Below are 72,089 nucleotides of genomic sequence, written 5' to 3' on the forward strand. Positions count from 1 at the left end.
TCTTTAATGTGGCAAAAATTGTAAGGTGCACACGTTCCATTTCAATAGAAAAACTCCATGCAAATGTAGCATTCCAAGCAGAACTAAGACTCCCTACACTACTGCCTGGTAATATTACTTGTAAAAAGCTATCATAATGCATAGCTGGATTTCAGTAGTCTTGTTGCTCATGAATGTTCAAATTGCAGAGAAAACATTTAGAATAATTATCTGTTTTTAGCCAAAACAAAGAAATTTTCTTTTGTTTCTACTTACTATGGAAATATGTAGAAAGGTTGAAGTGAAAATACCAAGTTTAGGAAGTAGAAGAAAAACATCATCTCTGTTAAGAAAGTAAATTATATATGAGTTACATTAAATGTATACACGCTTTTTAGGGCTAATCAAATGTGGTATATTCCTTCATTCTTTTGGGGTAGCACTTGCTTGAACTGACATGTGAATACTGAGTACATATGAGGAGTGCTCTGAAACAAGGCAATTTTTAAAAAGTCATATACATATATCATTTTGCTATATGCATTCACATAGGTTTGAGAATAGCATGATTGAAAATTATAACATGGCATACTAATTATCCCATTTTATATAAAAACACTATCTCAGGGGCCTGATTGACTTGTCAAATGTCACACTACTCATATAGAAGGCCATGAAAGAAATGTGGTTTTCCTATTTTCACACCCAGGGCTCTTCTCCATACAACATAACATCTTTAATATAGAGATTGTGTAATGTTGTTACTTTGTCTCCCCAGATACCAGAGATTAATGAACAAGAAACTGGGGTCTCTTCATTAAGTTTAACTAGACTCCAGGCTTAGCAAACATGCAAGGTGGTTTTGACAATATCTCAAGGACATCCCAGGGAAAATTCCTTCAAGAAGAAGTTAGGGGCCACTAGGGGAGTGAACCAACGGAGGCAGAGAGAGCGAGAGGCCGAGAGAGCGAGAGAGCGAGAGAGCGAGAGATCTTCCATCTGCTGGTTCACTCCCCAATTGGCTGCAATGGCTGGAGCTGCACCAATCTGAAGCCAAGAGCTTCTTCTGGGTCTTCCACTTGGGTGCAGGGGCCCAAGCACTTGGGCCATCTTCTACTGCTTTCCCAGGCCATGGCAGAGAGCTGGATTGGAACTAGAATAGCCGGGACTAGAACTGGCATCCATATGGGATGCTGGCACTGCAAGCAGCAGCTTTACCCGCTACGCCACAGTCCAGGCCCCTGCCTCACATTTTTAAAATGTATTTCTCTACTTCCTGAAATCGAGTACAACTTTGCTTTTCAGGCTGCTTTCCAGCATACAATTTACCCTGATAAATCAAGATTACTTAGTATGTTTAAATGTTGGACAGAAAAATTCCAGTCACCTTCTCTTTAAACTGCAGGAACTATGAGGAGAACAGTCATTATGAGACTTTAACCACCAATTCTTACCCCTTGCTAGTACCCTCCTCTTCAGGTTGTTGTGCAAATTCAGGGAAGGGAAGCGACTTTAATGGGAACATGCAGGTAAGGAACTGTATTCCATTTACCTTGTGGACTCTAGCATTGGTCTGCTCCATCCTCGGATATGTGTTTCACCTAATATTATGTGTGCATACTGGCACTTGGTTTCATAATCCAAGTTTCATGTTACTGGACTTTCCCACACTACCAAAACACCAAGACTGCATGGAAAAACTGACGTGACTTTCAAGAATCATAATGAGGACTTCATGACAACGAATTAGTCCAGAGGCTTCTACTTAGACTTATAGAAATTATGTCTATACCAATTCCATGCCATAGGAACCATCATGAATAAGATTTCTGTAGAAGATTTGTCATGACCAGAGGTAAAATTATGAAAATTGGTCACTAAACCTAACTAGATTATTTCTACTTTTATATCAAGACTTAAAACTTCGTTTACAAGGAAACGACATCTTTTTGTAAGTATTATCTTCCTTTCTCTCTGAAGTCATAAGTACTTCTGCTTATCATAGCTTTTGATTACTAAAGAGTCATAGGAATTTGTCATAAAAGATCCTGGTACCCTCCTCAAACTTAGATAACTGAGCCAATAACATTTGAGTCACTATTGATAATGTGATGTCAGTTATGCCTACAAGCAGACGAGATTTAAGAAACTAAGGATGCAATGGTTTGTTGTGCTGGAATGGATACCTGAGCCATAAAGCTTATTTAGTCCAGTGGTTTTCAAACTGTGCCCACAGTGCTATGCCGTTCTGTTTCTTGGGAACACAGTTGTCAATCAACCCTTATATTGGTTTGCACACTGAAATTCCAATTAAAATTTAATTTGAAGAAGTACTATTAGAAAAAAAATTGCTGAAATGATATGTACAGTGATGGATAAATTCAATTGGTAGATTGATATAAGTAGATGATATAGGTAGTTTATAGGCAATAGAAAGATAGAAAGGAAGATAGATAGGGAGAGAGAGAGGCCTAGAGGTAAAGAGAGGCAGATAAAACTTGTTTTAATCCTAAAATTAAATTCTTTCTTGACTAGCAAATCCACCTTGGTTTATGGTAATGTGCTGCACATGACGGGAGAGGAGGGCTGCTTGATTTTCTTTGATAGAACACTTACTATTCCAAGCACAGTACATGTTAGTTTCATTATTTAATTCATTCTCACAGGATTCATTTGAGATGGTATTATGATCCCCATTTTATAAGTAGAAAAAAGCTCAGTGAGGAAACTAGCTCAGAGTCAGTGAAGTTGAAAAAAGTAGCTTTCACATTAACCCAGAAATGACCGAAATAAAAGTAAAAATTTTCTCGTATACCCGTCATTGTGTTAACAATATCATATTGATTGGTATACATTTTGTACATGTGCAAATAAAATGCAGGAAAATGTGGAGACTCCATTATTTGCCCTTCAATATCCATGGGGGTGAAGATTACAGGATCCCCCTCAGATACCAAAATCCACAGATGCCAAATAACTTATGTAAAATAGGATCGAGGTGGGCATTTTGGCACAGTAGGTTAAGTTGCCACTAGGAATGCCTGCATACAATATTGGAGTACTTGGTTGAAGTCCTAGCTACTCCTTATTTCCTATACAGTTTCCTGTTAATGCTCTGTAAGGCAGCAGATGACAGCCCAAGTTTTTGGTTTCCATCACTGTGGGCGAGTTGGATGGAGTTCCAAGCTTGTGGAGTCGGCCTGGCCTACTGTAACTGCTGTAGATATCTGGAGAGTGAATCAGTGGATAGAAGATCTACTTCTGAGAAGGGGCCATCAAAGAAGGTACCTTTCTCTGAAAGGAAGAGAGGACTTCCACTTTGATTATGGCCTTGTCTAAATGAGGTTGGAGTTTGTGGACTCAAGAGGCTTCCATAGCTTTGGCAGCTCATTACAAGAGCCTCAGGTGATAACAATTAACATTCATATATGATGTCAGTAAACGAGTCACTGTGCACTGACTCCCCATGTAGGATCTCTGTCCTTAATGTATTGTACTATGCGGATTAATGGTAAAGCTATCACAAACAGCTTTGTGTGTCTGTGTGGGTGCAAACTGTTGAAATCTTTATTACAGAATATCAACTCAGTATATACTAAAGAATTAAAAATCAATCTTAAGAATGGGATAGGAGAGGGAGTAGGAGATAGGATGGTTTGTGGGTGGGAGGGTGGTTACAGGGTGTGGGGGGGAAGAACTGCTATAATCCAAAAGTCTTATTTAATATAAACTTCAAAAATACAAGTTCTATATAAGAGATCTGTCTCTCTCTCTATCACTGTTTTTCCAATAAATTGCAGAGAATAAAATTTTAAATGCATATGTGGATATAATATGCAATGAATATCCTATATTTTAAATCATCTTTAAATTACTTGTATCAGCTAATGAAATGTAAATACTGTGTTATTTGGAGAACAGTGGCAGTTTTATTTTTAACTGATAAAATTGCACTTATTTATGGGGTACCCTGTGATATTTTATTAAAAGTATATTTTGTGGGATGTTTAAATAAAGGTAAACATGTCTGTCCCCTCAAAAAATCATTTCTTTATTGTGAATATTTAAATACTTTCTTCTGGGTTTTTTCCCCTTACAAAAATAGGAAGTACCTTATTATACCTAGTCATCTGATTAAAGAAAATGTAATCTATGTACATAGATGCATGTTTCTAAATTTTATATTTATACATTTTCTATTTATATGAAAAGCAGCACACATATACACAGAGAGAATTCTATCTTCCGCCTGCTGAATCACTCCTGGAATGCCTGCAGCAGCCAGGATTGGGCCAGGTCAGGAACTACATCTCAGTTTCCATGTGGGTAACAGAAACCCAGGTATTTGGAACATCATCTGCTACCTCCCAGGCAAGTTAGCAGGAAGCTGGATCATAAGGTAGAGGAGGGCCTTTGTACCAGGCACTCTAATATGCATGCAGGTGTCTTTAAGAGGCAGCTTAACCTGCCAGGAAGCTGTACCCAAATCCTGATCTATCTTTCTGCCTGGTTGATTGGATTTAGGGATGCAGAATATACAGATGCAGGATTTGTAGATACCGGGGACCAACTGTCCTGCTGCAATCTTCATGACCTCAGTAACAGTTCATGTGAATGAAAACTACAATCTTTTGTACCATAAAAATCTAGTATTTAAGTATCTTTAATTTCTTAGAATTTTATTAATTACAGCTTTGGTATCAAAAGATACTTTTTAAAACTATTTCAACATATGCATGTATTGGGTTAAATTTATGTTATAATGCAATAATGAAAATTGATATTCAAGAGCAAGTATTGTGGTCTAGCAATTAAGCCACTACTTGTTCACATCCCATACTGGGGTTCCAGTTCACATCTTGACACTGTCGACTTTCCGCTAACGCATTCTGGGAGACAGGAGATAGCTCAAGTGCTTGAGCCCCTGGCACCCACATGGGAGACCTGGATGGAATCCAGACTTCAGGTTTCATTCTGGCAAAGCCAAGGCTGTTGCAGGCATTTTAGGAGGCAATCAGTGGATAGAAGACCTTTCTCTCACTTTCTCTTTCTTCCCCTCTTCCTTGAAGCAGATAAAAGCAAATAAACATTGAATAATTATTTTCCAAGTATGCAAATTTTTGGTACAACTTTAATGTACTCTACTCATGGAACTTTTAAGAACAAAATCTATTTTTTTTACTTTCATAGTTTCCCATAGGTTTCAGTATATTATTCAATAAATGGGTAGTCTCTGAAGTAGAATTTATAACTATGTTGATTCCATTATACGGCCAATTGCATTTCACAATATTTTATGCCTGAAGATTAAGCCAAAATTAGGAATTGAAGCAAAATTAATAGAGTAGAAATATAAGTCAAAGATTGACTATATACTGTCAATGATATCATGAAGAGATGTCCTTGGTGAAAACAGTAAACAAATCAATTACCAAAAGGGCTTATATTGTAACTAAAAAAATGGAAAGCATAGGAATTGGCACAAGATTGAGTTCAATTCCAAGACATGTCACTTATTTTCTGTAGTTCTCCATTTTCTCATCTTTAAAATTTGATAATATCTTCCATAAGTATTATCAGTATTAAATGAAATGGCATGTAACCACAATTTTTAGGTATAAAATTCTAAGTAAAAGATACTATTACTAGAAGTAAATTTTTCTATTTCAGATTAAGTTGACTTAACTCACTCATTTAATGTTGCCAAGCCTAAGTGTTGATTTATAATGAGACATAATTTCATTGGCTCCCCTTTGCTTGTGTCCAAAAGTAAGTCAAAAAGTAGAAGAGGAGTCAGCCTAGCAGACCACTTCAACTATACTTTAAACCAAGGGTCCTAAGATTTCCCAAGATCCTTCTCTTGCTTTCCAACCAGCACACCTAAAACTTTGCAGTTCCACATCAGTTATTGCCTTTGTGTTTTGATAAAAATTTCTCCTGCTCAGGTGATTTGCTGACTATCAGTCACTTTCTCAGCAATTTGTTGCAGGCCTTATTTTAGGCGATGGGTTGGGCAATGAACAGGACTAACAATCTGTCATGGAGATTATGTTAAATATACAGTAAGCATTGAACAATAAATATCCAAGGAGCTGTCAAGTATTCCAAACATATCAATGAAAGTAAGCAAGGTGACATGACAGCAATTATGTGGCAGTTAAACATAGTTGAGGTAGCTTGTCAAAGTCTGCCTCACAAGCAGCCCCAACACAATTGGATAATTGATTTAACCTTTCTGATCTTTAATTTCCATACCTGTAAATAATAGACAAGAATGTTAACTATTTGAACATACTGATAGTTTTAAATATGTTATATATAACATTTTTAAAGACAGAGCCTAGAACATATATTAGATGAAATAGTATAGGACTTTGACAAAATAACAGTTCAGGTAAGATCTAGATAAAAATAAGATTTGATCAAAACATTTAGGACAGAAAGTATGGCTCATACAAAAGTTATGTTGAAAAAAATGCATGTATATTGAAAAAATAATTGGTAACTGAAGCATAAGAATCTGGTTGAGTGGGATAAAATTAAATCTACACTCCATCAAGAGCTTGCAAGGACTAATCAGAAAAATTTAAGTAGAGGAGTCAAATGATACATCAGACATAAGATGCTATTGTAGTATCCAGTCTCGATGATCATTACTTGGGATAGAATGATAATTGTATCCATGTAAGAAAGTAGGCAGAACCCAGACCAGAAAGGGAAGTGCCAAAAATAGAGAAAGGGTTTTAGATGAAGAAAGAAATAAGATACAGCAACCCAGGGTAAAAATAATATATTTCAGGTAGGATGGAGCATTCAGCTCTGTCAAATGTTGCTAAGAAGTTGAATAAAATAGAGAGTAAAGTGAACCATTCAATGGTAATTGAAACTTTGAGCAAATTAGTTTTAAAAGAATGTAGATAAATGAGTGGGTAGCATGATGGGAAAACAGGAGGTTATGAAATGTAGACAATAGTAATAGGCAACTGTTCTGATTACTTGTGTTGTGAAAGACATGAGAACTAAATGTAGGGAAACATGGGTTCAAAGAGCTATTGCTTTTTTTGTTGTGTTCATAGTATCATTTTTAATATGGGTAAACCTAGGGCATCAATTTTTGTTAAATTACTTGTGATTTCTGGTTGGCAAATACCTTAAGTAATTTTCAGACATTCATACAATTATAACTATGTTTTAGGTTATCAATTCAAAACTTTAATATATGTAAATATTTTCTATGATTCAGAAGTTTGGACAAGAGGAAGCCAGCTTTTGTGTTCACTATCTTGATTTATTCCTGTATCTGTCATCAAAACACCAGAATTAAGATATCAATGATGGCCAGTACCCAGCTGATCAATGCGTTTAGTTAGAAGTAAAGGACTGTTCAAAGAATTGTAAACGCTACCTTGCACATCACTTTTGTTCATGTCATTTTCAACTATTTGTAGTTTCAATGTTGGTTTAAATATTGAATCTCCATTGATCTACCCTTTATCTAACCAAGTACTCTTATCCAACCAACTCGGTAATGTGAATCCTTCTGTGTTTTGAATTAATGAAGATCCCCAAGTCTGTCTATTCTTCAGTTTTCAGATGCACAAGAATTTCTACTGAGCACTTCACACCTGACATGGCATTTCAACACAGCATTCTACTCCTAAAGTAGGGCCTAAAGTAGGGCACTAAGATTACCTAATAAATATTCTGTTCAAGACATTTAACCTGAATCTAATCACAAGGAAGCAAAAAGATAAATCCAAATGAAAGTTATTCAGCAAAAACAATTCTTCGGGGTCCACAACAACTGTCAATGCCATACTAAAAAAAAAAAAAAAAAAAAAAAAAAGCTGGTAAGAATGAGAAGTGACAATGAAATGCAAGGCAAAAAAAAAAATCACTAGTTAGATCATAGATTAAGAAAAATTTTAAGGTATCAGGAAGATAAGGATATTTGAATATGAATTGTGTACTAGATGACATTATATCAATGTTAAATTTTCTGAGTGATAAAATTCAAACTCTTATAAACTCAATTAAGAACTAAGTATATTATTTGACGTTTTGTCTTTCTGAAACCATTCTTAAACGCATCAGAAGGAACTAATGGATAGAGAGAAAAAATAAGGGCACAGTTTTATACTTGTTAATTCTAGGTAAGGCAACAGGAGTTCATTATATAATTTCTTGTTAGTTTCCTTTCTGAAGTTTAGAAAATTTTCTAAATAATCATTAAATAAAATACGGATAATACATAAAGAAACCATTCTTATGCTATTCTCCATATTTAGAAATTTAATCTGCACACACTGCACAATATTCACTAGTAATAGTATTGTAATTCACTAGTAATAGTATTGCTTCACAGGATTCCAAAATGCTTGAGAACAAGAAATAAATTTGTCTTTTTTATAACATTCTAATATCTAGAAGAGTGTACAAATCTGAAAAGGTTTATTAACACAAAAGCTGAAAATATTAAAGAGTATTCACAGATGCTAAAGAAAAACATTTAAACTGATAGAAAAGGTAAAGCTATATACAACTTCTGGAAAGAAACCATACAGATTTTCTTCTGGAAGCTGTACTTTCACCTAGTTAAAATGGTAAAGAACCCAGTCCAGAGATGGAATGGGCATCATAGCCTGAGAAAGACACCTTGAACTGGCGTTGTACAGAAGTGGGTTAAGCAGCTGCTTGGAATATCACATCCTGTGTTGTCATGCCTGGGATTCAGTCCCACTTCTGCTTCAAGCCTTGGTTTTTGCAGGTATTTGGGGAATAAACAGATGGAAGATATCTCTCTTCTCTCTCCTCCCAGCCATACCCCTATCTCTACCTTTCGAGTAAATAAAAATCCATTGATGAGTCACTATCAGTCATTGGCAGCCTCTTGAACATTGCTCAACATACAATTAAGAAATCAGTGACTTATAAAGTGATAATATAGAAGTATATCAATACAAACTAAAAATCCAATACTTTTCTTAAATTGAGCTCAGCATTTCAGGTATTAGAAAATGAACTATTTCACTTTATAGAGAATACCAGCATCCTCAAAAAAAATATGTAATATCAAGCTTTTCTGTTAGTAGATAAACTCCTGAGGAGCTTAGAGGGTTTGAAAGGTTAGGCATCACCAGTTTGTAATTTTTCCTTTTGTTGCTTTGAAGGGACAATTTGCACAAGTCCATTATGTAAACTTTATGGACTCCTCTCTAGTCTCTCATTCTCCCTCAAAGAGCCTTACCTTGTGTGGGAAGGTTGGGCGAAAGGCAGAACCACTCAGTGGCATTGGTTTCAATACACATCATCCTTGTCATCATCCACATTTAAGGTTTTAAAAAAATAAAAAATTTTATTTTGTGTTCAATAGGCAATTTCTGATTCTCCCTTGAAAATTACAGCATGCAAAGTAACCTGGAGTTAATCAGAGTGCTCCTTTCATGTATGCTAATAAAGGAAAAGATGTACAGTAAGGTTTACATGGGATGACAGATTTTGAGGGCTATCAAATTATAATAGTGTGTGTACATCAAGGTCTCCAGTATTATTTGCAGATACATTGCATAGGGTCATAGGGTCAAAGCATAGTTATATATTTTTTTTAAGTTTTTGACAGGCAGAGTGGACAGTGAGACAGAGAAAGGTCTTCCTTTTCCGTTGGTTCACCCCGCAATGGCCGATGTGGCCAACACACCGCGCTGATCGGAAGGCAGGAGCCAGGTGCTTCCTCCTGGTCTCCCATGCAGGTGCAGGGCCCAAGGATCTGGGCCATCCTCTACTGCACTCCCGGGCCACAGCAGAGAGCTGGACTGGAAGAGGAGCAACCGGGACTAGTACCCGGTGCCCCAAGCAGGACTAGAACCCAGTGTGCTGGCACCACAGGCGGAGGATTAGCCTATTGAGCTGTGGCACTGGCCTGCCATTCTCTTAACTAGCCCATCTCAACATCACTCCTCCCCTGTCAAGGCCACCCCACTTATTCCAACTAGTGAGGAAATAGCAGGTGGAAAAAGTTATGGTTCCCTATCAAAGGGAAATTTAAAAAAAGTTTGTTTAAAATGAAAATAAATCTTACAAAGCAAATTTGCTTTTAATTGTTTTTATTTGAGCAAACTGTCATTTTTACTGAACCACTCTGTCTTTTACAATCCATTAACACTTCATTAAAGTACATTTTACCTTACCCTCCTGGTAAACTCATGATTAGACAAAGATGTAAACATAGGAATCAGAAGACATCAGGCCGGCGCTGTGGCTCACTAGGCTAATCCTCTGCCTTGCGGCGCCCGCACACCGGATTCTGTCCTGGTTGGTCCTCTTCCAGGCCAGCTCTCTCCTGTAGCCAGGGAGGGCAGTGGAGGATGGCCCAAGTACTTGGGCCCTGCACCCCATGGGAGGCCAGGAGAAGCACCTGGCTCCTGCCTTCGGATCAGCGTGGTGCACCGGCTGCAGTGTGCTGGCTGCGGCAGCCATTGGAGGGTGAGCCAACGGCAAAGGAAGACCTTTCTCTGTCTCTCACTGTCCACTCTGTCAAAAAAAAAAAAAAAAAAAAAAAAAAAAAAAAGACAATCAATGCTACTCCTAAATATGCTGTTAGAAAACAGGACTAGAAAATAATGCAAATAAGCAAATCTTTATTTAAAATATATTTCAACACTTAAGGTGACTATGGTAGCTTTTCATTACATTAAAATGGTTAGCTTCTCATCCAACTACAATATGTGAGAGGAATTAATTTCTAAAGGAAAAGGTTCATTTTTCCTCTTGGTTTTGGAGATTCATGATCCAAGATCAGGTAACCACATTCATCTGGCCACAGGTTGGGGCTGGCAGTGGTGAAGTGTGTGAAGAACAATTGCATGGTGAACCATGAAAGGGACAGTGAAGGGAACATACTTGTCATCTACCCTGTTTTCTCCTTATAATGCCATCAGGATTCAATCCTGAGGCTCAATCCCGACAGCCTAATCCAATCCTATCTCATTTTTACTACTGCAGAAAAAAATTGTCCTTCTAAGCCAGTAAAACCCATTTACTTATATCTGATATTTCTTCTCACACTTTGAAGATCAGACATGGTTTGCATTTGGCATATTTAGGCTCATCTATGTAAAAGGCATAAGCGTGAGAATAGAAATCTTAGTTACTCAACTGCCATTAAATTAACATAGGCATAGAAGTATACAATTTATGCTTATACTATGAGTGTTTAATATATTTTAATTTCTCTTTATAAAATGCATTTGAGTTGCAGTTTTATTTCCTGAATACTAAACTGAAAGTCTATGTGAACACATTTTGAGAACTTATTTACACCAATCTTTTACATGTAACATATCATCGTTTGTATTTCCAACATAAACCCTTTAGTGTAAACACAATAAGTAACTCATCTGTTCATGCTAGACTTGATTCATTTTCAATATATAAATTTTTGCAGAATTTGAGCCCAAATATATACCCACACACATTGCCATTGCTAGAAAACATGCGACTATAAACAGCATCATTCTACCGCTGTCCAAGAAAGAACCACAAAACAGTTCAACCCTACAACTAGATTTTGAACACCCTTACAACACTGCTATAGAATTCCCTAAACTGCTTTTGCATATATGAAAATAAAGGGTCTCATCATCATATGATGGACTATGAAGTATAAGCCTTTTATTCTTAAGGACCCCTTTACAGTATCTAATGTTATTGGAGCAAGCACTGCTTAGGGCAAGGGAAAACCAGGTCAAGTTTAGAACCAGCCAGTTTATTATTTTCCCTTTATTTTCACTGGCATAACACTTTCGATAATGAAGTTTTATTCTATGTTTTGTAGCTGGAAGTCTTGAAATGAAAATGACTGTAAGGAAAACATATCACAGGCTGTTTATCTTTGTGTAGAAGATAATTTAGAAGTGAAAGTTAGGTGTTTATGCCAAGAAAAAAAAGGAATAAAAGCAGTACAGTCATTAATTCAGAGTTTGATACTTGAGAAACTTTAGTAATAGAATTACAAATTTATGTAAAATTCAGTGTAGAACTATTTTAGTACATTATTTTAAAATGTGGGTGTTACAGAGAAAGAGGCAGAGACAGAGACAGAATGTCCATCCTCTGGTACACTCCCCAGATGTCCACAATAGCCAGGGCTGGGCCAGGACAGAGACAGGAGCCTGTAACTCCATCCAGGTCTCCCATATAGATTCAGGAGCCCAAGGACTAGGGCCATTTTCTGCTGCTTTCCCAGACACATTATCAGGGAATTGGATGGTAAGTGGAGCAGCTAGAACTTGAGCTGGAGCCCATATGGGATGCCAGCATTGCAAATGTGGCTTCACCCACTGTGCCCACAATGCTGAGTGAAAGAGCCAATAAGAAGTGACAAAACAAAGAAAAAACCTAGAGATCTCTAATAGAGTCTCCAAAGTGCCTTGCTCCAGATGCCATGATTCATTTTTGATGTATACCTCTTTCCAATACTTTCACTCTTCCCTTAATTTTGACAGTTTAAAAATCCCATTTCATAGCAGAGGAAAATTACAATGAGTACACCCTATTCTTCTGCCTCAAAAACACATATACTAACTTCCAGTTTCACCTCGAACATGTAAGTAGTTTAGTAGTCGTCACTCCCATCTTTACAGGATAAGAGGTGAACTAAAAACAAGTGACTTTTCATGGATACATGAAAGAACTGAGGTCACAGGGAAAAGTGCCCCCTCCCCCCAAATCTGGAGATGCGGGCAAACACAGTCACAGCTAAGATGTGCTCACCTGCATCACAAACAGTTTAAAACAAACTGGCAGGAATGACAACTGTGATGAATTACTGCAGGTTGATTGTGGACCACCACGAGAATGAAAACAAAATCTCGGTGGGAAGGACCACAGACTCACTAATTTTCCTTAAAGAACCTGCTGAATTCTTAAATTAGCCAGGAGAGATCCCTCAGGGCTTCTAGTGTGTATATAGGGTAGAGTGGAGCGTAGGAAACAAAAATGGGATTGTCATGATATATGGCCAGAGCATTCTCTCCATTACTGAAACACACTTCTCGGAGGAAGAGACCGATTCCTTAACCTACCTAAAGGAAAGGTGTTTCTCTGGCTTCCCCTCTAGCTTTCTTGTTCCATGTAAAGGGAGAGAAAAACGCTAAGAATGGTTTGTGAACCCAATGTCCAGGACACAGACCCACTATAAAACTGAGATTTCATCACATGATAGAACCATCAAGCTTCCCTCTCCTCACCACCACACTAACTGGAATCTGGTGTAGTAATTATGGATAATAACTGAACGAGCTGAAAGGCAAAGACCTTTCTTAGGGAAATCCAATGACAACACAAGAAATAAAAGAAGCGTTCAAAGCCTGTGTTTCCCACAGTTACAAAATGTTCATGAAAATGTGTATCATGGAAGTAACCATGAATGAATTCCAAGATGTTTTTGTACCAAAGTTTATTTTTAATTTCATTTTCCAAGAACTATTTAAAGTACTCATTAAACCCAGCCTTAATTCTAGCCAGATTAACACCCAAACTTACACTGCAGTTCTTTTTACTTCAGTTCCTATTACCTAATACATCAAGTATAACATTCAACAACAAAAAATTGAAGGTCAGAGTTACACAGAAAGAGGAGAGAGAGAGAGAGAGAGAGAGAGAGAGAGAACGGTTTTCCTCAGATGGTTCCCTCCCCAATTGGCCGCAATGGCTGGAACTGCATTGATCCAAAGCCAGGAGCCAGGAGCTTCTTCCAGGTCTCCCACTTGGATGCAGGGTCCCAAGGACTTGGGCCATCTTCTACTGCTTTTCAAGGCAATAGCAGAGAGCTGGACTGGAAGAGGAGCAGCTGGGACTAGAACCGGCACCCGTAAGGGATGCCGGTGTTTTAGGCCAGGGCGTTAACCCGCTGCACCACAGCGCTGGCCCCAGTACCAATGTTTTAAAACAAATATAATTGTTATGTAAGAAAGTTGGTTCAATTAAAACTTAAGAAAAAAAAAGGAAAGAGTATAATATAAATTTAATGACTACAAATGTGATATATTTCAATACAATCATTGATAATCACTTCAAATGTAAGTTGTTTAAATGAACCAACTAAAAAAGAATTCAGATCAGAGAGAATATGTAATTCCATAAGGTTTATAAGAAATTCACTTTAATACAGACTTAAATATGTTAAAGGATGGAAAAGGATACATCATACAAACACTAATTTTTAGAGTGACTATACTGACAAAGTAGAATTCACAACACATAAAGGAATCAGATAAAGAGGCATTGCATAATGAAGGAATGGATTCTCAAAAAATACTTTGAATGTATATAACACAGCATTCAAATATATAATGCAAATACTGAGTAACTGGAATGAATAGAATCACTATTGAATACTTTCTCCCCTTATGTCAGTAACAGATGAAGTAGATAGAAAATCAGCAAGGATATAGTTGACCAGAAAAACACCATCAACTTACTAGCTGACACCTACAGAATACCTCCCATTGAATATCAGAATATCCATTCTTCAAGCTCACATGGAGAATTTAGCAAAGATCACACAAAATGCATTATCAGACAATGATGTAAGCAAACCAGAAATCAATTGGCAAAAAGATAGCTTGAAAAATGCCAAAGTGTTGATACTAAACACTTTTCTAAACAATGAATTTGTCAAATACAAATTCTCCAGAGGAACATGAAAATATTTTGAACCAACTGAAAATGAAAATACAACATCAAAATCTGTTAGATGCAACAAAAGTATTACTTCTATGGAAATTAAAAATGCATGTATTACAAAATATAAGAGATCTGAAATTAATACTTATTTCTAAGACTAGCAGAAGTAGAGCAAACGTAGCCTAAACCAAAGAGACAATAAAAATCATAAGTTATGAATTTGTGAGTTAAAATATCAATAGAAAAGATTTTATAGCAAAATCTGGATCTTGGAAAACAATGAAATTGACAAGCCTTTAGCCAGATTGAGGTTATCCAAGACAAAGACACAAAGCACTCACCAAAAGGCAGGAAAAGTGACTACTTTACTGAATACATGACCATTAATAGAATAACAAGGAAATACTGTGAATATATTTAGGCCCACAAATTTTGTAGCTTAGGCAAAATGGACCAATTCCTTGAAAAATGCAAAATACTGAAGATGGATAGAAAGAGGAACAGATAACTTACAACACATCAGAAAAGATAAATTGATAACCTATAAAAAATAAACAGACTCAGTTTCGCTGGTTAAATCAATGAATTCTCTTAAAAAAAAATACCAAATCATAAAATCTTTCAGAAAATTAGGAGAACATGTCCTAACTAATTCTGTGAGGCCAGCTTCAGTATAATTACAGAACTAGAAGATTTAATGAGAGGAATTACATACCAGTATCTGTTATTAACATAAATGTGAAAACTTTAAAGTATATTAGTAAGTCTTATCTAACATTTTATAAACAAATAATTACACACCACAATGAAGTGGAATTTATTCCACGTCAACATAGATGGTTCAAATTCAAAAATGACTGCAGCACACATCAATAAGCTAAAGAAAAAAATCAATTGGTACAAAAAAATAATTTAACAAACCAAGCATCCGTTGATCACAAGTTTTCAGCAGAGTAGGAATAGAAGGGAATTTCTTCAGCTGGATAAAGAACATCTACAAATAATCCACAACTAATCTTAGATTTCATGAGGATCTGGATGCTTTTCCCCTAAAAATTAGGAGCAAGCCTCTTACCACTCTTATAGAACCTATAACAGGGACCTCTGAACTAAAATAGCAACAGCAAAAACAATTTTTTAAAAAGCTATAAATATGTGGTGAATGGTAAAAGCCATTTTTGCTACCATATAACATAGTTGTGAAGACAATCACTCCCCTCAAACAAAAACTAGAAATAATAAATGCGAGAAATATGGTCACAGGATATAAGATCAACATAGCAATTCAATCCTTTCATAGATACCAGCAATAGACATTTGCAATTTGAGACTTTTAAAAAGGCTATCAACTATAGCATTAGAAAAAATAAAATTCACATCACTCTAAAAGGACACAGGATACACACACACACACACACACAACTATAAAATGTGATGAAATACTGAAATTAAATAATCTGGAAATTTTATAAATATGAATTAGAATACAACATTTTTACATAATCTTTCTTTGCATCTTAAACTACAGATTCAACACAATCCTGGCTAAAACTTCAGCAAGTTATTTGCACGTTTTGAAAACCTGATAACAAAATTGACAGAAGCCAAAAGATCTAGAAGACCCAGCACAATAATAAAACCCAGGCTGCAGAACTCACATTATCTGATTTCATGTCTTACTCTAATGCACAATACTCAAAAGGAACAAAATAGGGAACCCAGAAGTTACTCAGGCAAGTAGAGTCACCTGACGTTAGGCAAAAGAAAAAAAAAAAACAATTAATGGAGAAAAGACAGTCTTTTCAACAAGTGATTTTGAACAAGATATCTACATGTTTAAGAAAATGGATTAACAGGTTACATCTTTCAGAAAAATTAACTCAAAATGTACTGTAGACCTAAATGTGAAATGGAAAGTTATAAAACTTCTAGAAGACACATAGGAGCAAATCCAGGTGACCGAGTTTGGTGATGAATTGTCAGATACACACCAAAACCAAGAGTCACAAAAGAAACGTTGCTAACTTAGACATCAATAAAATAAACTTTACCTCTGTGAAAGAAGAAGTTAAGAGAATCAAAAGATAAGCCAAAAACTGAAATAAGGTAGTTACAAACGGTATATTTGGTAGAGGACTTAAAGATTCAAACTGGACAGAGCACACTAAGAAAACAAACTCAACTTAAAAGCGAGCGAAAGTTGAGCAACCACTTCAGCAAGAATGAAACACAGGAAGGTGGCAGCAGAAATGGTGCTGTGGGCAACCACTGCCCTATCCCTCCACAGAAACCATCTAAAAAGCAAACAAAATCTCAGAACCAATGTCGTCAAAACTCAAGAAATAGTCAAAGGTCAGTATTAACCGACCTAACGCAGAAACAAGGAAAAGGCAACTTTTAAGGAGTAGGAAAGCTCCATCTGTTTTCGTTCACCCGTGCTAAACTCCACGTCCGAAGCAGTCATGGTTGTGAAGAGGGCAGGTCGCAGCTCAAGTGTGGGCCCCCGTCCCCTGGTTGTAGAAGGAGCGGCGAACAAGTTTCTTTTAAATAGTTCTGCCTTTCTGTTGCGAAAAGCCTGGAAGCTTCTAAAAGGCCTGCCTCCAAATTTCCTCCTCAGAAACACTAGAGGAAAACGAGTAACTTGCTGCCACCTGGGGTAAAACATTACAGCTGAGGCAAAGACGTTCTATCAAGGAAACATGAGCAAAAGCTGGGGAAGGAGTTTATTTGGGATATTAGGGTGGTCAAAGAGCAGGTTATTTGGAAAGTCATACACATGTCTATGGCAGGGAAGGGGTGCACACTCAGAACAGATCTGAGAAGAAACCAAAGTTCCGCTTGCGAGTGCTCTGTAGTCTCAGTATATGTTGGGTTTTATACATTATATATGATATATATACACACATATTTATTATTTATATATGTATGCATGCGTTTATTTTATACCCTTGGCATGATAAAATGAGGATATACTTTATAATTTTCTTCCCTATAATAGTCTAATTGTAGACAAAAATAAATTAATTAAATCCCAACAAAATGACATTGTGAAACACACTTGATTCATACTCTTCAAAACTGTGGAGGTCACGAAAAAAAAACGAGGAAAACCTAAGAAACCATCACGACCAAGAAGTCGTAAAGAAGCTGTCTTTCAAATAAATAAATAAATCTTAAAATAAAGAAAGAAAGATGACGATTAAACAGAATGTGATATCCTGAGTTGAGAATATGGAACAGGATTTTAACATCAGTTATAATGCTAAGAAAATACGAATAAAGCATGGGCTTCATTAAACTCTTCACATTTTAACAAATATATCACACCAACATAAAAACTTGACCACAGGTGTAATGGGTTTGGGATACATGGAAACACTCTCATTGTCTTCACAACTTCTATACAAACCTACTGCTTTCCCACGCCATTAGCAGGGAGCTGGAACAGAAGTGGAGTACTTTAAGTCTCACCTGAAGGGGTGCCCATATGGGATGCAAGCACTGCAAGACGAGGCTTAGCCTACTATGCCACAGTGACGGCCCTGAAGTATATGTTTTTAAAATATAAGGAATATCCCATCAAATATAAGCCATATGTACACACTTTTTTGTGTGAAAAAGTGGGAGAGTGGAGGGGGGCTCCTAAGCACTAGGAAGAAGAGACATTTGAGTGGAAAGAATATAAAATAGCATCTATATGAAACATACTTAACCAATGAGTACTTCTGTGACTGGGTTGAATGGTCATAGTCATGTTGCTCATTTTTTAAAAAAGATTTACTTCATTTATTTGAAAGCCACAGCTACAGAGAGAGACAAAGATTTACTTTATTTATTTGAAAGGCACCGTTACAGAGAGAGATGGGAGCAGGGGGCACCTTCCATCTGCTTGTTCACTCCCCAGATGGCCACAACAGCCAGGACAGGGTCAGGCTGAAGACAGAAGCTTCTTCCAGGTCTCCCATGTAGGTGCAAGAGCCCAAGCATTTGGGCCATCTTTTGCTGTTTCCCCAGGTGGATTAGCAGAGAGCTGGATCAGAAGAGAAGCCAGGACTTGAACCAGCACCTAGACGGGATGCCAGAGCTGTAGGCAGAAGCCAAACCCACTAAGTCACAGAGCTGGCTCCCATGTTGCTCATTTTTAAGACTAGAGATTCTTAATTATTAGGGGTTGTTATTTTCTACCACTTCTCCTTCTGTAGTAGGCACCAGAAAAGGAGCTAAACAGTTAGAAATTCTAAACAGACTGCTAAATAGATATTGCTCTGACCTTCATTCCTTTTCCCATCCCTGAAGAGACTAACACTTATACTTCCCCCGTGCTGCTCACAATCCGGTGTTCATAGAGAAACTAGAAGTGTTAGGACCTATTATTGACCCTGTGAAACCAGCAGCATCCTTGGCTAGTCAAGCCCAACAACTCGTATCACCTGCGTTGAACCCTTGACGCTACCACAGCAGCAGCTGTGAGTTAGATTAGTGGGATTTTCCAGTCGCTTTGGCTTCTCCAACCACGTCTGAAACATAGTTATTGTGCATGAAATAATGTGTATAAAAGGAGTAGATGCAGAAAGATTTTATGACTATGAGAGGTTATCTACAAATTTGTTGATGACATCTCTCTAAAGGGCAAAAGATGTCTTAAACAATAAGATTTACATTTCCAAGTAGAATCTATTTTTTTTAAGATTTATTGTATTTATTTGAAGGGCTGAGTTAGAGAGGGAGGAAGCAAGAGAGAGAAAGTGAAGTCTTCCATCAGCTGGTTCACTCCCCAGATGACCACAACAGCTACAGCCAGGCCAGGCCCAAGCCAGAAGCTTCCTCGTCTCCCACATGGGTACAGGAGTCCAAGGACTTGGGCCATTTTCTGCTACTTTCCCAGGCCATTAGCAGGGAGCTGGATTGGAAGTGGAGCAGCCAAGACATGACTGCTCAACCCATTAGGCCACAACACTGGATTCCCAAGTAGAATTTAAAAAGTAATGATGTTGGACCAACCTTAAATGAGGAAATAATCTGAATAAGCTACCTAGCAACTGTGTGTGTGTGTGTCTGTGTGTGTGTGGAGGGGAGGGGGAGAGAGAGAGAGAAAGAGAGAGAGAGTTAAGAATGCAAAGAAATCTAAATGAGTTAATTGATAAAAACTAGTCCCCATTTATTTATTTTTTTTAACTTTTATTTAATGAATATAAATTTCCAAAGTACATCTTATGGATTACAATGGCTTCCCCCCCATAAAGTCCCTCCCACCCGCAACCCTCCCCTTTCCCACTCCCTCTCCCCTTCCATTCACATCAAGATTCATTTTTGATTCTCTTCATATACAGAAGATCAGTTTAGCATACATTAAGTAAAGATTTCAACAGTTTGCTCCCACACAGAAACATTAAGTGAAAAATACTATTGTTTGAGTACTAGTTATAGCATTAAATCTCAATGTACAGCACACTAAGGACAGAGATCCTACATGAGGAGTAAGTGCACAGTGATTTCTGTTGTTGACTTAACAAATTGACACTCTTGTTTATGGCATCAGTAATCACCCTAGGCTCTTATCATGAGCTGCCAAGGCTATGGAAGCCCCCTGAGTTCACCGACTCTGATCATATTTAGATAAGGCCATGGTCAAAGTGGAAGTTCTCTCCTCCCTTCAGAGAAAGGTACCTCCTTCTTTGATGACCCGTTCTTTCCATTGGGATCTCACTCCTGGAGATCTTTCATTTAGGTTTTTTTTTTTTTTTCCCCCAGAGTGTCTTGGCTTTCCATGCCTGAAATACTCTTATGGGCTTTTCAGCTGGATCGGCATTCCTTAAGGGCTGATTCTGAGGCCAGAGTGCTGTTTAGGACACCTGCCATTCTATGGGTCTGCTGTGTATCTCACTTCCCATGTTGGATCATTCTCTCCCTTTTTGATTCTATCAGCTAGTATTTGCAGACACTATTCTTGTTTATGTGATCCCTTGGGTTCTTAGTCCTATCATTATGATCAATTGTGAACAGAAATTGATCACTGTAGTCCCCATTTAAATATATTTATTTATTTGTTTGAAAGGCAGAGTTGCCGAGAGATGGAAACATAGAGACCAGAGGGAGAGAGATGGGGGAAAGGAAGGAGGCTAGACAGAGACAGACACACACACACACACACACACACAGAGGTACATTCAATCCCTTGGTTCACCCCCCAAAAAGCCCCAACATCTGGGACTGGTCCAGGCCAAAGTCAAGAGCCTGGAATTACATCTGGGTCTTCCCTGTGGGTATAGGGGCCCAAGCACTTGGGCCATAGTTGACTGCCTTCTCAGGTGTATTAACAATGAGCTGGATTGGAAATGGCGCAGCTGGGACTCAAACCTGCACTCATGTGGGATGCCAGTGTCTCAGGTGGTAGCTTAACCTGCTGCATCACAACATTGATCCTGCCCTCTTTAAAAAAAAAGATTTTTTTTTTTTTAATTTGAAAGGCAAAGTGACAGAGATCTTCCCTCTGTTGATTCCTTTCCCTAAATGCCTGCAAATAGCTGGGGATAGGCCAGGCCAAAGCCAAGATCCAGGAACTCCATCTAGGATTCCCAGGTATGTTGCAGGGACCCAAGTACTAGGGCCATCATTTACTTCCTAAAAGGTTTGTTAGTAAGAAGCTGGATAAGAACGTGGAGTAGCTGAGATTGGAACAGGCACTCTGACAATGGAATTCTGCCATTCCAAGCTGCAGCTTGACTCACTGCATGACAATAGCCACCCCACCCTTAGTTTATGAGAAGCTGCCTTCACTGTTCTCATGCCCCGGTAAATCAGAAGAAAGAATTGGTCGGGGAAAGACACAGCAGACAAATTTGTATCAAACATTTTATGGCTGCATGTGGACAAGTATGATGAATTAGAATCTATAGAGCCTCAACTATACAACAAGAACCATACAACAAGTTATATTTACCTGCCAACACTTTTCACAATCCTACAGCAAATTTAGGTCAAAGACAGGGTTCAAGATCAAGGAACTGAAGGTCTGCCCTGAGTCATGTGGAGCTTTCCCCTAAGATAAATCAACACCTGACTGGAGAATGAAGCCAGGACAAAAGAGCTGAGAAATTCCTGAGGGGTGGGCAACAGCTGCAGAAGGCTAGGAGCAGGCCCATATGAACATATACCCGTAAAAGCCCGATTTAAGTAAATGAATTAGGAGATTCTTCACATACAGAGAAGTATAACTGACAGGAATAAAAAAAGGAGACAAGGGTAAATGAAAGAATATTACAGTAAGGTTGATGCATTTGCCATAAAGTCACCTGATATTATTGAAAGCTAGATTGTGATGTTACCAACAAATAATGTAACTTTAAATAATGACTAAAATATAAAACAGAGGAATATAGCCAATAAACCAATAGAAGAGAGAAAATGAAATGCTAAAAAACGATTGGCTCACTGAAAAGCCAGAAAGAGAGGGACAGAGAAACAAAAGAACAGATGTAACAAATGTGCACTGAGTAGCAAGATGGTACACATAAATTTAAAACCACCAATAATGACATCAAAGCAAAAAGACCAAATGCTCCAATTAAAGAAAGCAAAAGGCTGAAGGAAAAAGACCCAGACTTCTCATTCTAGTACTGACATAAAAAGAGACACTCCCAAGCTGACAATTAAGAAAAGCTGGAAAAAATGAAAATCAGTGACTTTTCTTGGATCCATAAAAGAACTGCAATCAGACAGCAAACTACCACCTTTCAATCTGGAGATACAAGCACACCTAGAGATACAGCTGCTGTCTACTTCCTGAAGCAGAAGCCACAGCAGCAAGGTTCTGGTGGCAATGTTTACCGAGAATTTTTGCAAGTTGGTAGAGGTTGACTGTAAATCAACTGGAGATTGAGAAACTTCTAGAGGTTGCAATCTTTGTATGGAATGGGAGAAGCACTTTCTTGGGTTTTCTCTGTTGCAATATTATCACCAGCTACTCTCAAGGAGGATCCAGGAAAAATTGCCCTGGCAACTCTGGTGAAGAAAGACAGAAGTAGCCATTGTATAATATTCTCTCTCTCTCTCTCTCTCTCTCTCTCTCTCTCTCTCTATTTTTTTGAAAGTCAGAGTTACAGAGAGAGAGGGGGAGAAAGATCTTCCATCTATGGGTTCACTCCCTACAATGGCCAGGAGAGGGCCAGGCCAAAGTCAGGAGCCTAGAACTCCATCTACATCTCTTGTGTGAATGTCCGGAGCTCAAGTACTTGGATTATCTTCCACTACCTTCCCAGACACATTAACAGGGAGCTGGTTGAGAAGTGTATCACCCTTGGGGCCAGTGCTGTGGCATAATAGGTTAAGCCTCTACCTGCAGTGCTGACATTCCATACAGGTGCCAGTTCCAGTCTTGGCTGCCGCTCTTCCAATCCAGCTCTCTGCTAATAGCCAGGGAAAGCAGTGGATGATAACTCAAGTTCTTTGGCCCCTACACCCACAGGGAACACCCAAGGGAAACTCCTGGCTCCTGGCTTTGGATTGGCCCAGCTGCAGCTCTTGCCAAAATTTGGTGAGTGAACCAGGGGATGGAAGACTTCCCTCCCTCCGTGTGTGTGTGTGTGTGTGTGTCCCTTTCTCTGTAACTCTGCCTCTCAAATTAATAAATCTCAAAAAAAAAAAAAAAAAAAAAAAAAAAAAAAAGAAGTGGAGCAGAACTCAAATGATCACCCACATGGGATGCTGGCATCCCAGGCATCAGCTAACCTATTGTACCACAACACCCACCCCTCTACTTTCAGGAGTTGTTCAATGGGCAAATATGAAAAATTATGAAGATAATTCCTTCTCCTTACTCTAACCCTAGACTTCTTGCCTCACAGAAGGGGGTCAACAGAAACATCTCAAACTTTAGGGCTTCATGGAAGTATAATGGAAACACTGCAGCTGGGAATAGGGGGAAGAGGGGACAAAGTCTATTGTACCTGAGAAGCACTTGTGAAGGTCATACCCTTGAGACAGCTCACTGAAGAGTAGTTTAAGGAGAAGATTATGCAATGCTTCCCCTGCCCTACATCTCCCCCAAGCCACCAACAGGGCACTGGAATAATAATGGCATATTATAGGGTGGAGAAGTGCAAGACACAGGTTTATTCTAAGGAGGAGTACATATGGATGGCCAGAGAAAAGAGGGGTGAGAAGACAATACACTGGAGGAATTAGACAGCCCAGGTTCCTATCACCATACCAAACACTAGACAAAGATTGGTGATGGCAAAAATCATCTCACTACAGGCCTACTTACTTCAGTTTCTATTACTTAATGCAACATAGCTGGCTTTCAGTACAATTTATAAGTCATACCGATATGCAAGTAAAAACACAGTAGGGTGTCTGGTGTTGTGGTATAGTGAGTAAAGCAGCCACCTGAGATGCCAGCCACCTGAGATCCCATTTGGGCAATAGTTTGTGTCCCAGCTACTCTACTTCTGATCTAAGTCTCTGCTAATGGTCTGGGAAGAGCAGAGGAAGACAGCCCAAGTGTTTGAGCCCCTTCTGCCCATGTAGGAGACCCAGATGAAGCTCCGGGATCCGGCTTCAGCCTGGCTCAGCATTAGCCATTGTGGTCATCTGGGGAGTAAACCAGTGGGTGGAATCTCTCTCTCTCTCTCCACCTCCCCCCCTTCTCTCTCTGTAATTCTGACTTCAAAATGAATAAATGAATGTTTTTTAAAAAACATGATGAAGAAAATTCATAATCACCAGAAGCAGACTCAGACAAGAAACAGATGTTGAAATTATAAGAGAATTTAAAATAGCTATGATTAATATGCGATGGGCTATAATAACAGAAATTTATAATAGGCAGGAACAGATGGGTAATATAAGCAGGGAAATATAAACTCTAAGAAAGAATCAAAAGGAAATGCTAGAAATAAAAAACATAATAAGATAATTAAAGTTTGCTTTCAATACACTCATCAAAAACCTGGACATGTCCAAGTAAAGAATGGGTGCATTTGCAGGGAGAACAATAGAAACACCCTCAAGTGAAATGTTAAGAAAGGAATGGACCAAGGCCTTCAGCAACCAGGCAGTCAACCAAATGCTGCTATAGGCATATACTCGGCTCCCAACCCAGAAGACAGTGGCTTGAGACATCGCCCCATGCCAGCAAAAAGTACCTCGTTGCCCCATGTCAGCAGGAAGTAGTTCTAAAGACAGATCATCATCCCTCTACCCCTCCTGGACTTTTGGGACTGATGTAATCACATACAACTCGCGTCTTAACAAAAAACAAAAGGGGAGAATGTTAGTAAAATGGCGCAGTCTTATCTATGGCACGCTCTACACCCTGACACCATCCTAGGCTCTAGTGCCCCCCGCCGCCATTGCTGGAAGCCAGGTAGCCACATGGCCCAACCACCAGTGTCAGCCCCCACCCCCATTCTAATAGGATTCGCTGCTCCTACTTCCCTGCCCGCCCCCTGGCAAAGTTTTAAAAGGACTTGTTCCTGAACGTGTGTGTCTCTCTCTCTTCCTCTCTGTCTCCTGACCTCTGTCTCTGTCTCTCTTACACTCGCCTTCTCCCTCTTTTTCTTCTTCACCCCTTCCCTCTAGTCTGTCAGGTTTCCTTCAATAAATCTTTTCCTTAAAAAAAAAAAAAGGAATAGACGTTTTGTGCAGTGGTTAAGTTGATGCTTAGAATGCCTGCATCCCACATTGGAGTGTCTAGTTACAGACCTACTGACTCCACTTCTGAGTTAGCTTCCTGCTAATGCCCACCCCAGGAAGTAGCAGGTGATGATCCAAGCAATTGGGACCCTTTCACCCACATGGGAGATCTGGGGGGAGTTCTGGGCTACTGGCTTTGGCCTGGCCCATTCCTAGCTGTTGTCAAGTATTTGAGATGAGAACCAGCAGATGGGAAATCTCTCTGAGCTGTATTTCTGGCTCTCTGCTTTTTAAAGAAAAAATGAAAATAAATAATAAAAATGATTCTTTTTAAGGAAAAAAGTGGAGAAATGAAGCAGGACAACTAAGAACTGTGATATTTATATAAAAAATGTAACATAATCAGAGTGCTATAAAGAGGAAACATATCAAAAGAAATATGCAGAACAAAGAGTTCTCTATAGTTAATTCTATTCACAAAAACACAGATTGAGGAAGCTTGAGAACACCAAACAGGATAAATAACAAGTCCTCCCCCGATACAGATATACACACATGCAGTCATATAACTGTTAAAATGAAGAAAATAAAAAATTCTTTATGTATGAAGACAGAGACAGATTGAATGTAAAAGAGCAAATCTTTGTGTGTCTCTGTTGACATCCAAAAGTACACTGAGTACGTGGCTACACTATTCTCATGTAAAAATGACTTCATATTCAAAGTGTATCACAAGAGATAAAAAGATATCGCATCATGAGAAGTGAATTCATTAGAAACCCATATTAATGAACCTAATCACAGAGATTCAAATGCATGTGCAAAAATTCAGAAACTCAAAGGAAAAATAGATCAACCCATAATCATACTGGAAGCTTTAACATGCTACCCTCAGTAGCTGATACAATAATGAAATGAATAAGTGTTGTTAAAAATAACGAATATTTAAAAAATATTATCAATGCCCTGTGCTTAATTGATATTGAGAGCAAAACAATCACCAGCATGACAATATAAATTCTTTTCAAGCACACAAATATAATTTCATGGGTCACAATTCATATCTCAATAAATTTCAAAGGATTGAAACATACAAAATTTTGCTTTCTAAAATGGTATCAGATGAAGTGTCTAATTAAATTAGAAGTCAGTAAGAATAAAATATGAAAGACCCCTAAATATTTGGAAATTAAGATACTCATTTTTGAATAATGTATAGGCCAAAGAAGATATCATATGGGAACTTAGATAATGATGATGAGGTGGAAATTTTGTGCAGCCATTAAGACACTGCTTGGGACACCCCTATTCCATATTGGAGTGCCTGGGATCAACTTTCAGCTTTGCCCTCCAATCTAGCTTCCTGCTAATGCAGTCCCTGGGAGGCAGCTGGAGATGGCTCAACTAATTGTGCCCCTGCCTCCACGCCGGAGATCCAGATTGTGTTCAGGACTCCTGGCTTCAGCCTGGTCCCGCTCCAGCTATGCCGGCAGTTGAGGAGCAAACCAGAGAATGGAAGATCACCTTCTCTTTATCTCTGTCTATCTCTCTGTCTCCTTGCCTTTCAAATTTGACCAATTTATAATAAAGAAAAATTTCACTAAATGATAATGAAATACAACATAAAATTAGTGGGAGGTACTGCTATGATAAAGAGGATTTTGATGTTTTACTACTGATAGTTGATAATCTTATTACCCCTCTTTCTTTTTTATCCCTGACCTGAGCAAGCCAGTAAGAAAGTCTATATGTATTTTCTCTTGCTCTTGGTAGAATATTCAAATCACCCACGCTCAGGCCCACTTTCACAGGAATAAGATCTTCCTGGGATTACATTTTAACCAAAATGATTCACTCACAGTATATAAAATTAGCAGGAGTCTGATTCACTCAAGACATGTAAATTAGCATGAGTGTCTGCCTTTATCTAGAAAATCTTACTATATGTATATTAGACCGTATTGCACTGTTGGCATGGGTGATGTCCTCAGTTTGACCATCTGACATACTTGTGGGTAGAAAGTTAAACTCATATTTGGCAGTAATCACAAAACAACTTTATAAAGTATTTAGTTAAAATATGTAACTATATGACTATATTTGATTTTAAAAAGGTATAAATTAATTAATACTTTAAGCTTTCAACTTAAGAAGTTAAAAAAGACAGTTAATTCCCAAATAATTACAAAAAGAGAATTATAATAGAAAAAATTTTTAAATTTCTGCATTTTGCATTTTACATTTTTGCATTTTCATTTTTAGCAATACAAAACTACAAATTGGTTTCCTGAAAAGATGAAGAAAATTGATAAACTGAAGGACTAATTAGCAAAAATGAAAAAAGTGGGGAGATGTGTGTAAGTATGTGATAGAGAGCAAAAGACCTTCCTAATATCAGGATTAAAAAAGGGTGATATTACCAAAGAACTTTAGAGATATCAAAGAAGGCATCATAAGTAAATTAAAGCTTACTTAGGAATTTGGTATTTTAGATGAAATGGACAATCCCCTTGAAAAGCCCAGTTATGAAAAGTACTTACAGGCCAGTGCCACGGCTCACTAGGCTAATCCTCCACCTGTGGCGCCGGCACCCCAGGTTCTGTCCCGGTTGCTCCTCTTCCAGTCCAGCTCTCTGCTGTGGCCCGGGAGTGCGGTGGAGGATGGCCCAAGTGCTTGGGCCCTGTACCGGCATGGGAGACCAGGAGAAGCACCTGACTCCTGGCTTCGGATTGGCTCAGCGCCAGCCGTAGCGGCCATTCGGAGGGTGAACCAATGGAAGGAAGACCTGTCTCTCTCTGTCTCTCTCTCTCTCACTGTCTATATCTGCCTGTCAAAAAAAAAAAAAAAAAAAGTACTTACCAAAAAAAATAGGAAATATAAGCAATTCTATAATATAGGACCCTTTTACTCTCACTTTGCTATTAGGAACATAAAATGATACAACTTCAGAGACATCAATCTCTTATGAAATTGCACCATCATTTACCCTATGACTCATCAAAGGCATATTAGCCAAGAGAAATGGAAATTCAAGTAGTATTCAAAATGTTCATGGAATATGCTTATTTTGAAAAAAACTGTACTTGGATTTAAAAATTTTTTGAACCAAAATATGTATCTTTAACTTCAATTTTCCATGAAGTTTTGAAGTTTCCTTCCAAAGGTTTGCACAGTTTCAAGAGTGTGCATTGTTCATAGTAGCTTCATTATAACAGTCTAAAATTAATAAAAAAATTTTTATCAACAAGAGACAAAAATTATATATTTGTACAATAATAACATCTACTAAAATGTACAAAATAAGTGAATTCAAACACTATTATGTGGAGTGAAGAAACAGGATACACATTCTGTGTGAAGTACAAGGGAGAAATCAGAAAGTGATGCCCCACCCGTGGCGAGGGCAGAGCTATAATTAATTGAAAGTGACACTAGGGTAATCACGTACAGAGAGAAATCTTCTACATTTTGTTCTTATTTTTTAATGCAAAAAAGAGATTTATTTATTTATTTGAAAGGCAGAGTTAAAGTGAAAGAGATAAAGAGATAGAGACTGAGACAGATCTCCCATCCACTGGTTAACTCCCCAAATAGAGGTAATGGCTGGTGCTGAGTGGCTGAAGTCAGGTGCCCGGAACTCCATCCAGATCTCCCACAGGAGAGGCAGGGGCCCAAGTACTTGGTCCATCTTCTGCTACTTTCCCAGGGGCATTACAGGGAGCTGGATCTGATGTGAAGCAGCCAGAATTTATCAAGTTCTCCTATGGATGCCAGCATCACAAGTGGTGGCTTAACCTGCTACACCACAGTGCCAGCCCCCCCGCCTTTTTCTTCTCTTTAAAATGCTTATTTTTTATTTATTTGAAAGGTAGAGAAACAGAGAAAGAGCCAGAGCCAGAGAGTAAGAGAGAGAGCGAGAGATTTTGATGTACTCCCTTTTTTGATCTACTCCCTTAATTCTGCCAACAGCCAGGGCTGAGCCAAGCCAAAGCCAGGAGCCTGGAACTCCATCCAGGACTGAGGAGCTAGGACTTGAGCCACCAATTCTGTGTTGGATGTGAATATCTCAAGCAGCAGCCTAATCCTCTGTGCCACAATACTGGTCCCTGTTCTGGATCTTGATGTGGATGGTGGTAACACAGAAAGATAAACCGTCAAAACTCATCAACTAAGCACTTAGGATATGTTTATTCTGTTGTATGTGAATTATACCTCCCTAGTAAAAAGAAAAAAAAAAAAAACACAAAGTTTTTTCTAAAGTGTTCCAAAACGTTGACTCAAAATTTCAATTAATCTTATATCATCCCATTTTTCTTAAATTCATTATTTTTTGAGTTGTATTAATTTATTTTTATATATTTTAAAGTTAGAGAGAGAGACACATACACAGAGAAAGACACAGAGACAAATTTGGAGACAGAGATTGCCAATCTCAGGCTCTCAATAGGGTTCAGTTTTTGTGATAGTAAAATTGATTTATTCAATAATAATTTTATGTCTAATTTCAGAAACTTCACTAAAGATTTTTGTATTTGTCCTTCTAATTCTTCTAGTGAATCTACACGTGCTAGTTTTGCTCCTATTCAACAGAAAATAAAGCAGTCTTAGAAAAATAAATAACTTGTCCAAAAACACACAGCTGATAAGTTTCAAGGCTAGCAGTAGAACTCAGAAGGTCAGCATTCAACTCCCTCCATCAGATTCCTGGGCTTTAGTACTGCCTCAGTTCAATCAAGTTCTTAATCCAGTAGAATGAAGCACAGAGTTGCTCAGCCACTTAGACGCTGACAGGTAGAAGTAACACCGTGGTCTGTAGAAACAGAACGCTTGCATAAGAGTTTCAGCTACATGACCTTGAGCAAGTTACTTTCTACCCTAATCTAATGTGTAAAAGAGGATAATTATGCCATAGTGTTGAAGAGAAGATTAAATTAATTTATATCAGCAAATATTGAGAAATGTTCTTGGAAATGAACATTTGGTTTCGTAGTTATGTCATTGAGTGGGATACCTACATCTGAGAGTTTGATTTGTATACGTGCTACTGATACAGTGTCCTGCTAATGTGCATCCTGGGAGGCAGGAGATGATGACTTAAATACTTGGGTCTCTGTTGTCCATGCAGTAGACCTGGACTGGCTTCCAGGCTCCTAAATTCAGCCCGGCCCAGTCCTGGGTTTTGTAAGCGTATGAGGAATGAACCAGTGAGTGGAAGATTGATTAATCTCTCTTTCTCTCTCTTCCTTTCAGATAAAGTGAAAATAAATAAATTTTTAAAAAGAACTATTCATGCAGACTGTACGCACTATATATGTTATTTATTTTTCTTATATTTTAGTAAACAAGACAAAATGTCTAAAAGAATGGTCTTTTAAATTGCTTCATTATGAAAACATCTCTCAGAACTCTGTTACATTCTTTGTGTGTGATGAACAAAGGGATTATATTTTCAGAATAAGTGCCTATTGGAACTTTGCTCAGGATATAGGAAGTTTCAGTGACATATGGTCAGGTTTCTGTATCAATTTCTACTTCCTATCCAGTTCTATTCTCTCTATCACAACTTTTTTCTCTGTTTTGTTCATGGCCAAATCAGTTTACATATTTAGCAATCATAATTTTTCATCCTGTCTGCAATTTACTACTCACCCGACCTTGAACAAATTACCACTACTTCATGGTGTCACAATTTCATTATCTGTAAAAAGGACACCACGCTTCCAATTCCACTCACTAAGTTGTAATGAGCATTGCCTAATTAAAGAATTAAAAGTGCTTCAAAAAGCAGAATGCTCATACATGTGTCAGACTTCACAAGGTGGCTATTTGATAGTAAGAAGCAATGTGTTTGTGACTGGTTGTCTCCAGGGTCTGTGCTGCTTTTCCTGGATTTGTGTGTGTGTGTATGTGTGTGTGTGTCACATTCTTTCTTTCCCCCAAATTACTTGATATACCAGAGAAATCCCTGAGACTTACTTTTCTTCTTTCGGAAGAATCTTCTTTGCAAAGAAACTTGATTATAAAAGGGTATACTCCCCCCAAAATATTGAGGGATTACATACTGTTATTTTACATCTTATAGGCAATATAAAAATATTGAAGAAAAGGGATATGCAAAGTATATTTCTTGTATGTCTAATTACTAATTCATCTATTACTGAGAGTTCACAAGAGTAAGAATTCTGTTTTTCTTTGTTCTGAAGAGTCACATCTGTCTCCCTCAGTGAGAGTGATGTGTTTGTGCAACTATTCATTACATTCTTAGCTTGATACCCCAGTCCACATGGATTCCATGGGGGATTGTGATGGAGGCCTAAGTAGGGAAGAGAAGAATGCCATCCAAATACTTCCCTTGGAGCATCACTGTCTCAAAAGACAAATAAGAATGAGATCCAGTATGTCAAATCTGATATATCCCCTTCTTGGACAATCACAATGCACTCCAGTGAATTCAAAGACCACTCATTCACTCACGGGATTTTCCACAACTGCTGATATGTGAGGAGATTTCCTTGATTCTATTGATGCAGAAGTAAACATAATAGAAATTTCTGCTGTTGGTAAGTTCATAGACTAATGTGTAAAGGGAACTCCTTTGACCCAAAGGAAATGTAACTTTGAGCTAATGCAGTATATCCCAAATTCCTGAACACTCTCCTCATCAAAGATAAATTAAAATATCACAAGTATCTTTGTGTTATTTGGAAGAGAATTTTGAAATGGAATGTTAGAAAACCCAGCTCCTTAAATTTTATCTCTTCAATATGAGTATTTGTCTAAGCTAGCTAATTGTATCATAAATAAATATCATGCCTGACATATACTCAGTCTGTATAAATTACCTAATAGACATTCTAATTCTGCATTACACATGATGTTTGTGAATTTTGGGCTGTCATATGACCTCTCAACGGATCTCAGGTTGTTACATTTAAGATTAATGAGGCATTAGATAGCCATTAAGAAGCTCTTCAAGAATATGCATTTAATTAAAATGAATTATGTATACACGATAATACCATTCAACCTTTTTAATTTAAAAAGATAAATCATGGCTATTTCACTCCTGAGAAGGGTCCTAACATTGGCAAATTGAATATTGATGTTACAATTCCCAAATAATTAATGCCAGTCAGATTCATCCATAATGGGTATATCCTTAGAATTTGCCTACCAGAGAAAATTAAATATTTCTTTTTTAGTTGACTATGTGCATGCACTTGCACATGTAATGAGCTACAAAGAGTTGTGCAATAGCACTTGTACATAATCTCTGAATACAAAGCAACTGGAAACATCAATTCTCAGGAAGCTACTGACCAGCCAGAGCCTAAACTTATTCGTCAGCACTACAGACTCAGTATGAATGTTTCCTTTAAACACAGACACTATTCATATGCAACACACTTGCCATCTATTGACTTAGAAATTCTTCCAGTGGCATTTTTTCTCTGCCCAAGGGAAATCATGCCAATATTTTAATTCTAACAAGTTTGCATTCAGAGCAGTGTCATGCATCCAATGGGCACTTGAATATCCTGTTGAAGAGAAATGACCTATCTTTTCTTATATGACTCCTAGTGCCTTATACCAGTAGGTGTTCTGTCTGTGAATGATGAATTTAGCTAACATAACACTTAATGGGTGGTTAAAATATTCTAAAGACTTGATTTGGGTCAAGTAATTAAATCCTCACCACACCATGCTAATTAATTACTATTACCCTACTTTTGTAGACGACAGAACAGACACTCAAAAGGATAAATCGGAGAGGTAGTATGTGATAAGGCCTGCATTCAAATTCTGGCCACCTGATTCCAAAAACTGCTTTCGGTTTATCTACCAGTGTGCTACATGCACAATAGCTCACAGTAGTAAGAAGTGTAAGAGACTCATGTTCTGTCTCTTCTGTTGACTTTTCACGCAAACTCAATAAAGTTCATAATTTCATAGTCACTAATAAATCCATTCTGAATCACATTTTTAAAGAATTCTATGTATTTTCTATGCAAATTTATGCTTATAAGCACATATTCTTTGTGTTTCATTATAAATATACCTAAACCTCTAGAAAGATACATACAAAAATGTAGTGGTGCACATAGTAGGAACTCAAATACAAAGAGGTAAATTTCAATGTCCGAGGCTTTATAGATTTGGAAATCTTTCCTAACCACACACACACAAAGGAAAATAATATTTAATTAGAAGTTTCCTTTTAGAAATGGAAAGAATCTATTAGTTACCCAGGGGGAAGTAGTGAAATGTCAACACTAATGTGATTACAGTTTCCTAAAAACATTGCATTTGTTTTTCAATCACAGCCATCACTACTGCAGCCATCTGACTACAAGCATAACAATAACCTTAAAAGGCTTCTATCACATGGTTTATGCTGTACTTCCACCAAGAGCTTCACAGCAGTTTAATCAATAAAGTAGCACAAGCTGTGAACAATTATAATAAAACACCTTAAGAATGATCCACAATTAAAAGGTAGAGGAAAAAAACCCTCAAAATAGATAAACCAATCTGCCACTCAGTCTGATAAAGTTCAGTTGAAGTGTTCTGACACTCTCTTGGCATTCATCAGCACAAAGATCTCTAGCCTTGAATCTAAATTAACTCTTCAGGTTGTATAAGAATAAAGAATTATAAGCATCTAATTAGATGCTCTGGAGTATTACTTATATCTTAAAGTCAAAGTACTACTGAAACTTCATGTTGAAATTTACCCCAATAAAGAAATGTCTATATCAATGTTAACAAAGGGTTTATACCAGATCTCCGAAATATGACAGCTCTTCCTGTGAACATGTGAAAATAAACAAATGCTTGCGATTTATTAAACAATATATAATGATTACCTCTAATTTGTTAAACAATAGGAATTAACAGCAAATAAAGCATGCTCTCTCAGAGGTTGTATTTTTATGATGTTCTGGTCTGCAGTAAACTTGCAGAGCGTTACTGAAAAGAAAGGGTGACAGAGGGCCATTCATCCGGGTTAGTTCAAACAAAGGGAATAAATGTGCAGAACATGAGTGCTTAACACAGTCTTACCTATGAGAATTGCAAGTAGTTTGGAGGCCAAGAAGATATGTGAGAAACTCATATTGTATGAGTCTACATACTAGAAAGTTTAAGACAGGAAGTGGTGTGACTTGAATTTACAAATTCCATATCAGAAAGGAGTCTCTGAGTGCAGGGACAAGAACAGATGAAAAGGGGCCACCACTATGGCAGAGGCTAAGCCTCCATCTGTGACGCCTGCTCTGCATCCATATGGATGCTAGTTCATGACCTGGCTACTCCTCTTTCCATCCAGCTCTCTACTATGGCCTGGGAAAGCAGTAGAAGATGGCCCAACTGCTTGGGCCCTTGCACTTGTGTGGAAGACCCAGAAGAAGCTCTTAGCTCCTGGCTTTTGATTTGCTCAGCTCTGGCCGTTGCAGCCATTTGGGGAGTGAATCAGCAGATGAAGACCTTTCTTTCCATCTCTCCTTCTCTCAGTCTGTACTCTCCCTCTCAAATAAATAAAATGTTTTTTTTTTAAAAAACATATTTTTAAAAAAAGCAAAATTGAGGAATAATAAGGAATTCAACTATTCTCATTCATTTCTTCTGATATGGGTGAGCTGAATTCCTTTGAAGGACTTGGTAAAAAAGGTGGTGTGGGAGTGTGGAGAGTATTTGCAGACTAGGCCTCAGGACTGTATTTCTGAAATATTTTTATCTGTATACCCATGCATCAAGTTTAGAAGAGTTAAATAATCTCTTCCATGAATATAATTCCCAACACTCGTTAGAATAAATTTATACCATTCTTTTTTTTTTTTTTTTTTTTTTTGACAGGCAGAGTGGACAGTGAGAGAGAGACAGAGAGAGAAAGGTCTTCCTTTGCCGCTGGTTCACCCTCCAATGGCCGCCGCTGCAGCCGGCGCACCGCGCTGATCCTGGCAGGAGCCAGGAGCCAGGTGCTTTTCCTGGTCTCCCATGGGGTGCAGGGCCCAAGCACCTGGGCCATCCTCCACTGCACTCCCTGGCCATAGCAGAGAGCTGGCCTGGAAGAGGGGCAACCGGGACAGAATCCGGCGCCCCAACCGGGACTAGAACCCGGTGTGCCGGCGCCGCAAGGTGGAGGATTAGCCTATTGAGCCACGGCGCCGGCTTATACCATTCTTTAAAAATCCAAACACATACTCACTCACCTCTCTATAGATTGTGGTTAGGATTTAGAGACGATAGCAGTTCTAGGACTCTCTCTGAGTCAAACCAAGAATGGAAACTTGCTATGGAAGCAGATGCACTAGAAGATGCAGACATAACACCAAAATTCTAGGGAAACTTGGCAGACATAGTATCTCTAGCAAACGCAGCTATAAAACTACCACTCAAAACATAGTTGAGATGATCCATTTGGCTATAAGAATTCAGAATTGGAGTAGACTGCTAATTTGGAGATGGAATGGCTAGATGAGTAAATTTCTAAACTGCTATGATAGCTGAAGAATAGGATATTTAATAAGGCCCAGAGAATCTGTAAAGGTTGGAGAATTCCGAGTATCAAAGAAGTAGATTTTAAAAATATGCAAGCAATGCAAAGGCTGAGTGTGTTAGTTTCTTTGAAACCTACAAATAATGAAACACTGTCCTTGCCATGAAAAATGTAAGGCTGGAAATAAAGAACATTAGGTGGTAACCTTGAGACATTCAGCAATGTATTCAATAGATCTGTCCTAACATTGTTTTCAGATTGTCTAGTAGTTTCTTATGCAGTCTTAGTCTGTTTTGTGCTGCTATACCAGAAAATCATAGTCTGCACAAGCTACAGTGAACGGTAATTTATTCTCAGAGTTCTAAAACTCGGATATCCCAGATTGAAGGACATCATCTGGGAAGGGCTTTCTTGGTATGTTATCCCATAATGAAAAGCAGAGGGCAAGAGAGGATGAGAAGGAAGGGGACTGAACTCATCCAAAATGAGAAACCTACTTCAGTGATAATGGCATTAATCATCTCACATCAGGTGCCACTTCTCAACATGGATGCATTAGAATCAAGTTACCATAACACATTTTTACAAGAAACATTCAATCCACAGCGGGTGGTTTTGTTTAGTATATAGCAATCAAATTGCTGCTTTAGAATTTGTTGGTATTTTGAATCAGTTGTAGGGAGAGTTCAGGAAGAACACATGGCAAACCAATAATAATCAGATGAAGACTTTATGACCATAAAATATATTCTTCCATTATATTTCTTATTACTTCCACCAAATGGCTTTAAATTTTGGTTAATCACTCTTGGCAGGGTTGTGACCACCAAAATGTCTTACATAATCACAGTTACAAATAGTTGATCACAAGGTACTCAGACCACAGAACTCTATTATTTTTAAAACAAATATTTGTTTTATTTTTTCAAAAGGCAGAGTGACATGAGCCGGCGCCGTGGCTCAATAGGCTAATCTTCCACCTTGCGGCGCTGGCACACCGGGTTCTAGTCCCGGTCAGGGCGCCGGATTCTGTCCCGGTTGCCCCTCTTCCAGGCCAGCTCTCTGCTATGGCCAGGGAGTGCAGTGGAGGATGGCCCAAGTCCTTGGGCCCTGCACCCCATGGGAGACCAGGAAAAGCACCTGGATCCTGGCTCCTGCCATCGGATCAGCGCGGTGCGCCGGCTGCAGCGGCGGCCATTGGAAGGTGAACCAACGGCAAAGGAAGACCTTTCTCTCTCTGTCTCTCTCTCTCACTGTCCACTCTGCCTGTCAAAAATAAAAATAAAAAAAAATTAAAAAAAAATTAAAAAGGCAGAGTGACAGAAAGAGAGGGAAAGACAGAGAAAATGATCTTCCATCCACTAGTTCATTCCCCAAATGGCCACAACGACTGAGGCTGGGCCAGGAGGAAACGAGAAGCCAGGAACTTCAACTGGGTTTCCCAGGTGGGTCGCAGGGGTCAAAGCACTTAGGCCATCTTCTGCTACCTTCTCAGGTGCATTAGCAAGGGACTGGATTGGAAGCAGAGCAACCAGTTCTCGAATCAGTGCTCTGAAACAAGATGCCGGTGCATCAGGTGGTGGCTCAACCTGCTATACCAGCTGCACCACAACTCAGGCCCTGAAAACTATTTTTCAAACGTGTTTAAGGTATAAGCTTATTAGTGTTGCATGTCCAACCTATAACTGATGAACAAATCAACACTGTCATTTCAAAGCCCTCATTTGGGTCTGCCTCAACCACTTTAGCCCATAATGGTCCCATCATTAAATAGTAGCACAGGTCAAGTTATAGATCCCTTTGTCAGAAGTACACTGGATCATCAGCTTTTCTTGTTCAATTGGATAAATAATTTTAGGTGGGAAAATTTTCTTAGAAAAATAATTTACAGCAATATAAACTCTAAATAGCTGGATGTTCTATTATAGAATGACCCTAATCACAGTGTAGGAGGCATAAATTTAAAGATGGTGAGATGGGCCATATGGAAACAGAGATCAGCAGAATACTAAGCTCCTTGAAAACAAGTGCCGTGGGGCTGCACTGTGGTGTAGTGGGTAAAGCTGCCACCTGCAGTGCCAGCATCCCATCTGGGCACCAGTTTGAGTACTGGCTGCTCCTCTTCCAACCCAGCTCTCTGCTATGGCCTGGGAAAGCAGAAGAAGATGGTCCCAGTCCTTGGACACCTGCACCCATGTGGGGGACCCAGAAGAAGCTCATAGCTCCTGGCTTTGGATCGGTGCAGCTCCGGCCGTAGCAGCCATCTGCAGAGTCAACTGGGAAGTGAACTAGTGGGTGGAAGACCTCTCTCTCTCTCTCTCTCTCTCCTCTCTCTCTCTGCTTCTGCCTCTCTGTAACTCTGCCTTTCAAATAAAATAAGTAACTAAAAAGGAAGGAAGGAAGGAAGGAAGGAAGGAAGGAAGGAAGGAAGGAAGGAAGGAGACAAGTGTTAGAAGTACAATACTGAACACTGAAAAATCTCTTCCTAGGATATAAAGGACTGGGCAGGAATTATGTGGAGTATTTGGAAAATTCAGAAAACAGCTGTATTTTTCAGTTTTTTTTATCACTATAACAGAATAATGGAGGGATAAAAGAGGTTTATTAAGTTGACAATTTTATAGCCTCAAAGTCCAATATCAAGCAGTCTCATTGGTTCGGTCTCTGGTGAGTGCCCACATCATGACAGAATTTGCAGGTGGAAACATCACATCATGAAACAAGAACACAGCTAAGGCTGGAGTCAGGCTCAGGTGAGAATACCAAGGGGTCACAAGAGAACCACCTAACCTCCTGCTAGTCTGCACCTCTAAAAGGCTCAACCTCCCTACGCTACCACATTGAAGACCAAGCTTCCAACAAATGAACTCGGAGGGGACAAATCATGTCGAAACTATAGCATTAGCTACACAAAATCAATTATCTTGAGTGTCTCCACTCTTGTGCCACTGATAAATCAAATGACTTTAAACCAGTCTACCACATGAAACCTAAACACATATCTTCAGAGGATCACCTGAAATTACTTTATGGGACACTAGAATAAGGTTATAAATGAGATCAGAGATGATGCATTTTAGAAAGCCCCAGAACAGTGCCTAATATTTATAGTAAATATTCTGTTTCAATTGCTTTCTCTGATTTGTATTACATTGTTTTGTAACTAAATTGTGATTAGAAGTGACTTGGAGTGGTAAAGGCATTGTTGGCTTAAAGCATATTCCTGGTTAATATTGGGAGAATATGGCTTTAGCTGCTTTCACCTATTGAATATATTAGGGCACAATTCTTCATCAGTCTCGTATTTCTGTCTATCTTGTCAGGAGAGACATTGACAGCTTTTGTTTTGGTCTCCTCTTAAAAGGGTATTTATATATAGCAAACAACATTGGAAGTTAGAGTTTCTCCTGATTCAAAGAGATTTGTTTGCTGTCCAATATAGTAAAGATAATGTCTCTCTCCAGGGGAAATATTGAACAGGTTTGCTTGCAGTCCCTTTAAAAGATTGGCATTGTTTTAGCTCCGAGTTCCCTGGCTATGGTGCAAATGCATGTCATGCAGAGTTTCTACCTGGCCACTTCAGTTGCCCCCATGGGTCCTTGGGGATGTGAAAATGATGAGAATATGAAGTCCTTGCTGCCTGCTGAGCCATGAGTATCAAAATGCTTTGCCTCAGACCCGGGAGTCTCATGGCTTCTGTCTGAAGCTATGAAACTGCAGCAGGCTAACTTTTTAGCTTGCAAGCAGAGTAAAACTCTGAAATTTTCAAAGTTTTTAAAAAGGCATTATTTCATAATGGCATAATAGAAGAGGCATCCCAGGTATATTGCGATATTTTTATCATAGTTCTAACTTTCAGGGATTGGCATGGTTTTAATCAAATTCGAATTTAATACAATTTAGGTCAGAACTATTACATAATTAATTTGTCACACACAGGGAAGCGAGGGGGTATATATTCATACTAAACTGTGTTTAAGTTCAATATAGCCTGCTTACAGGGTCGGAAAATGAGACCTTCAAGAGGTCCCAGGGGCTGGTGCTGTGGCGTAGTAGATAAAGCTGCTACCCGCGATGTCAGTATCCCATATGGGCACCTGTTAGAATACCTGCTACTCCACTTGTGATTAAGCTTCTTGCTAATGCACCTGGCAAAAGCATTGGAAGATGGCCCACGTGTTTGAGCCCCTACCTGGATGAAGCTCTTGGCTCCTAGCTTTGGCCTGGCCCAGTCCTGACCATTGTGGCTATCTGGGAAGTGATTGAGCAGATTGGAAGGTCTCTCTCTCTCTCTCTCTCTCTCTCTCTCTCTCTTTCTCTCTGAAACTCTACTTCTCTCTCTGTGTAACTACAACTTAAAAATTAAATAAATGAATCTGTAAAAAAAGATCCCCAATAAACAAAATTTTCTTCATCTGAATTTATTTACATCTATTGCCCAAGTATTGATCCAAACTCCTATGCCCTCTATTGTGTTATATACCAGTTTTCATCTAGAATATGTTTATTTGCATTTAAATCTCCAACTTTTCATTGTTATTCAGTTGCCTGGTTCCAATGTCTCCTTGTATACTTCTCCAGACTGCACTTTTGCTTCCTAGATGACATTTTAGAATTTCAACCATGCAGGTGGCCAAGAAAATCACTCATCTCACACATATTGTCAACAATGTGTTGCTGCTATGACATTAAGATAGAATAATCAAGTTATTAACAAATCTTTTCTGTACATTAATTTTTAAGAATATTTTAATTCCTACAGACTTTACCCTAACAAGATTTACTGAGATCATATGATCTAGGTATTGAAACTTATACTTATCAAATTAACAAAGTGCTAAGAATCACAAATTAGTCTTAGCACCTAAAAATGATTAACGTTGGATCTCTAAAACTATTTTCAATATTGTATTTAAGTATAGCCAGAGAAAATTTATGGACTTTTTAGGAAAATATCAATGATAACATTCAGGAATTTGAAAAAAGAGAAAGGACAAGTTCAAATAATCTAATAAATCACATAATTTAATGCTTATAATAATACTCATACAATTGCCAATGAAAGAATTGCTTAATTTATATCAATTTATCTAATTAAAATTTGTGCCTCTTAATAATCAATTATGAAATCTGACTTATGTATGCAATTGATAGAAATATCAAAAAGCTAATATTTTAAGCTTTAAAAGTATTTGAAACATAAAAGAAATGTAAGTTGTTTATGGACCATATTTTAGTATTTTATTGGCCACACTGATAATATCAAACATCTAATTTTTGATGTTAAACTAAGCAGAAATTAATTAATTATCATTCTATTGTAAAAAGGATGTAAATATCTTACATCTTTATAGTTATTATTTTAAAAATATTGTTAATTTTTATATACATTAAAATGTACTCTTTGCTCTATAGAATGTTGTGAACTTTGGGAAAATCATCCATTAACAACCACAATTAAGACAGAGAACAATTCTGTAACCTCTCACCCCAAATACCTTCATTATTAGTATTCCTACCCTTACCATCCATTGGCCAATGGCAACTGGTAAATCATGTTTCCTGTTGATCTAATCTGTTCTCTGTGCCTACATTTTCGTCAAGCTCACTGTATGAGCTATTGTGTCTTGCTTCTTTTTCATTAAGAAAAATGTGTTCAAAATTCATTCTTGTTGCGTATCTTTTTATATAAAGTGTTCCTTTACATTGCTAAGTATTATTCTGTAGTTTACTATTCTTTGACCATTTGAATAAACTTTCTGATTTTCATTGATTATCATTAAATATGCCATAAATATCTATGCATAGGTTTTGTTAGAAAGATAATTTCATTCTCCTGGGTAAATACTCAGAAGCGGGACTGCTGTTTTTTAGAGCAAATGTGTTTAGCACATAAGAAACTTCCAAACTGTTTTACAAAACTTGTGCCATCTTGTACCCCTGCCGGCAAAGTAAAAGACTTTCAAATCCCTATCCTTACTAGCACATCACATTATAAATTAATTATTTTGTTTTTGTTTTTGATGGTCTATTGCTTATGTAATGATATCCTATTGTGAACTTAATTTATATTTTCCTAATAAATAACAAAACTGTGCACTTTTAAATATGTTTTATTGTTATCCATATCTCTTCTTAGTGGAGTGCCTACTCACATTTTTGGCTTCTTCTAGGTAATGGAGGTTGTTTGATACTCTATTGTCAAATTAGATACATGCCCTTTGCCAGAAATATAGTTTGCCAACATTTTATCATAATCTGTAGTGGGTTTTTTTTCTTCTTCTTCTTCTTTTTTTGACAGGCAGAGTGGACAGTGAGAGAGAGAGAAACAGAGAGAAAGGTCTTCCTTTTCTGTTGGTTCACCCCCCAATGGCCGCTGTGGCCAGCGCGCTGTGCTGATCCAAAGCCAGGAGCCAGGTGCTTCTCCTGGTCTCCCATGCGGGTGCAAGGCCCAAGGACTTGGGTCATCCTTCACTGCCCTCCCGGGCCACAGCAGAGAGCTGACCTGGAAGAGGGGCAACCGGGATAGAATCCAGCGCCCCAACCGAGAATAGAACCCAGGGTGCCAGCGCCGCAGTTGGAGGATTAACCTATTGAGCTGTGGCGCCGGCCGTTTTTTTTTTTTTTTTTTCTTTTAAACTATATTTTATGGCTCCAAAATTTTAAACTTTGATAAGGTTAATTTATCAGTTTTTGTTTATGGATTATGTTTTTTGTGTGTTATTCAAAAGTTATTTTCACCTAACACAAGATTACAAAGATTTGATAATGTGCCTTTCTAGAAGTTTTATAGTTTTAACGCTTAGGTCTGTGTCAATTTTTTAATCAAGATAAAAATATAGATTAAATTTTATTCTATTACATCCAACTTTTCTGCATAATTTACTTTAAAAACTGTATTCCCACTAATTTTCCTTTTCATGTTAGTACAAAAAGACTTCGTTGTATTTGTTTGAGTCTATTTCAGAAAGCTCTATTCTATTTCATTAATCTATAAGACTATCTTTTATTCACTAGCAAAATGTTCTGATTACAATTACATTACTAGTCTTTAGTAGTTTTGGTCATTCAATTTTTTCTTATTTGTCAAATTGTTTTGACTTTTCTACTTTTTATATTTTCCTGTATAGATTTTAGAATCAATCTGTCAATATTTAGAACAAAATCATGCTGAGATTTTGATTAGAATTTCATTGACATCATAATAATATTGAGTCTCCAATCGATGAGTACATTAAATCCTTTTATTTGAATATTCTTTGTCTTTTTATATATTTTATGTTTTGTAGATTTCAGCACAGAAATTCTACACACAATTTTTCAAGTGTATATCTACATAGTTCATTCATTTTTGGTGATTATAAGTTTTATTTAGAGTTCCTTTTTTGGTAGTAAATAAAAATGAAATTGACTATTATATCCTGACTTGCAAAATATTTTTTTGCTGCTGTAACAGAATAGCAGACTAGTTAATTTACCTTGACCAGAAATATTTTTGGTTCATAGTACCAGAGACTAGAAAATCCAAAACTGAGGAGTCTATAACGCAACAGCCTTCTTGCTACACTGTTTTTCAGAAGAGAGGGGAAGAACGAGAACTTGGTCAATTATAAGGAATCTACTCCCATGATAATTAACTCACTCCCACAATAACAGCAGTAACCAATTCATAAGGGTCTCAAGGCCTAACCACCAATTAAATACTTTTATAAGGACAATTAAATTTCAACACAAATTCAGGAAGGGACAAATATGTAAAGCATATAGCATTCTACCTTCAGTCTACAAAAGTTCATGCCCATCTCACATACAAAACGCATTAAGTCCATGCCAATGGTTCCCCAAAGTCTCTTATTCTAGCACAAACTCTAATGTCCAAAGTCCAGAGTCTTCTCTAAATATGAGATGGGTGAGATTAAAGGCATGCTTTACCCTGACACAAATTGCTCTTTAGTTATGTGGCTATGAAAACAAGCAAATCATGGACTTCCAAAATACAACGATCAAACACAGGATAGGGATTCCTATTCCAAAAGGGAAAAATAGGCAAGAATAAAGAGCTCACAAATAACTAACAGGATGAAATCTGAAAACTCCAGAAGAGTCTTCTTTGACTCCATGCCTCACGTCCTGGACACACTGAGCTAAGATTTGTGCTTCCAGGCCTTTGGGCAAACCCATTCCATGAGTTTTCTGTGTTTAGCCCATGTAGCAACTTGTACAGGTTGGCATCTTGTGCTGTAGCAATCCCAAGCTAATGCTCAATGGCACTAGATTTTTAGTTCTGAAGTCTGAAGGGTGGCCCTGCCCACTTGGCTCTACCAGTCATTGTCCTAGTGGAAGCTCTCCATGGCTCTGAACCCAAAGTTCTGCTGGGCATTGTCCTACTGGGCATCCTCTACAGTGGCTTCATCCCTGAAAAAAGTATATACCTGATTCCCTAGTTTGTCCACACTTCTTGAAATCTAGGTAGAGGAATCCATGCCTACAAAATTAGCATCATGTTAACACTGCCGAAAGAACACAGCTGATAACTTCCAAAGTGACTGCTCAGGCTGTACCTGATCCATCTTAATCCATGGCTTGGGTAGCCAAGGAGCACTATGTGGGAATGCAGGGTGCAGAAACTTGAGGAAGCCCTGGGCAGTGAACTCCCAAGATTATAGAATGCACAGAGCCACTCTGTTTTTACTTCCATATCCCAGAGCTGAGCCTATGAAGACTGAGACTAAACATTACCTCTAAATTACTGTCAGGGCCGTTCTTCCATCATTCTTATCAACAGCCTACAGTTTTATCCTCTTCATATTAGTCTCCTTATCAAATGATCTTTCAGCAACACCTTTGGACTCCTGTCTTGAAAATTCTCTAGTAAAAGACCAGGCTGAGCATCCTTCAAATCCCTAGGGTCTATTTCCCTTTTAATTATAAATTTCTTCTTTACATCACTTTTCCCCCTCTAGTTTTACTATTTGCAATTGAAAACTAAAGCACACAGCACTCTGAATGCCTTGCTCCTAGTATTTCTTCCATCAGATATCCCAGCTCATTGCTCTTACGTTTTGCCTTTTGCAAAATCCTCTGACATGGATACGATTCAGCTAAATCCTTTGCCAATTTACTCTAGACTACAGTACCTTGTTCCTCATTTCCAAGACCTCATCAAAATTATCTTTAGTTTGCATGTTTCTAACATTCTTATCATGACCACTTAAAGAATCTCTAATATGGTCCACCTCTTCTGAGCCCTCATCAGAATCACCCTTAAATCTGTGCTCATGGCAATATTGGATTCTTCTAGCCCGCTCTTCCAAATTCTTCCATCAGTTAGCACATACCTAGTTCTTCCACATTTTCAGATATTTATTATAACAATTTCCTACTCTGGTACTAAATTTTTGTCTTGATGTGTTTCGTTCCTAAAACAAAATACCACGGATTGAGTAATTTATAATGAAAAGAAATCTGTCTTAGAGTTCTGAAGGTGGGTAAATCTAAGATCAGGGTCCAGCACCTGGTGAGGGCATTCTTGCTGTAGCATCTCAGACGAAAGGGGCAAAAAAGTAAGAAAGAGCATGAAGGACCTGACCTTGTCATGTTATGAGACACTGACTCCTGTGATAATAGCAGGAATACATTCATGAGGGAAGACCCCTCATAGTCTAATAAACTCTTATATACTGTTGCAATGGTGACGAAATTGCAACACAAGTTTGGAAGGGGACAAATGTTCAAATCATAGCATAAATATGATAATGCTATACTGACTTACACAAGAAGCATTTTTATAAAGTGGGGAGTAGGTTTTATTTGTAGACAAATGCCATCTATCGATAGGGAGTTTTATTTTTCCTTGCCCAACCTGGTTAAATTCTGCCCTATCTTCAAGTTTACTGATTCTTCCCATGATCGTGTCAAGTCTGCTAGTGAGCCTGCTGAAGGCATTCTTTATTTCTGTTATTCTTTTTTTATTTTTAACATATCTATTTGATATTTCTAGTATCGTTATCATATATTAAATGTATGAATTCAGTATACATGTTGTCTGTATTTTCCAATAGAACTTTTTATATATAAATCATAGCTAATTTAAATTTCTTCTCTGAGAGTTTGGACATCCATATCATATTACTTTGTCTCTCAACAACATGTTTTTTTTTTCTCACTTTTCTGATTTTTTTTAATTTCAAGCAAGACAATTTGTACAGTAGAGCAGATATTGAGATAAACCACTTTTGTGGCTAGAAGTGGGTATATCTTCATATTTTAGACTTTAGTGTAGGTGCTTGGGCCAATCCATTCAATGATTGAATACAGTTGGGGTTTGTCACTTGCTATTTTAACTTGTAATGCACGATAGACTTCAAATTCCTCTAGTGTTATCAGTTGTTTGGGGTGAGTGCTGATTAACAGGAGAGGCTCCTTTTGGTATCTGTTGTGACTTCAACCCAATTCACTCTTTTATATTGCACCATAAAGAGGATCTTTCTATACTCCTGTAGCCCTTTGACCAGTGTTACATTGCCACTTGCACTGATGTTGTGGCAGGTGAGGGTGGGGGTGTGATTGTGACCTGCGGCACTGGTTAAGTCTAGGTTTTAGGTACCAATTGCATTTCTGGATCTTGCGGGTGTGGTATTCTGAGTCCTTGCCCCTATCCCTGGGGCGGTTCTGTGCTGTCAATTATTCCTGTCCCTCTTGCCGAGTTAGAGGATTTATTTCTGTTTCCTTCCTCCAGCCACAAGTGCTTTTCAGAAATGTTTCAAGGGCAATCTTCAGTGTTTCTCTTTTCCCTAGTTTAAGGCTTTGGTTCTCTACTGGTTGTGCTTTGTACCTTTCGGCTGGGTGAGGTTTTATGCCTTTCCCCACAGCGCCTGTTCTATCTCAGCCCAACATTATGAGGGCATTTTGATAGGATTCTCTATAAACTTTGTGAGCGTTCAGTGAGATTTGTGGAGAAGAAATTGCAGGGCGAATGATTTTTTTCTTTATACCTGCACCCCCTAGGGGAATCTATAACATCTCACTCTACCACAATTGGCCTTTGAAATTTGTTCACAATGTTGGTCGAATTCTACTTTTAGCCACCTCACTCGGCGCTGCAAGCATTCTCCCTGACAGAGACTACCTTTCCTTAGATTCCAGGTGAGATGGTAGTCCTGAAACTTCAACTGTGTGATGCTTTCAGGAAAAGTTGTAAATTCCAACGTGCCCAAGGGTTTGCTGCTATTTTAATCATGACGTGATACTCTATAGTTTTCTGTCTCCCAAGTGGAAGCCAGAAATCTCAATATTAACTTTGGAAAATGGTAAAATGAACAGTACATGTATTTCAAAAATTGCAGTGGGTATTACTCATAGAACTTCTTGAGTAATAATTACTTAATTAAGGCAGATTCGTCCATTTTGTTTGTGATTTCTGTGGTTTCGTTTTACAACAATTGCTGAAGACAAAAAACTGACAAGTGAGAAGATTGATTTGATTCAGTTTGTGTCAGGAGAAAGCATGCTCTAGGTCTGAAGCTCAGAATGTCCTTGCAAGGTGTTTTGGTTGTAGACAGAAGGAAGGCGAGGTGATTGACATTTGGGATTGTTTTGAAATCAGAAGAATCAGTCAATTAGCAGGGAATATTTATCTCTGTGTCTTGCTAGTTTCAGGGGGACAAGCAGGTCTAATCTCAGTTAATCATTCACGAAACAGAGAACGAGAAATTGGAAGGTCTGTGCCTGGCCTTGTCAGCAGATTAAGACAAACAGAAAATGGTCTGTATTTGACCTTGTTACAGGTAAACAAAGAGCCTTATGGAGTCTTAAAGGCTTAACAAAGAATGAACAGTCTCATCTAAGTCATTTGGGAAAAGGTGGACTTTTGGATGAGCCATTTCTCAGAAAAAATTGGGAGCTTTTGAAAAGCAAAAGGTTATGGAGATTTACTAACAATTTATATTTCTAGATAACACAAAAACTCAATAAATTTTTACATTCTCACAACAGTTGTTGTAGGGACAAAACTAGAGCATAGGCACAAACCACTTCCTTATCTGTGTCTTTTGTCAATGTGTTCAAATTTTCTGTTTTTTCACCTGAGCTTCTAAACTCTTCAGAAAAAAGAATTATCACAAACGTAAAATGCTGCACCCACCCTAGAATGATGTTTGGTGCAGAGGCTAAGATGCCATTTGGGATGTCCAAATCTCATGAAAATTCCAAATTTTTCTACAACTCTTCATAAGGGAATGAATGGAGAAAGGGGAGACAGAAGTATAGGACTTCACACATGGCTTTCACGCCATTGGTAGCACTGTCTACTGATAGTCAAAGGTCTGTAGACAAGCCTGCATCGAGGGGTCATACGCAATAGAGCAAGCTCAGAATAATGCTAAACACCTTACCAAAAAGGCAATGATGACTTCAATCAGAACATGTCAGCATCCTAAACTCCTAGAGGCCAGTGCCAGCAGACAGAATCTGACTGTACTGGAACAGCAAAAAGTAACATGCAGCTCATTGCACTACAGTGTTCACTTGCGATCCACAACCCAGACACGTTGTCATCACCAGGGAGGATGCTACACAGCCACATTCCTATCCATCCTAGAACAGGCCTACTGAATGAGTAAGAACAGATCAGAAACACTTTTGTACTTCAAATTCTTTAAGCCACAGACCAAACTTGTTCAATGGGGAAGAACATAAGCCAAAAGAGAATGACAATTATGGAATTCTTTATATTTGTATTTAATTATGCTTTAGTTTTTTTATCATACATTTTGTTGTTTCATATGTTTTCCCTTTTCTGTATCTACTTGTCTATTTTTGATTGATTTATTTAATTTTGCTGCCTTCCTTAATTTAAGCTTGCTTGCAAATGGAACCAGATCATAGAGTAGCCTCAATTCAACTGGGCATAAATATGAGTATACAATAATTTAATTTTTTCTAATTATTGTTTTCTGTCATGATATAATGAATTTCCCTTTTCTGTCAAAAGAATTCTATAAATTTATTTCCCCTTTGATTTTTAATGGAAAAATCTGTTAAATCTTTGATCTCAAATTAAATTTGTCTTTATTTCTCATTCAAATTTTAATCCATCCTGTTTGGTTCTTTTTTCCTTTCCTTTCTTTATTCTCTCTGCCTCCTTCTTTACTTCCTCCTCCACCTCTTCTGTCTCCATCCCTCACCTGCCTCCCATATGAGTGCCTGGATTCCTTTCTCTCTTTCAAAGAAATAAAAAATTAAAAAGAAAAAGAATGATGTAAACTAAAGAAAATCTTCAGGGCCTGCGTGTGCTGGATCAGCACTGAGCTGTTCTGTCAATCCAAAAGCACTGTCGACTCCAAGTCATTAATGAGCCAAATGCTGAGGTTTCAAAGATAACAGTAAAGAGATCACACTGGAAAAAAAACAATTGCCCTTGGGCTTGTTTTGAAGGGTTTGTGGGAAGTTTCCCAGGTATAAGGATTGTTTTCTAGTTAAAAACATAGTAGGTACTATTCATTTCCAACTGGGGATATGTGAGAGTTTTTATAACAGCAGTAAATATGAGGAAGTATTAGTAATCATTTATCATAATAATATATTAAAAGGGAAATTAAGAGAGTCTACAAGAATTGAGTTTGAAGGGGTCTATAGATTACTGTCAGATGGGTAACCTTCTCTGTCATTAACGAATCTCTTCAATGGGACAAAAAAAATGTTTCTGTGTGGGAGCAAACTGTTGAAATCTTTACTTAATGTATGCTAAACTGATCTTCTGCATATAAAGAGAATCAAAAATGAATCATGATGTGAATGGAAGGGGAGAGGGAGTGGGAAAGGGTTGCGGGTGGGAGGGATGTTATGGGGGGGGGGGAAGCCAATGTAATCCATAAGCTGTACTTTGGAAATTTATATTCATTAAATAAAAGTTAAAAAAAATTAAAAAATGTGGATACTTGATTGACATGGATGAAAGACAGTTAAGTTGCATATCAGTAACACTGTGAATACATAGATGTGTCTGTAGATGAAACTAAGGCTTTGGACAGATTATTCATCTCTGCCTATTGGCTTAAAATAGAGGCCACTTAATTTAAACCAGCTAAGAAATGTATTGCTAATTTGAACTACTTGTTCTTTTGCACCTGGGGCTCAACCATGACCTACGTGAGTCAACAAGTGTGAAGTGTTTTGTGTAAGTTTTGTCTCTATTAATAAATTGTTAAAGTTTTCTTTCTCAAGTGGAAGGGAAAGTGGCATTGCAAATAGATGTCATGGGACTATGTCAGGCATGCTACTTTCATTCATCAAATGTGATACCCTAGAAAAAAAAGGAGAACTGATCCCTCATTTATCATGGGAGACAAGAGTGCGGTGGGGGCATCAGACTACATGTGTCACCTATGTCTGAATATAGAAAAAAAAATGGTTCAATTCTGACACTCATGCAAGAAAAATTCCTGAAGAATACAAAACAAAAAACCAGAAAATTTGCCTACAAAGTTAAATAAATGATATTTTAGCAAATAGTTCTGAAAATCTAGATTGGCAATGTGGTACAACCAGTTAAGTCACTGCCTGGGGTGCCTGAATCCCATATCAGAGTGCCATTTTAAGTCCTGTTTCCTTGGCTTCTGATCTAACTTCCTGTCAATGAGTCTGGGAAGGTAGCAGATGATGACAAAATACCTAGATCCTGGCCACCTACGTGGCCAGCTGGAGTTTTGGGCTCTTGGTTTCTGCCTGGCCCAGCCTTGCTGTTGTGGGCATTTGGGGATGGAAAACTACTTTTTTGTCTCTCCCTCTCTCTGTGTCACCTTGCTTTTCAAATAAATGGATTATTTTTAAACCTGAAAATCTATTATAATTTAATTTTACAAACTCTTAAATTAGAAGGAAATTATGTCTTTGTTCAAGATGTTTATGGAACTCTCTGAGCATTCATAACACATTTTTTTTAACACTCCAACATCAATTGTTTCTCTTTTTAAAGTGAATTGTTGATTTTTTAAACAACCAAGCATCCAGTGCTACCTTAGGTAAATAACGCAGGACTGTGATATAGTCCTTTTTGTTGTTACTCAAAATTGGTATCAGAAACAAAATTTAAAGGAGTTCCATATATGTGAGTATTGTAGTATAGTGAGTTAAATAGCTGGTTGGGTTGCCCACATCCCATATTGGAGTGCCAGTTCGAGTCCTGGCTATTCTGCTTCTGATCCAGCTTCCTCCTGATGCACCTTTGTAGATAACAGATGATGGCTCAAGTGCTTGGTTCCTGCCACTCATATGGGGAACCCATATGGAGTTCCACATTCCTGACTTCAGCCAGGTCCAGTCCCAGCTGTTGTGGCCATTTGAGATGTGAACCAGTGGATGGAAGCTTTTTTTTTTTGTTTCCTTCTCTTTCTCTCTCTCTCACTTTGTAACTCTCCCTTCCAAATAGATGAAAATAAAAAAAAAAAAAAATTAAAACGGTGCCATAGAAGTTTTGATTAATTGAAATAGGAGTAGACAACATAAACTAACAACTATTATTTTGGTAATGTCATAAGACACTTATTTAAATGCTTTTTCCAGTACATTTGTTTTTAAAAATAAAGAAAAGTTAGGGTGTAGTTTTTCATGACCACATAACAACAAGAGTCTAAGGTTACTGCAGACAGAATTTCATAATTTCTTTTCCAGCATGAACTGCCTTAAAAATATTAAAGTGTGCTTTATACATTATACATCAACCAATATGGGAGATGCTGCATAATGATTCCATTGGTAAAATAATTTATAAAATATTATATATTTCTATAGTCAGATACTCTCCTTGGTATAGAGCTTTCTGCTATTCTTCTGCAACATCAAAGGCTTAATTTCTGAGTTACCTGATACATTAAAAATAATGTATTCCTTCCTTCTTTTAATCCAACATCCTGGAAAGAACAAATTGGAATGTCTTAATATATTAACTTTCTATTAAAATGCATGCAGATTTCTCAGATGTGGGGAACCAGTTTGGCAGCCTTATGAACTTTATATCTGCTGAAATGCCTCTGAGTTGGAATAAAAGCTTTAGGAGCCCTGAATACCAAGATTGAAAGGAATCTGTCAGTACATATTTTGCTATATGAGTCACTTCTTTCTGTAAAGATACTTGGATCAAAGAGGGGACTTTCTATTCAAATGAATTTACGATTACATTATTTTAATGGTAAATAGCAACCCCCCAAAATTTGAGCAGGACCTACATCTTTATCTTTGTCCTACAACCGATGCTACTAAATTGTATTTCTATCTCTGAGATACTTTAAACCAATTCTAACAATATTTCCAATTAAAATTCATTCTGCATATCATCCTTCTTTCTGAGTTATTATGATTGAAGTTATAAGAAGTTTGAGGTTATATTCTTCCCCAAACCACATTTAAAGACTTTTTTGTAAAGATTTGTTTATTTGAAAGGCAAGAATTACAGAGAAAGAAAGGGAGAGACAGAGGGAGAGAACGATCTTCCATTTGCTGGTTCACTCCTCAAATGGCTGTGATGGCCAGTGCTGAGCCTGGCCAAAGCCAGGAACCAGTAGCTTCTTTCAGGTCTCCCATGTGGGTGCAAGGGCCCAAGATCTTAGTTCATCCTCTGTTTTGCCAGGTGCATATGCAGGGAGTTGGATTGGAAGTAGAACAGCCGGGATTCAGACTTGCACCCATATGGGATGCTGGCATCATGGGTGGTGGCTGTGCTACAATGCCAGGCCCCATATTTAAACTCTTGCAATGGAAGGAATGAATGCACAGACCTCTACTCACACTGCACTGGACGGTTTCCCTGTAAAGACATAGCAGAATTGTACGGGTATGCTAGAGCTGACATTAACTACCACATGCTTACAAATCTTCCTCGACAATCTGCTTACAAGGTCAGAAAGAAAGGCATCAAAGATAAAAGATAAAAAGACAGTGGTAAAGTAATGAGACATCTGAAATAGAGTTCAGAAGAAGGTCTATAACTAATTATCTTCATTTTTTTCAATGTTTTTCTAATAAATTTGGGCTGTAATGGATTACAAGGTAGGCTGAGTTCAGCCAAATGTCAGAACCAGTTAACAAGGGTCAATTTTTGTGCACATTGCTTAGAGAATGGACAAAACTCTAGAATGCTTAGACAAATGATTTAATTTAGCTTTAAAATCTTTTGATGACCTCCATGTTTTTCACTTCAACTGTATTGATGTTTCTATCCATTAGATTTTTTTAAACATCACCAAAATATGAAATGGGCTCTTTGGGGAAAAAAACAAAAACTCTTTTCCTGATATCCTGATAAACAGTAAACACCAAACATTTTATTGAATAATAAATTTATATCTTAGGTTATAAAATTATTCAGGTGCAATTCTTAGTGGTAAACTTCATGTCTTGTCAAAATATTTATAATTAAAATTCCAAATTCCATTCAGTAAATGAATAAAATTTACTTTCCCTGGGGCACAATCTGTAATATAGTCTGCTGATAAGGTGATTAAGACAAGATTGATGGCATCAAGGAGTTCCAAGGCTATTATGTAAAATAATACAACTGGAATTACTACTTATAACCTATTTTATGATCTTATATTGTGATTAAGATCCCCTACAATAATGACCAGGTCTTCTACTTACAAATGTCTAATGAATGTGAAAGATGATGACATTGACTATGATAGCATGCTAGGTCAATTGGGGCCAAGCCAAAGCAATCAATAGTGTTAAGAAAACATGATAGGGTTGCTATGTGGTAGAAAACCCCTAGCTGTTATGGATACACAATCAGATTTTGTAAATCCACATACCTTTGAATCAAGTAACCATTACCACATAACCATAGTCATTTTATCCCTTCAAAATGTTTAAGAACAAATGATGCTATTTCCTAAATGCTATGTAAGTGCTTTTATAACTCTTATAAGATCACAGGGAGACATAAATTTTGTAGGCATTGAACAGTGAATAATTTCAGATAACAAAGTGGTGAAAGAATTTCAAATTCTCAGTATTTGTGAAATCCACCAAAACATAGGAGAGATTTCCACTATTTGAAACATTATGGACTGAGATAAAACAACAGGTCAGGAAGCCTTGAGAAGTTATTGTGCTAACCCCTGCTGAATACAGCTACCTTAAAAATCCAAGTACTTTCCTTACAAGATTCTAATTCTATACCATATTATCCTCATAGCTCTATTCTATTGTAGTTACAAAGGGCCATTAGTTTATTGCCAAATTTCCTTTGAATTCCTTTGGATAGACTTCCCAGTAGAGCTACAAAGCCAAAGGCAGAAATTGCCAACTGATGGGGCAATTATAATCTGAGCTGTGATCTCAGCAACAGGAAGTGTGGAAACACTAAAAGTCAAAGGAGCAATGGTAGTTACAGTCATCTGTGCCCTGCCTATTATTACAAGCACTTCAAAGTATTCCAAACTGCATAAGGGTAACTTTCTGTCACACTGCTGGACAGTCTCTAAGAGTAAGAGTTTTCTTCCTTGCTCAGAAATGAAAAATCAGATAAATGGTATAGACATGAGAAATTTGTCTACAGTAAGCACATTTCAACAATCTCACTTGCTAAAAATCTGTGTGGATTTCAGAAATATTCACAGAAGTCACTGGGGTGGGTGCTCATTGAAAATGGAGAACTTTTGTTTCTTGACTATCAAGAGATCTAGGTAAACAAATTTTTGTATGGGGAAGAATAAAGTATAACAGTTTTAAAAAGAGAAATAAAATGAGAAAATTAGAACTTAAATCCACTGAAAACATCTTGCTCTTAAAATATCAGGGAAAACATAGAGTCAACAGAATTTCTGTGATATGATGGCTAGATGAATAGATGACAACAAGGGGAGGAGTCACAGGGGAATGGAGTGAGGGCTATGTGGGAATCTTTATATTACTACCTCACAATTTGGGTTGTCTAAATTTAAGATTGTTCAGAAATAAAATGCTTCAAAAAAGCAGAGGAGGAAGGTAGTTAATCTCAGATGGATGGCAGGGAAGCTATGGATTGTTTTATGGGATACAGGGAGAATGGTTTTCATCTTTGTCACTGCCAGTACACCTGTGTTCATAGTGGCTCAACATTCTGTGGACAGTGCTATAGGGGGGTCGAGTATAAATCTCTGTCCCAAGAGCATGAAGCAAAACAGCAAGGAGTTTCACTCCTGGGGCACTGGGGAAGCCTCCTCACCACTTCCTAGCTCTTGTACCTTGGTTAAGAAGTCAAGCTTGATACTTTCTGAAGACAGCAAGAGGTGCATTTTTAGTAATGATCTTGGATTTGGAGCTGAAGCATTCCCAGTTGAAGCCATCTCGGGGAAAGAGAGAGGAAAACTCCAAACTAAGTATTTGTGAAATCTACCAAGACCCAGGAGAAACTTCTACTAGCAGAAACATTATGCACTGAAATAAAACAGTAGATTTTATATAATATATACTTTCAAGATACTGCATACTTTCAAAAACACAGTGATTATACCCAGTTATTCTATAATGGAAGATAAGAGAAAATTTAGAAAATCATAGGTAAGTGGGTGTGGCTAAAAATACATTTATATCAGAAAGTTAACAAAAATTTGGATAGGCTGAATTAGTCCTGGGTTTTTAAATCAATCTCTGGCTTCTTTGCTTGTCAATAGTGCAATTTCTATTTATCTAGATGGACAGAAATGCTTTGGCAGAAATAAAAAGAATCGAAGGGCCTATGAACTTTAATTAAATATTGTGATATATACCATCAACACCTCTATAACAACATGAGAAAGAATTGAAGTTGGATGTTTACCACCATATGGAGTAAAAAATATAAAAAATATACTTGATTCCATGACATTTGATTGAGGCATCTGACCCGTCCTGAGTTCACCAAAGAATAGAGGAAATGTACACAATGTCCATGATGATACCTTGCAGCTGAGTGTATGGACTAAATAATTAACACAAGATTGACTTAAAGATAATGGAGGAAGTGCTGAAAACCAACAACTAAAAGAAATTGGCCAAAGGCTGCTACTGTGGCAAAGGAGGCTAAGCCTCTGTCTGTGATGCCAGCATCCTATATGGGCACCAGTTCGAGTCCCAGCTGCTTTTTTTTTTTTTTTTTTTTTGACAGTGACACAGAGAGAAAGGTCTTCCTTTGCCGTTGGTTCACCCTCCAATGGCCACCGCGGCCGGCACGCTGTGGCCGGCGCACCACGCTGATCCGATGGCAGGAGCCAGGTGCTTTTCCTGGTCTCCCATGGGGTGCAGGGCCCAAGTACTTGGGCCATCCTCCACTGCACTCCCTGGCCACAGCAGAGAGCTGGCCTGGAAGAGGGGCAACCGGGACAGAATCCGGCGCCCCGACTGGAACTAGAACCCGGTGTGCTGGCGCCGCAAGGCGGAGGATTAGCCTAGTGAGCCGCGGCGCCGGCTCCCAGCTGCTCTTATTCCAATCCAGCTCTCTATTTATGGCCTGGGAATGTAGTGGAAGATGGTGCAAGTGTTTGGGCCCCTGAACCCACATGGGAGACCTGGAAGAAGCACCTGGCTCTTGGCTTTGGATCAGCCCAGCTCTAGCTGTTGTGGCCATTTGAGGAGTGAACTAGTGGATGGAAGGGTTTTCTCTCTCTCTCTCTCTCTCTCTCTAACTAGGTCTCTCAAACAAATGAATAAAATCTTTATGATTTCATGATTGGTGAAATCCTGGTTATGAATGAGGATGTATGCAGAAGAGGAAATTTGAGAAAAACTCTATAATATATATAGGAGATTTAATTGAAAGGAAAGGATTAAAAAAGAAAAGATTCAAGTATATTACACATCATGACTCCAATATTAAATTTTATGTAAATAAGCATGTCTTATAGACAATTAGAAATGAACTGATAGGAATAGGTAAATTTCTGCATAAGTCACCTAAAAAACATATGATAAAGAAACTTAAAATCTACATGGAGAGACAGAAAAAGAGAATGAATTATCACTGAGAGAACTAAAATAAAAGAAGGCTGTCGCCAGTGCCGCGGCTCATTAGGCTAATCCTCCACCTTGCGGCGCCAGCACACCGGGTTCTAGCCCCAGTTGGGGTGCCAGATTCTGTCCCGGTTGCCCCTCTTCCAGGCCAGCTCTCTGCTGTGGCCAGGGAGTGCAGTGGAGGATGGCCCAAGTGCTTGGGCCCTGCACCCCATGGGAGACCAGGAGAAGCACCCCATGGCTCCTGCCGTCGGATCAGCGCAGTGCACCGGCCGCAGTGCACCAGCTGCAGCGACCATTGGAGGGTGAACCAACGGCAAAGGAAGACCTTTCTCTCTGTCTCTCTCTCTCACTGTCCACTCTGCCTGTCAAAAAATAAGAAAATAAAAATAAAAAAAGAAGGCTGTCCAGATGTCCGTGGTTTCCAAAATAATTATTTAAATATTCAGCTTGCTCAATGATATATGAAGAAATTGTCCCTACTTCTTCAGAAACAAATCAGAAAAACCAAATTGAGTGAGTTTTTTACTGAGAACACTGCAGGTATCCCTTATCTCTGTTTTGTTTTCCATTGATTCAGTTACCCACAATGAACTAGGGTTCAAAAATGTGTCTTGATTCTTTGAAGTGGTATACCAGATATATTCACCTGTTATAATAGTATGTTATTATAATTGTTCTATTTTATTATTGTTAGTCTTACTGTGCCTGAATTACAAATTAAATCTCACGTGGGACTATATGCATAGGAAAAAACATAGTCTTTATAAGGTTCAGAACTGGGGCCAGTACTGTGGCGTAGCAGGTGAAGCTGCCGCTTGCAGTGCCAGCATCCCATATGGGTGCCAGATCCAGTCCTGGCTGCTCTACTTCTGATCCAGCTCTCTGCAAAGGTCTGGGAAAGCAGTGGAAGCTGACCCAAGTCCTTGGGCCCCTGCATCTGCATGGGAGACCAGGAAGAAACTCCAGGCTCAACTTCGGCAGTTGCAGGCAGGCATTTGGGGAGTAATGGGCAGATGGAAGACTCTCTCTCTTTCTGTGTGTGTGTGTCTATGTCTCTGTAACTCTGCCAAATAAATAAAATAAATCTTTAAAAATACTAAAATTCAGAACTCTGTGCTTTCAGGAATCCATGAGCATCATGGAACATATCCCTCACAGTTGAGATGGGACTACTATATGTGCTTGTCAACAAGGCACCACACAAAAACTCAAAAAACTTAGAGCTAATGGACTGAAATCTAAATATTCTGATTTTCAAGAAAAGAAAATAATACAGTATCTCAATTCCTAATTTTAAAATTTAGTGATAATGCATTGGTTTGCAAAGTAGTCTAAAAATGAGGGAGCATCCCACTCATCAGAGAGCCTGGGATTTCACAATGTTTTAAAGAAAGAAAGTCATAGAAACAAAGCCTTTTGTTTCAAGATGGCATGTTCAAGATAACAGTGATCCTCTAGAAAATGGTATCAGGTCCAAGGATATCTTTTAGCTTCAGACAGTGTTCATAGCCAAGCACCATGAATGGGGGAAGTAGTCTGCCAAGAACTGGAAGTCAGAATTACCACAAGGTAGGAACCCTACAACGTAGAACAGTTGCCTGATATGTTCATATTCTGGAGTTCAGACAGGAAGGTTTCACATTCATGTAAGAAGCATTAAACATTCATTTTTAATTGTTTAACAAGTGTACTGTAGTTGTATTGCTATTAAAATCTAGATAATTAAATTATATTTAGTTCAGACTATGTAAAATAGTGTTTATATTAAATTTTGTGAGAGGCACCAAGATAGTGGAATAGGGAGGGAGCTTACTGCTCTAGTTTAGGAGAAGATAGTTAAAAAACACATGGAGAGAATGCAATCACAAGGAAGAGTTGGGTAGAAAATGGCAGAGAAAACTCCACACAAATTATAGGGACACTGCAGACCTCCATGGAGGGTGTGAATGCACACAGATAAGGACCCCAGCAGCCAAGAGCCTCAGCACCAGCTTTGGAGAGAGGTGAAACCAGACTGCAGCAGCTCAAGCTATGGGCAATAAAGCTATGGGGAGAGCCTGGCGTGAGTCTGGCTTGGAGCCCTGTGGGGGACAGTATACCTGGCAACTTAGAGGGGAAAAAAAGGGGTATGTTTCTCTCTCCCTGACCACCCAGCACTGGTGTCCTACAACTAGCCAAGAGCAGGTAGGCACCATTTTGAACATACGTAATAGCTTCACCCGATCATGTCTGTGCACCCAGCAACCAGCTAAGAGGAGATGCCTGAGTCTGGCTGGGAGAATCAACTGAGGGGCTCGATGCTCATTACTGTGAGAGCCCTATGTGCTGGGACTGTGAAAACACTGTGGCTGTGTGTGAAGGTGGAAGGTGTGGTTGGGTCTTTGGGCTATCACTGTGGGAGGCTTCACATGCTTGGGGCTCCCTCATTCCCTGCTGAAGGTCATTGCTGGGGGTCTGTGCTCACATCGAGGACTGCACAAATTCTTTGTGTGGTTCTTGTGGCAGCAAGAATGCATATTGTACCCACTGGGGCTAATGCCCAGGCATTGGTCTCCCTGGAAGTTAGGAGGTGAACGTGAAGGAGATATATCACAACAATTTGGGAGTCACCTTGGACACTCCCCTCACCCTGGAGCACTGAAGAAAGCTCCCTGGCCATACCTAGTGCAGGCCTCAGGGTATTCTCTGAAACAGCAGACACTCCACTAACCCACAGAGGCACAGTCCAAAGATAAAAGCCATCACGGCTACATTACTACATTACTACAAAAAAAGTAAAGGAAGGAAGGAGAGCAGAAGGAACCAAAGAGTAAGACAGAAAGGAAGACAGGCAGAAAAGCAGGAAAAAAGAAAGGGTGATTATTTGGATAGAACTCTCAAGAGGAATGAGTTTTGAAATCTCCAATACAAACCCCCAATTCAAAATACCTCATACAAATTATGACATAAAAAGTTGATCCTTAAATATAAGGGAAATGACTACAAGGCCTACATACTCTGACCATTATTATTTGTATTTAGAAATCTTCCACATTCCAACTCCACAATTGAGGCTCTGTGGCTCATTACAGAATGCTTTGCAGCACAAACCATCCTATGGGTACACTGAACACTTCTCATACATCTTCTCTAAATGTTTAGCTACTCCTCACCTGGAAGCTTTACTTATTTTACAGTTTAATTTCTGTTTACCTTTTGGTGTTTTGAATGTTATTCTCTTCTAAAATTCATGTTAACCTGAACATTTCTATTTTTAACATTTCTATTTTTAATTTCCACAATATAATTAGTCTAGCAATTGTGCGTATTTGTGTGGAAGTCACTCTCAAATGTTAAAAAATGCACTTGTCCACTAACTTACAAGTTAGGATTTCACATGAACTCTCTGGTGGTCAAAATCAAATGTGACTTTTGTATCTGTATGTGTGTGTGTGTGTGTGTGTGTGAATAAGAGAGTATACTAAGTACTTGACAATTTTATATACTTGCTACAGATTCTAGTAGACCTAGTAAGGTATAGAAGAGCATACTGACCTGGAATATGTGCTCCTGTTTGTTGGCTTATTTGTTTCAGTTTAGCTTTATAAATGAGCTGTTTGTATTAAATTATAATCTATATGAAACAAATTTCCCTTCCAAAAACTTTATGTAACTCATGCATTATGGTTTCTAATCACTATAAATTTAATCTTATATATTGTTACATGTGTATGTAAAATCATATGTATGTATGTGTAAATACACATACATAACTATTACACACGTGGAGGAGTATCTAGGCCCAGAAGCCTAGAGCACGTGGCCCGAAGCCACACGCCCTGGAGGCGCAGGGCTACAGCAAGAGGCCAGGGCTGAAGAGAAAACCAGACACATCCTGTCCTAGGCTTTTAACCCACTTCCAAAGGGGAGTAGTTAATTAACCTGATTGGCTGGTGGGCACCCAGGTGTAGCCAGGTAGGGGGATGAGGTCACACAGGGGCATGGCGAAGGTATCATGTAGCGCATGAGGTCACACAGGGGTATGGCGAAGGCGTGGTCTTCCAGCTCACAAACCTAATCGATTTTAACCTGTATGCCTGCCTACTTCATAAGTAGGAAGCTGGATTGTAAGCAGAGTACCCAGAGTTCTGATATGGGATGACAGAATAATAAGCAGGCAGTTAAATTTTCTGTCATACTGTTGGCCCCAAAGTAAGTTTTTAAGAAATAAAATAGAATTAGTGGAGGAAAAAAAGAGAAACTTTCCTAAAGTCCATGAAGAAAAAAAATGAAAACAATTATCAATGATAAAAGCAAAACTGCTAATGTAACTAAAGATTAGTAAGTATTGCCAAGGATTAAAACCAGTTATCAAACATGGTGGAGAAATACTTTTCTGAGCTGTCATGATACATAATTTTGGATCAATAGATCTTTATGAATCTTGACTATATTTATTTTAAGGAATCACACACACATAGAGTCGAAATAAGACTATTTTGATTTGCTCTCATCTTAAGACTTTGTTCATGTATAAAATTGGCTTAGTTTTTATTTATGGTATTTCGTCTAGTGTTGTCCTCAGTTACAAGTGAGCATTACAAAATGAAGTGTGTAACTTTTTTTTTTTTAAAGATTTTTATTTATTTGACAGGTAGAGTTACAGACAGTGAGAGAGAGAGAGAGACAGAGAGAAAGGAGGTCTTCCCTCTGTTAGTTCACTCCCCAAATGGCCACAACAGCTGGAGCTACACCGATCCAAAGCCAGGAGCTTCTTCATGGTCTCCCACAGCAGAGAGCTGGGCTGGAAGAGGAGCAGCCGGGACTAGAACCGGCGCCTATCTGGGATGCCGGCGTCGCAGGTGGAGGATTAACCTAATGTGCCACGGTGCTGGCCCCGAAGTGTGTAACTTCTTAAATACCTTCACAAATACCTTCTGTAAGACTGGACTAACCTATCACTTGAAATTTTGTTTAAAATTCCTTGGGAAATGTCCTGGATCTTATGCTTTACCTGAGTTAATACTTAAGAACCCCTTTTATTTTTTCTAAAGTTATTGTTTCAGACATATTTCTTGCTTTGATATTACCATGATCAATTCTGATAAGAATTCTCTTCCAAATTGTCTGAGGTGAAATTTTTCCAGTATAAAGTTGGATAAAGTGTTCTTGGAAAATGTTGTTTTAATCTCTAGACCCGAAGCTGTGACCTCCTTTTTTCATTCTGTTTCTTTTTTTCCTTTTGTGCCTTCTCTCTTTAGGCAGCTCTTGATCATATTTATCAAAGACTTGTTGATATCTTATTCATCTTTTCAAAGAACTGGCTTTGCTTTTTATTGGTCAGTTCTGTCATTTTTATCTGTTTCCCCTAATCTCTGATTTTAGATATATTAGCTCCCTCATACTGCTTAGAAATTTATTTCATTACTCTTTTACTGTCTCACTGAGTTACAAGTTTTAGCTCATTTGTTGCTACTCTTGTTTCCTGGTAATTATAATTAAAGCTGTGTTTTCTTCTGTTACTTTGATCACATGTTACTTTACTTTTATATGTAGTGTCTCCCTTTGAGTGTGGAGAAAATAAAGGATAATGATTCAGACTTTGTACTTTGTAGCCAAAGAACTTGAATTCACATCCCAGCTCAACCACATATTTGGCACCTAGCTAAGCTCAGTGTTACTTTAGCTGATATTTACAACAGTAATGATCACATACAATTTTTTTTTTTTTTTTTTTGGACAGGCAGAGTGGACAGTGAGAGAGAGAGACAGAGAGAAAGGTCTTCCTTTTGCCATTGGTTTACCCTCCAAAGGCCGCCGCGGCCGGCGTGCTGCGGCCAGCACACTGCGCTGATCCGATGGCAGGAGCCATGGGGTGCTTCTCCTGGTCTCCCATGGGGTGCAGGGCCCAAGCACTTGGGCCATCCTTCACTGCACTCCCTGGCCACAGCAGAGCTGGCCTGGAAGAGGGGCAACCAGGACAGAATCCAGCACCCCGACAGGGACTAGAACCTGGTGTGCCGGCGCCGCAAGGCAGAGGATTAGCCTACAGTTTTATTAAATTTAAATATATGAGTTAAAGTGACACACTGGAACAGTAACACAGTCAAATAGGAGAAAAAAGAAGGCATTCTTTTCTAAATCAGCATTGTCATGTAGGTTTCAGGGATGGGGAAATTTTTTTCTAAGGGGCATTTACATATTTATTATATCCTTAAAAGACCATACAAAATTATCAACTTAAAAATAGGCTTGCTATAACAGATTTATTAAATTTCAATCCCACCTGTGATTGCCTTGGAAGGACGACACCAAAGCTTTATACAGCCCATGGGTAAGACCTCTCCATCCTTGGTAGTGTCCAAAAAATTAAATATAAAAATTAAATTAAATTAAAAAAAATTAAAATTAAATAGAAAGATAAGTCCAAAAAATATTTAAAAGTATTAAATAGGTGGGCTTTTAAAAAATCATGATTGATGGCCGGTGCTGTGGCTCACTTGGCTAATCCTCCGCCTGCAGTGCCAGCACCCCGGGTTCTAGTCCCAGTTCAGGCGCTGGATTCTGTCCCAGTTGCTCCTCTTCCATTCCAGCTCTGTGCTGTGGGCCGGGGAAGGCAGTGGAGGATGGCCCAAGTGTTTGGATTCCTACACCCACATGGGAGACCTGGAGGAAGTAACAGGCTCCTGGCTTGGATCGGTGCAGCGCTGGCCGTGGCGGCCACTAGGGGAGTGAACCAACGGAAGGAAGACCTTTCTCTCTGTCTCTCACTGTCTATAACTCTACCTGTCAAAAAAAAAAAAAAAAAAAAAAACTGGCCTGTGCCGTGGCTCACTAGGCTAATCCTCCGCCTGTGGCACCAGCATACCGGGTTCTAGTCCCGGTCGGTGCGCCGGATTCTGTCCTGGTTGCCCCTCTTCCAGGCCAGCTCTCTGCTGTGGCCAGGGAGTGCAGTGGAGGATGGCCCAAGTGCTTGGGCCCTGCACCCCATGGGAGACCAGGAGAAGCACCTGGCTCCTGCCATCGGATCAGCGCAGTGCGCTGGCCGCAGCCCGCGGCAGCCATTGGAGGGTAAACCAAGGGCAAAAGGAAGACCTTTCCTTGTGTGTGTCTCTCACTCTGTCCACTCTGCCTGTCAAAAAAAAAAAAAAAATCATGATTGATAAATGCTTTTCCAATTCATTTGTACATTTAAGTTATTGCTTTATTTATGATCATTGAACTTTATCAACTTTTTGACCACATTTCTGAGTCTCCTTCTAAACTTTGTCAATTTTTATGAATATATCACATGCATTTGAAAGGAATTTGCTGTTGTTTTTGGTCTGAGATTTCTGCCGAGGCAAACATCCCATTGCTTAATACCTAGCACACATCATGAAGGTAGAATGTAGGGGTTTTTGGAACATACACGGCCCAGTAACCACAGGGTCTTGTTTCTGCCTGGCTCTCAGCACCATTCACAGTGGTAATTTCCTGGGTGTGTCCTTGGCTCACAATAATCTCTTCAATCTTATTTGTTTTCTAACTTTGAAGACCTCATCATAACCCTTGGTCAAGAGAGGAAACTATTTCTATTGTGATTATCTATTTTCTTGTTTAAATTTTATATTGTTTCTAGACATTTGATGCAGTCAGGCAAGAAGCTTGCATTCAGAGCACTGTGCTGAAAAAGAATTTAGCATATTATTGTTTAAAAGCAAGAAACTTAAAATTAAATAGAAAGATAAAAAGTCAAAGGTTTGTTAGGCATACCTGACAAAAAAAGAAGGGTTACTAATATTAGTCTCAAAATTGAGTTTTAATTAAAAATGTTAGACAAAACATTGGGGCAAATTTTTACTATGATAAAGTTTTAGTAGATATCTTAACATCAATGATCTTAAATCTACAATCTCCAAATTATCAAGTACCATTTCACGTAGAGAAAAATACTAGAAATATGAGGAAAATGTGACATAAATGTTTATGTTGATAGACTTCTCAGAGTCTAAGATATCAAGTTCACTATAAAAGGGAATATCAACACTTGATGTAATTATATATAATAGCATTCATGTATCTTTATTAAACCTGCCTCTAATTTTTATTTATGTATTTATTTATTTGAGAAGCAGAGGAAAATAAAAGAGAGCAAGCTCATCTTATCTATTGGTCCATTCTCCAAACTCCCACAATGACTGGAGCTGGGGCACCAGAAACTAAACCCAGTTTTCCATTTGGTTGGCAAGAACCCAACTATTTGAGACATTATCACTGCCTCTGAGAGTCTACATTAGCAGGAAGCAGGAATAGAAAGCCATTGAATAATTATAAAAGTTGTTTATATGTATTTCCTCAAAAAGTTAATGCATGAGAGACAACAGGGCTTGCACACCCAACAGCATTAGACCAGGATGAAAAATAAAATTTATGAATAATATATAGTAAATTCTAGTCATTAAACACAGAATTCACAATCTTTATCCATAACCAGAAACTACTATAAAATTTTGTTTTTAAAGAAAGCAATCTTATATTATTGCTGTTTTTGTGATTAGTTACATAATATTCTGCTTGTATTTTGAATATGTGACAACAAATGTTGTTTTATTTGCTTATTTATAATTATATGCTGTCTCATTTGCCAAAATGGGACAAGGATCATTTACTTAATATCTTGGGAGCCAAATGTGGAATACTCAGTTAGTATAGATTTTATATTTCGTCTAGTACCATGTTTTTACTCCTATACTTCAGCACCCTGGACAGTTGCCGAAGTTGCCCACTCTATTCTGTAACGTATAGATTAGAAATCCTAACCATTAGCAGGGTTTTAATCCCATTTATCAGAACCTCTCTATAATAATATTGAATCCTTCACTTTTGATTGTCATCAGATTCACATGTTGTTTTGAAGAATTCCCTTACATATGCATTTGTGGACATTTTAAAAGAATTGGCAAAAAGTCTCTAATATTTCCTCTCACTCTATTGTAATTCAGAGTGACAAGTCTATTATTGGGCCTGTAAAGAGGCAACACAACATGCATACCACTTAAACACACAGGCTCTGGAATCACAAAAGACTAAGTGAATGTGAACGCTGGCTCCCTAACTTATAAACTATGAGTATTCGGGAAATTTGTCTCAACTTGTAGAGTGCCAGATTTCAAGTAAAGAAAATCAATGACCTTGGTAATGGTGGTATCTGGATTATACAAGCCAATACACAAAAAAATTATTTATGTGGCAACCAGTATGTAATAAAGTTAAATGAAGAATAGTTAATTTCACTGTTTGTTAAATTTACAATTACAAGCCATGTAGGATTCAAATATATTACAGGTCATAATACTTTGACTCTTTTACATTATTATAGATACTTAATGTATGTGATGCATGAAACTATTTTTGAGCACAATGTGAGAAGAAAAATACAGATGTTTAAAATAATAAAACAAAACAACAACAAAAAACAGGGGCCGGCACAGTGGTGCAGCAAGTTAAGCTGGCATCTGAAGTGTTGGCATTCCGCATGAACACCAGTTCAAGTCCCAGCTGCTCTACTTCCATTCCTGCTCCCTGCTAATGTGCCTGGGAAAACCAGTGAAGTATGGCCCCAGTCCTTGGGCCCCTGCACCTTTGTGGGAAATATGGAAGAAACTTCTGGCTCCTGGCTTCAGAGTGGCCCAGCTCCAGCTGTGGCATCCATTTGGGAAGAAAAGCTGCAAATGTTAGATCTCTCTCTGTCTCTCCTCTCTCTCCTACAACTATGATTTTCAAATAAATAAATCTTTAAAGAGAGCAAAAGAAAAACACTAGAAGTTTCTGGTTCTAAGTGGATCCTCATACTCAACCTATGACTTCACGTTTATAGCTTCATCTTTTTCCAATGTTTCTATCAGAAAATTTCCCATTTCCCCTTCTGCCCGCAGGATCCATTTCTGGAGAGAGAAAAAACAAAACAAAACAAAGAGTGTTTTCATAATACATTTTTTTTTTCAAATACCACAGCCTATTTTCAAATGTTTGTGGAAAATGTAATTAAAAGATAAGTTTATTTTAAGCAAAAATTCTGATACAAATACAAGGGTAGGATACTTGTATAAGGGAAATGGTATAAGAGGGTCTTCAAAAATTCATGAGAAATTCATATTTTAAAAAATAATATATTTCCTTTTTTTGGACCAAAATAAGTATTTTTAGATTAAAATTTTCCATGAACTTTCTGAAACACCCTCATAAGTATACCATATACTTCTACGAGTACTTGTGTGGACACAAGGAATATTAGTATTTGTGCATACAAAATATTAGTTTAGACTTTCAGATTTCTTAGATATGTGGAGTGTTCATGGGATTAAATGATTGAAAATGTTAATAGGATCTATCCACAATAAACAAAATTGTAAAATGGTATTGACAGGATATTTTTAATAGCCATATTATTAAGTTCACACAAATAACTGTTGATTTGGTTTGTAGAAACAATCATTTTCACGATTATTTGACTGATTTCATTGATGCTTTGGTACTATATATAATCATTATTTATGTAAAAGCTTGATGCTGGCTGCAAATGGTTAATGATTTATATAAAAGTAAGCAATGCTTCTATTTCTCAGTAGTAGAATCAGTGCTGATTAACATCCATTGCATTTGGAAATGTTCAACTTGTCACATTGGTACATTTTCAGCTATCTGTTTTTCACAGGTGCAAACAATTATTGGATTTTCAAGGCATACATTTGGTAAAAATAAAGTGATAGTATAGTCTGTATTCACTAAATACTTTTAGGACTGATATTAAAAGGTGGTAGTGTAAAAGACAAAATGCAAGCTATTGGGAAATTATGTAGGAAAATTTTTACACAGTTAACCAAAATAAATTCATAGAAAAGTATGAGGATTTCCTTTTACTTGGTGTGTCAGTCAGGGTTTAATCAGGCCAGCTATGGCTATAGTTTCTGGACCTGACATTGAATCCTGAAGTCTACAAAGTATGCATTAAGGGAAAGAAAATTGATACAAAGTTGCAAAAATTATGATGAACTGGAACATCTGAGGCTGAACTCAAATGCACAACGGTCCAGAAAAGAACACTCCAATGGTCCAAGTTTTATAACTTTGATGATGGGGATTTCCTATAAGATATCCAGCACCATATGTCACAGATAAACATATACCTTTTCACGAATTAGAGAAGCTGAAAGAGGAAACCTGGCAGGAATGGTATACCCTGTGTGTTCTTTTTCTAGGGTTTCTGTAACAAACTGGTAAAATCTAGGTAGCATGAAGAAAAAGAAATTTATTATCTCATAGTTCTGGTGGTGAGGAATCCAAAATTAAGCCACTAGCAAATCAGCTGTTTATAAAGGTTCTAGGGCAGGCACCCTTTCAAGCTTCCTTGGTATTCCTAATCCTGCAACCGCAACACTCCAATCTCTATCTCTGTCTTCATAAGGCTTTCTCACCTGTGAATGTGTTTCCTGTCTTCCAACAAAGATAGATACCAACTACAATGAATTAGAACCCATCCTAACCTAGTATGACCTCTTCTTAAGTTTGGTGACATCTCAAGCATCATTACTTATTAGGTGAAATAGGAAATAAAATAACTGCCTATGGGTGTAGCTACACTGCATCCTACCACCTAAACACAAAGGAATATGACTGATTCCCCCCATACTGCATTCAAATCTTGTGTAAATGCCCACTGTAACCCAAAATTGTACACACTTTCTCCATTGATCTGTATTTCCAACTCTATCATCTAGCAAAGCTACATTGTATACATACATACACACATTATATATTATATGCACATTATATAATATACAATATACATAATATAATACCATTGTATAATATTGTATATGCACATTATATAATAATAATGTGTGCATGTAATGTATATATCTATATAATATATATGTATATATCTGTGTATGTAATGTATGTGTATGTGTGTATATATGTGTGTGTATATGTGTATATATAGATAGATATAGATATAAATATCTGGATGGAACTGAAAATACCTCAGACAGCTTTTCTTTTTTTTAAGATTTATTTTCTTTATTTGAAAGACAGAGTTACAGAGAGAGGTAGAGACACAGAGAGAGGTCTTCCATCTGCTGGTTCACTCCCCAATTGGCCACAACGGCCAGAGCTGCGCCATTCCAAAGCCAGGAGCCAGAAGCTTCTTCTGGGTCTCCCACGTGGATGCAAGAGCCCAAGGACTTGGCCCTTCCTCCACTTGACCATCTTTGACTGCTTTGCCAGGCCATAGCAGAGAGCTGGACTGGAAGTGGAGCAGCCGAGACTTGAACCAGCGCCCATATGGGCTGCCAGCACTTCAGGCCAGGGCTTTAACCTGCTGCACCACAGTGCCGGCCCTCGGACAGCTTTTCATGTTCAAGCCTTTGGATTATTTTTCTCTTACTCTGTCAAGATGTTAGCAACTTTCCATAATTTTTGGCAATTATAGTTCTAGCTCCTTTCTTCTAAATGTATATCTTTTTTAAAAGATTTATTTATTTATTTGAAAGTCAGAGTTACACAGAGAGAGGGGGGGGGGGAGAGAGGGAGAGAGGTCTTCCATCCCTTGGTTCACTCCCCAATTGGCTGCAATGGCCAGAGCTGTGCTCTGAATATATATCTTTTGTAAATCCCAACTTAACATGATTTGGGTCCTATTGGAGTCCCAATTTAAGAAACCAAGCATTCAACTTCTGTTCTGTTAGACACTGAAGGCTATCAAAAGACATTTCACCTAGTCATGGAATGGCAGATTCTGTTACAGCAAAAGTCACTTTGGGTTTCACTTATCTCTCTAGACTTAATTCTCTTATACCCATTCAGTTTCTTGGTGAATCTCTCAAGGTTTAAAACGATTTTAAAGTCCATTATTTCTATTTATTTTTATATTTTCTATTGGAAAATGCCTTCAAACAAGATAGTCCCAATTTTTTATTAATATAAGACAGACTAATTTTAATATTTTATATATGTATAAATATGAAAGTATCAATGCTATTTTGATTTAAAAGACCAGGAATATAAACAAGGACCCAAAACAACAGTCAAATCACAAGATGTCCTGTGGAGCTGTCCTTCTACTTTCTACCTCTTGAACATTATGGTTAGTGGTGCATTAAGTCTGTGATTATGGACTGGACTGATATCATGATTTTGCAAAAACTGGAGGAAAAGAAAGAAAGGAAGGAAGGAGGGCATTGAGGGAGAGAGAGAAGTATGGTTATCTTCTTAAAGTTGTATCTATAAACTACATGAAACCTGCTCTCTTTATATTCATAAAAATAAAAAAAAAAGACCAGTCACCCTTTTTAATTCATAGTGAAGAAATCACAAAGGGTTACTACACATATGGGAAGAAAAGCACAGATGATTAAGTGCTGACAGTAAGTTCTAGAGAGATATTAACCTGGAGGCTCATAGAAGAAACACACGTGGTGCATAAGACATATGAGAACTCAAGCCAGAACTTCTGTTCAGTGATGTTCTCCTGAGAGAATATTTAAGGTGCTGTTAGCATTGTTATCCTTGTAATACCAAACTCAATTCATAAATTGATTATTGAAGTTCCACATGTTTAAAACATTGCACTGCCCATTTTCCTAGTTTTCTGTGGCTCTCTAACTCTAAGTTTGTTCCTATACTACATAAAATTTTTCCCTTTTAGGGATTTCAGAACCACTCCATTTTGCAACAGTATTTCTGGAAGTAAAATACTAAAGCACAATCCATATGTGCTAGTGACTATTAAATGATCATCAATAATTTGTTTCCAGAAAATAATCTATTTGACCTAAACACTTCCTTATTCAGTAATGGAACCTAGAAAATAGCCAGAGGAAGATTTTAATTTCTCCTCCTGCAAAATATAGAAATGAACTAAACTGATTTATGAACTAAATTAATATATCTGGATGTAGTTCAAGGCCAACTGTTACACAGACTTTCATATTAAAATATTTTGATGTGCTAGTAAACCATTTTAAAGGCCAAAGAAAAGTAATGAATTAAAATTACATCAATATTACATTTTGGAATATGAAAATATGGTATGATATGTATTTTAACAATAATGAACCTTGCTACTCCCCTACTCTCTAGCACTATGCAAGACAAGAAAACAATATAAAAACAGCATAGGAAGAAGGAAACATCTATTCTTCTGGTAAAGAGAAACAACAATAAAAAAAGGCTTAGTATCATGTTTAAGTCACAAAAGTTACAATAAAGGCAGTTTTAGAATATATGTGTGGTCACCCAATCAGTGGTGGTGATAATAACAACATAGAATCCCTGTTAACAGTAAGTACAAGAAGACAGATTATATAGTTACAGGAAAAGAGCATCAGAAATGAAGGACTCAATTTTATTGTAGCCCTGTTTGACCCACACTTCAGAGGAAGCCCATATTCTTATTTATTTTCAGAGTGAGAGCGAGAGTGAGAGATATCTTCCATCTGGGGTTTACTCTCCAAATGACTGCCACAGCCGGAGCTGAGCCAGGGCAAAGCCAGGAGCCAGGAGTTCCATCGTATCCCCTGCACTAGTAGCTGGGGCTCATGCACTTCAGCCATCCTCCACTCCCATCACAGGTACATCATCAAGAAGCTGGATCAGAGTTGAGCAGCTAGGACTCAAACCAGCACTCTGAGATAGAATGTAATATTGATGTTGCAAGCAGTGGTTTAACTCTCTGTGCCACAACATTGATCCCTAGCCCCAATTCTTTTTTTAAAAAAATATTTAGTTATTTATTTGAAAGGCAAAGGCAGAGGCAGAGGCAGAAAGAGAGAAAGAGAGAGACAGAGAGACAGAGAGAGTCTTCCATCCATTGATTTACTCCCTAAATGGCCACAAATTCCAGAGCTGGGTTGATCTGAAGCCAGGTGCTTCTTCTGGGTCTCCCACACACGTACTAGGGTCCAAGGACTTGGGCTATTTTCTACTGCTTTCCCAGGTCATAGCAGAGAGCTAGATTGGAAGTGGAGCAGCCAGGACTCGAGCCAGCGCCCATATCCACTGCAGGCAGAGGCCTTACCCACTCTGCCACAGTGCCAACCCTAGTCACAATTTTTTTTAAAGATTTATTTATTTATTTGAAAGGCAGAGTTACAGAGAGGCAGGGGGAGGGAGGGAGAGAGAGAGAGAGAGAGAGAATTTCCATTCTTTGGCTCACTCTCCAAATGGCTGCAACAGCCTGAGCTGGGCTGATCCAAAGCCAGGAGCCAGGAGCTTCTTTCAGGTCTCCTGTGTGTGTGCAGGGGCCCAAGGACTTGGGGTACCTTCTACCGCTTTCCCAAGCCATAGCAGAGAGCTGGATCAGAAG

Source organism: Oryctolagus cuniculus, chromosome 11, assembly GCF_964237555.1.
Source record: "Oryctolagus cuniculus chromosome 11, mOryCun1.1, whole genome shotgun sequence".
Taxonomy (NCBI): domain Eukaryota; kingdom Metazoa; phylum Chordata; class Mammalia; order Lagomorpha; family Leporidae; genus Oryctolagus; species Oryctolagus cuniculus.